The sequence below is a fragment of the Neopelma chrysocephalum genome, unplaced genomic scaffold (assembly GCF_003984885.1).
Source record: "Neopelma chrysocephalum unplaced genomic scaffold, ASM398488v2 Primary Assembly neopelma1_23, whole genome shotgun sequence".
NCBI classification, from domain to species: Eukaryota; Metazoa; Chordata; class Aves; order Passeriformes; family Pipridae; genus Neopelma; species Neopelma chrysocephalum.
This window is the reverse complement of record NW_020897691.1, coordinates 16,220,301-16,292,046: the sequence shown is the minus strand read 5'-3', so window position 1 is coordinate 16,292,046 and position 71,746 is coordinate 16,220,301. Positions and strand designations below refer to the sequence as shown.

The 71,746-nt window shown below is 43.1% G+C and overlaps 2 protein-coding genes and 1 long non-coding RNA gene across 6 annotated transcripts in view; 1 reads left to right on the top strand and 2 right to left on the bottom strand.

Annotated features, from left to right (window-relative positions):
• ZBTB2 (zinc finger and BTB domain containing 2) overlaps positions 1 to 195 on the top strand; it is a 14,317-nt gene extending 14,122 nt beyond the window's left edge. For both annotated transcript variants that reach the window (XM_027688250.1, XM_027688242.1), the window contains exon 3: positions 1 to 195. This exon is cut by the window's left edge and continues 4,086 nt beyond it. The gene's annotated coding sequence lies outside the window, so the exon portion shown is untranslated.
• Positions 196 to 4,185: 3,990 nt separating this feature from the next.
• On the bottom strand, positions 4,186 to 8,526 carry LOC113967446. Its single transcript, XR_003534171.1, has 3 exons — positions 8,327 to 8,526; positions 6,595 to 6,830; positions 4,186 to 4,272 (listed from the first exon to the last, which is right to left on the bottom strand). It is a non-coding gene; the product is annotated as an uncharacterized LOC113967446 (long non-coding RNA).
• A 6,136-nt stretch (positions 8,527 to 14,662) lies between these two features.
• Positions 14,663 to 45,574, bottom strand: AKAP12 (A-kinase anchoring protein 12). Of its 3 annotated transcripts, XM_027688207.1 has the most exons (5): positions 45,422 to 45,574; positions 35,906 to 36,092; positions 20,428 to 24,185; positions 17,769 to 19,672; positions 14,663 to 17,237 (listed from the first exon to the last, which is right to left on the bottom strand). In XM_027688207.1, exons 1-4 carry the CDS (start codon positions 45,557 to 45,559, stop codon positions 17,771 to 17,773), a joined length of 5,985 nt encoding a protein of 1,994 aa, XP_027544008.1. In that variant the 5' UTR covers positions 45,560 to 45,574; the 3' UTR covers positions 14,663 to 17,237; positions 17,769 to 17,770. The 3 variants fall into 3 exon arrangements, with proteins under 3 accessions (XP_027544008.1, XP_027544019.1, XP_027544029.1); XM_027688218.1 differs by lacking the exons at positions 35,906 to 36,092; positions 45,422 to 45,574 and adding an exon at positions 31,771 to 31,963; XM_027688228.1 differs by lacking the exons at positions 35,906 to 36,092; positions 45,422 to 45,574 and adding an exon at positions 30,180 to 30,347.
• Positions 45,575 to 71,746: the final 26,172 nt, after the last annotated feature.

Sequence of the window (71,746 nt, the reverse complement as noted above, 5' to 3'; positions counted from 1 at the left end):
TGCCCAGAAAGAAGGAGCAGGGTAGGGCAGGGAACAAGAAGCCAGCGAAATAGTTGGTTATGACAGTACTGCTGCAAGGAACGTGAATTTGCAGGCCCAGCAGAGATACTTTCACCTGTTAATATTTATTCTTAAGAAATAACACTGTCGGGTAAAAAGAAAAAATAATCACAATAAAGAGACTGTTTTAATATGTGTTCAGCTATGATAATGGTTTATTTTAAATACCCTTTATTGTCTGATGCTCTGTAGTGATGTTTAAGTCATTACCTTTAAACTGCTCGAGCAGTTTTGTTCCTCTACAACAAATCAGGTTATTAACAAATTCTGGTTATTAACATTTGCATCAAGAGTGCATAATTACAGCACAATTACAGTTTTGTTCAAGCTTCTTTGTTAAAATGCTCTGAATTATTGTTACAGTTAGGGATAACTTCTTAGAGGGTTTATCTTTCAGCGTTTGACTCAGAAATTTGTGACTGACTTGGTCATTACTCATTCAGTCTGCTCACCTGCTGAAGTTGTGAATTTTCTACCAATGAAACCAGACAGCTTGGAAGCAACTGCTAGGAAGTCTGGTGAAAATCTGCCGTCATTCAAGGCTGTGGACTTGAACTTCAGCCCCATTTTTTTCCAAAGGAGTACCTTCAAAATTAATTTCCTAGGCATGTCACTTGACAAGACACCTCTGCCTTGACTTCAGAAGTACCAAACACAAATCTATCTGCTCCATAGAAAGAACAGAGGATTATCACTTCTGAAAGTGAAGTTTGCAGTCTGTTGCAATCAATATTTTTGTGTCAAGTATCTTCTTGATCCCTGGTCTGATAATCATTCTGCTTCTGCAGGGGGAGAATTTATTAGAAGATGCTGGTGTTACAAACATCGAATACTTAGAATTGTGCTCCCGTTTACACTGCAGGGCCTTCAGTTGCTGTCTTGATGTTTAGAAAATCTGCCAGCTGGCTCTTGAGCTCCAAATCCCATAAAATAACAGCCTCAGTCACAAAACACGGTCAGTTGCAAGAGGAAAAAAATAGATTTCTTTCTGTTAGCTTTAAATAACTTCTTTGACATTGCAAAATTTTTTACATTAATTAAAGGAAACCTGGTTAGACAAGAGCAGGTGCTATGGTACCCGGTGGCATCACAATCCCTTGCAGTGTTTTTTCCCAATCTGCTTAACAGCAGGATTACCTTGTTTGGGTACTTTACCTTTCTGGAGAGTAATATAGTTCTTTAGATGTCTTCAGCCCAAGCAGTTGAAGATCAAATTGATTCATTCTTAACCAAGTTAAAGTAATTTTCCTTGATTGTATTTCCACACCTTTTAATCTTTAAACACAAATAAGGGAAGAGTTAATTTTGGAATTCTGTCATTGACTCTCTTGTTTAGTGCTTCTTAAAAGTCAACAGATGTTTTCATGTGGCAAGATACTTCATAGCTATGAAGTAGGAGTATTCAGGTCACTGAATACAAACAAAATAAAACAAACAAACAAAATAATCCCAAAACAAAAAGAATAGGAGAACAAAACAGGAAAAGGCAAGAAGTCTTTTGCAGCACCCTTCATTAATGTGTATTTGCCAAATGATGTGTGATCCTCTCTAGAAGTAAGGGAAACTGACTGTCCTTAAATATGGATTTCTATTAAGCCTGCCATTAAAAAGGACAGATATTGATGAAATTTAACCAAAACCACAAAACACACTTCCTCTGCAGTACAGCCTTGCTGCCATGGTGTCTGTGTGTTTGAACAGGTCACATGTGCCAAGATGCAGAGCTTGGAGCAGCTGTCAGTGACTGTTGTCACTCCTTGCAGTGCCTGTGTTGTAGACCTTGTGCCAAAGGAGCTGCCAGCAGGACTTCTTCTAATTCAACTCGTGCTGATTGCCTGGGCCAAAACTGGAGCTTTCCTGGAACCTTAGGCAATCTACTCAGAGAAGAGAGAAGCAGAGCCACAAAATGCACATTAACACAAAAGTTCACTTACTGTACTGCTCTGTGGAGTGTGGAGGAGGTACTCACCACTCCAGCATGCATCAGCATAGATCCAGAGACTGTCTCCAAGCTGTTGACTGTGTCAGGTCCCATTTTGAAGCAGCTCCCACACTTTCTAAGAGAACTTCCTGATAAATCCGTGTTGCCTTCTACAGTGATCCTTAATCTCTCAACCACATGGTTAAAGCATTTTCTAGTTTGTTACTACTGTATTGTGTAATTCTAGTTTCAGCAGTGAACTGTTTTATGGATTGCTATGGTTCATTTGGGTCTCTTAAATTCACAGGGCAATGTACTCTGTCAGTCAAGCTTTATTTCATGAACTTATTAGGTGAAAATCAAACCAGGGCTCAATCCTCTTTTGATAAACTAGTCTGATTTTCAATTCTCTAATGTACTGCTTCAACAATTCACATAGTCATTAACTCAGAAAATTACTAACACACATGCTTATGAGCAAGAGAGGGTGCTTATCCTTCCTTTCCATCACGCTGCAGGTGTCCCCTCTATTACTCCAGGAAGCAGGAGAGCCTCAGCAGCCCGGCTTCTGCTGGACCTGCTGCCAAAGTCTCTCGGGGTAAACATGTAGTCCTGCCTCCCAGCTCGGAAACCTCGTCTAATTACACCTTCCCTGTGTCTTGTTGCAGTTTGCTCTAAAGACTTTCAGACTTATCAGAAGCTACCAAACACTTACTTTTTCAAGGCTGCAGGCTCAGTAAACCTGACCTCTTTCTGGCCTCAGTACCAGCACAGATGCCGCTCTCCCTGTCAGGCCCTTCTCCCAGCACAGGCCAGGCCTTGGCAGGGCTGTGCCTTAGGGCAGCACTGAGCAGGAGCTGAGCGAGCAGCTGCTGTGGGTCTGGGCCCTACTTCTGCTGTTGCCTTATCATTTCCTGAGTTGATTCAGGCTGGCCCTGAATGCAGCAGCGATCTAGAACCGAACCTGCCTTTTCCCCGCAGAGCCCGCTGAAGCAGCTCGTTATTGCCCATTAATGGCTGCGCATTCAGCGGTGGCTGTGCAGGGACAGCACTAGATGGTGCAGTCACACCAGTGCAACCTCCCGGGCCTCCCACCTCGTTGTCCCCCTGCTCTCTGCAGGGACAGCCACTGCACACCCCAGAGAGCATCCCCATACCCAGGGGCTGCCCTGGGAAGCCACAGAAATAGGCAGAAGGGAGTCTGGCAGCCCTGTCTCACAGCAGGCTTGCCCCAGAGAACAGAGCCCTTTGCATGGTGGGCTGCAGAGCACCCAAAGGCACCGAGTCCCAAGGCTGGCAGGGGCAGGTAGACAAGGGGGGACCTTTTCACATATTCACTGACAAGAAAATATGCAATTTAAAATTTTATTAAATTTTATACTCTATTATATGTTTATTTATTTATATTTATTTATATATATTACACTGTCACATCTGCCATTTAGAACTGACCAAGACCGTTTTCTCCCAGAAGCAACTGACTTCAAATTGGGTCGATTTCATGGGAACATTGTTACTCAGCCACTGCTCATGCAGCCCTAGAGGAGGACAAGTGCAGGCTTTTAGGCAGCCCTGAATAGGGACACTGGTTACAACCTTTCTTTTGGTGTTAAACTGTCAGCATGAGCTTCCCATTCCAGCAGGAGCAGGTCTTTCCTGGTTGTCCTACAAAAGAGTAAAGTCTGGAAAACAGGGAGGGCTACACACACACACACAGGGTCAGGTCCTTCCACCCCAACAGCAGTACTTGAAGGATGTAAAGGAAAATAGTCACTCAAAGCATGTGATTTGCAGCTAATGAGGAAAGGAAGGTGATGCCATATCATGCAATCAGCACCACTCCAGTTGCTGGCATACAGCTCTCCACACACAGGCATGGACACAGAATGTGGTCTTAGTTGTTCAATAATAATAATAGTAATAATAAGAAGAATCATAATACTCGTTGATATTGCATTCTTATGCAGAATTTTTATTTTTTTTTTCATTTTGAGACATCTTTGGCAATATTGATAACAGAAAGAGACCCAGGACAAGTCCTGATTTGTCTACAAGAACTGAAAAAGAACATTCAGAGAAACTTCATTCTTGTTCACCAAGTTTATTAAAGTTCAAAATATTCATGGCCTTCTTACTCTTTTTCAACAAAGCTGTAGTATTATATTAATTTTAAAAAAACATAACACAGGCATGACTTGAGGGGTGTGACTGTTGCATCACTCTCCTGTCATATAGGAGGTGTCTCAGAGCAAAGGCCCACAATGTCACCTGTCTTGTCTGAGTTCCATCTGCTGCAAGAGGAACAAAAGCAAAAATCAGCAGAAGAAATCAGCTGAAATCTGGATCAGCTTTTATCTGCATGCAGAGCTGTGCCATGCAGAGTGGAGAGCTAACATGTGGTGAAACAGCAGCTCAAACTAAATGGGGAGAGTCTGAAAGACAACTGAGAAGTTACTCAGGAAGCAGCCACCTAAACTGTGAAGCTGTGACCATGCCTCTAAGGACACCACCTTTCCTGTTTGGGGGTGGGGGTTTGTTTGGGTTTGAGATTTTTTATATTATATTAATCATTTCTTCTTAAAAGAGTGGAAACGTCCAAGGCACAGATGTAACACAGAGATATTTTACATTTATAGAGGATTTTGACATTGCAGAGGTTTCTGCAATAACTATGCAAGGCAGGTATGTCACTTGGGCAGCTTTCAATGACAACAGTTTCAACCTAAATGATTCTATGGTTCTGTGCCCCCATCTTACAGCAAGGGTGGAAGCAAGAACTTCTGCCTTTCAGTATCTGTCACCAATGGAATTGAGAACACATGGTTTCTGCTCTGCCAGCCTAGGGGTAGCAGCACTCTGATGATAGTTCTTCTCTTAAGGCTGGTGCTTTCCCCTTGCTCCTGCCAGCAGGGCAAAAGAAAGTGCTACCAGATGCAATGTACTTGCCCCAGAGAATGGGAGCACCATCTTCAGTTCTCATTAGCTCAAGGGGCAGAAATCTCTCAGCATGGGATTTGTATTTGTCTTAAAAAGAAGAGCATGCTAGGAATTTGGAAATGATGGCTGTATTGATGCTTTTTCCCCCTTTCAGAAAGTATCATAGATCGATCCTCTTTCTCCTAAAGGAGCTGTTTTCTGCTCCAGAAAAGTTGACCTGAAGAAATTAAAAGTTCTCAAGACCTGTATTTGTGTCTCAGCACAAGTCCTTGGTAGACCCGTGAGAAAGTCAGCTAGTGTTGCAACATCGAGAAAACGTTTTCCTGCTTCTGATACTACAGCAAGGGAGTGTGAGGTGATGGTTTACTCTACATCTGGCCATGCTGGTGGTCTCCTCCAGAGTGCTTACAGGAGCTGAGGTTTTGCACGGTGAGAGGAAAAAAGTGCAGCCGCTGCTGCCAAGAGGATTTATTTGCTCTGTCACGTAGCTGCCAGTAGCAGTACTCCCTTGCAGTGCCACACCTCCGTGGTGACTCTTACGTGAGAAATGAGCACATCTATTTCCTATTGCTGTCAGGGAATGTGGTTAAACATGGCTCTGAAAACTGGAACACAGAAATACAATGCCAGTGGTACTTAACACTGCCACTGAACATAAGGGGAGAGGTTGTTTGCAAAGTAATAACACTGAATAGAACTGAAATGCTTCTGACTGAAGTAGGTGGTTTTGCAGAAGTGCCAGCTTGCAGAACGCTATAGATGAGGGCAGTTCCTCAGTTTGTGTTTAAAACCTACCATCTGAGCGGCAAAATTCTTCTTCAATGTCTAAAGGGATTAAGAAGGTGCATTTCTTGGTATCACCCTGCAACAAGAAATGTATTAAGATTACACAGGTGAATTGCTCAGAATTACAGAAACCCAAGAGAGACTCCAGGGAAGTCAAGCACCTGCTGAAGCAATGGTTATGTCCAGGATTCATACTGCCTCTCCAGCTGACAGGGCCTTTGGTGACAAAGCCACACACTGCAGTAGCCATGCTGGACCTGTCAAGAAGGCCACAACCCCAGCACTCTCAGACCGGTTCAGGTCAGGTGTCCTGGCTATGCTCCTTCCTAGCTTCTCATGCACCTCCTCACTGGCAGAGCAAGGGAAACCGAAACTCTGACTTAGGGTAAGTACTACTTAGCAACAATTAAAACATCTGTGTTATCAACATTATTCTCATACTGAATCCAAACAAGCAGCACTGTACCAGCTACTAGGAAGAAAATTAACTCTATCTCAGCAAAAATCAGGACAAGGATTAGGGTTAGGATTGGGAGAGAAACAGAGTGGGAGCCTCTCACCACAGTGGGGCTGCAAAAGAGCTACCGAAGGAAGAGGGAGCCTGCAAAAAGTCTGTGTAACAACTGGTGGAGACAGCAGGCACAAGACACTGCCTGTTCAGCTGGAATGTCACCAAACAAATATTTCAAGCACTGCAGTACTAAACAGAATATGATTTTCTCCCCTTCTCTCTCTGTCTTTTCTTCTGTAATTTCAGGATCAGTTTTCTCTTTCACCTGAGAGCATGCTTAGGAGATGCTCCTCTTTCTGTCCCTGTCTCCTGATACGAAAAGGGAGAAGGAGTCAGGGAAGTCCCTGCTGCCCTCTGTGAGGGGATTGTGTTGAGATACCTGCCATGATCTTGGGTTGGTTGTTCAGACCTTTGCATGGAGCACACGTGTAGCTATACTGAGCATTAAAGGCATTGCTTATTAATAACCATGACAAAAAGGTGAGGTCTTTAAAGAGCAACTGTCAGCATCCTTGAATTAAGCCTCGTGGATAAAGCTTCTGGCTCTGCCCCAGCCTTGCCAGTTCTTCTCTAAAACTGGCATCTCTCCAAATGGCACATGAATGCTCAGTGTATCTGACAGAAAGAAGAGAATTGAGGAAGTTTTATTAATGACAACTTACTCTCTCAAGATCATCTTACTTTCCCAATCAGTTCTTAGAGATGGAGATAACGAAGGTCTCACTTAAGCAAGTGCAGAAAATAGTCTAGGGAGAGATGATACCTATCATCTTTTCTGATGCAGATTTCACTGAGATGCAAAAAGCTTTGTGAGCTGGAGTGAAGGACTCCATGCTTACCATGGAAATAAACACTCATACTCTTTTCAGCTTTCACAAAGCTTCATTAGAGGGGAAGTGTATTTGCCTTCTCCAAGACCCCATTGCCCAGCTTCACGATCTTCCTGTAAAGTCATAATCTCTGGTTTCCTATTCAAAATCGTTTTTCTTTTCATAATTATTTAATAATAGTTTTATCGTTATGTCTGACTGCATTCCTATACAAATGTAATCTTCTGCTGTGATTTGGAACCCAAAGTAATGTAATGTTGCATGGATCCAGGCAGTCACTATTGCTCTAGTCTCCACCAATATCCCTTCTCTCTCACATGGACCTGTAGTGAGAGTGGCCACATAGGGTAGATGAGCACTAGTGACTGATACACATTTATGGTTTTCTTTAACAGCTCTAGGGGGCTTCTTATGTTGTGGGGTCCATTCACAGACTGCATTTTTCTCTAATAAGTTATGGAGTAGTAAGGCTATTACTAAATCCTATACTAAATCCTGGAATATGTGTCCTCCAAGATCCTAAAGTTCCAAGCACAGCACATTTCTTATTCTGGGACACGGGTAACCATTGGATTTCTTGTAGCATATGTTTTTCTCCCACCTGTCCATCTGACTCTCCAAAAGATGAATTCGTGACTGTGCCCTTGTTCCTCTTCTTCTGGTATCTCTACCCCAGTTGATTGTGGGAATAGCAGGTGTTTGTAGTCTTTACAGGTTTTGGGAAGTGGCCACCTCTTAAGGCATCCCCAATGCACTGCCTCACAGTGACCTCTTGTGGAAATTTTAACATTTCCAGCTCTTCAGCCAATGTAGCATGAGCTAAAGGTATGCTAGGGCTATGGTTTAAGATTTGGGATAGACAAGTAAATGTATTGTGAAGTCCCTGCCTGATGAAAGCAAATCTCCTCTGATCTGCCCCTGGTGCTGGGGTCATCAAAAACATTTCTTTCATATCAGTAGATGCCCTCCATCATTAAGAGGACTGACTATATCAGCCCTACTGGGAACAGAGGCAATGAGTGGTTTGGCAGCAGCTGTCAGGCCTCCATAGTCTGCTGTTAGTTGCCACTTGCCATGTGGGTATCCATAAGAACACATCCCTAAAATCCTCTGCTGTAATAATTACTTTTTCTAAGTTGTACTGTCTATATATAGGTCACTGTCCCTAGGTATAGATCCCAGAGTACTAACATGAAACTCAGGGGAAACTCAGCTAATGGCTGTAAAACAGGTGTTGTCTTCACAGCTAACTGATTGAGAGTTTGCTTTTTATCTCAGTACATTTTCCAAAACCACTTATGCTCAGTGATGCTCTTCTAATTCCCCATTTTGTTTTCTCCTTTTCGCATAGAGACAGTCAGGCTATTTTCCATTACCTTTGTTTTACTTGAGGTTCTCCTCTGTTTTTTACCATTTGTGGTATATACTTGTATATCTGCAAACACGCTCTGGAGAACCTCTTGGAAGGCATTACTACTTAACCTTGGCTAAGGCTGATGATTCCAGTGCTCCGCTCAGCTTCCTTTACATCACACTGCAGGTATTCCCTCTATCACCCCAGGAAGCAGAAGAGCCTCAGCGGTACAGCTTCTGCTGGACCTACTGCCAAAGGCTTTTAAGGGTAAAACGGTGTATTACTGACTCCCAGCTCGGAGGCCTGAAGACTTTGACACTTACCAGAGGCTACAAAACAGTTACTTTTGTAAGCCTGCAGGCACAGCAGAACTGATCTCTTTCTGGCCTCCCTGCTAGCACAGTTGCCACTCTTCCTGCCGCCACAGTTGCTTCTCCCAGCGCTGGCCAGGCCTTAGGGCAGCACTGTGCAGGAGCTGAGTGAGCAGCTCCTGTGGGTCTAGGCTCTATTTCTGCTCTTGCTTTATTATTTTCTGACTTTATTCAGGCTGGTCCTGAATACGGCAGTGATCTAGAACTGAACCAGTTTTCCCTTTAGAGCCCACTGAAGTAGCTCGTTATTTCATGTGTGTGTTTTGTGCATCTATATCACTGATGGAAGCTAGTGCTGTGTCCTGCTTTTTCCTCTTTAACAGCTGCCTAAGCTGGATGGAAGCTAAGATAACTGGAAAGACAATGTCTAGAATTTACTGCCTTTGACATATCAATTTATCCAGATTTTGGGGTTATGAAAGATGTATGGTTCTACTCATGTTTGAGGCACAACCTAGGTAGTTTTTTCTTTTGGTTTCTTTTTGTGACGAAATCCCAGCTAAGCCTCCTTTAGGCTGTGTGTCCAGCGGTGGCTGTGCAGGGACAGCACTAGATGGTGCAGTCACACCAGTGCAACCTCCTGGGCCTCCCACCTCGTTGTCCCCCTGCTCTCTGCAGGGACAGCCACTGCACACCCCAGAGAGCATCCCCATACCCAGGGGCTGCCCTGGGAAGCCACAGAAATAGGCAGAAGGGAGTCTGGCAGCCCTGTCTCACAGCAGGCTTGCCCCAGAGAACAGAGCCCTTTGCAGAGCACCCAAAGGCACCGAGTCCCAAGGCTGGCAGGGGCAGGTAGACAAGGGGAAATAAGCTTTGAGAGGGTGTTTTGTGTCCCCCGCACTCCGTTAGCAGCAGCAATGACAGGAGAGACCCGTGAACTGAGAATCAGATGGCAGAGAAACTTCACTGGGACGGAAACACCAGCACTTCTCTGCACGCCATGTTCCAGCTGCACCAAGGAAGTACAAGGCCAAGGGGAAACAATTATTTGGGCTTCAGTGCAGCTGCTGAAGTACCCTGTCCCCAGATCCAGAGAGGAGACAGAGCCTGAGCATGTCCTTCCAGAGGGAGGGTCTGTGTATGCACGGACATGTGTGCGCACACACAAAATACAGAAATGTCCAGCTTCTCCTCCAGCCTAAAGCGCCAACTTAGGAAGGGGTGAGAAGTGTTAATTCTCCAAGCATCAGCAGTACTACTCCCTCTGTTTAGTTTTCTTCACTTAAAAAACTGTTTCTTCTCACTTTAGGGACACTCGGTTCTTGTGGTTTGGTTACATTTTGAGATCACAACAGAATTAGAAAGAGCTGTAGATTTTTTCCCAGAACATTAAAACAGGCTAACCTCGGCACTGCTCACTTCACAATCTATTTTAGGCTCTTCTAAGCTGAGGAATCATTAATATTTCAGTCTAGCCCATTTAAAATTCAAACATAACCTTCTAAACTTTGGTCTGTATGCTGTATCTAGAGTAGGAGCCAGGCAGATGGGTTTGGTGTCTCTATTACTTAAGAAAATAGGTAATGAGGGGGAAAACTGAGCTACACTGAACTTTACACTTTAAAGATCATAATTAGTTACCCATATACTTTCATGTTTCTTGTTTTTAGCAAATTTTTAAAAAACCCTCTTACCCCCCTTTTCCTCCAGCAGAATGGGAAAGCATTAGCTTCAAAGTATTTTTGGTTCATTGCTGCTACTTTAAAGCTATGAGCTATCTTTAAAGTGAAGATACTCTTACTTCAGTAGTTCACATGAATGTATGAACATATTCTTATGAACATATGAGGACTTCATCCTTGAGAAGCCACAGTGGACGCATTATCTCCATTGCTGCAAACAAGTCACAAATTAATGTTCAGTAAAAGCAATCATTGTTTTTCAACTCATTTAAATCTTTTTCTGGATTGTGAAGCCTCTCTGATTTTTTCCTAATGCCAAGTTTGTCACAATAAACATTTTGTTTTCAGTAGCAGGAATCTTACATCACTTGATGCATGTTAGTCTCTGCTCCTACAGTCCTCCAATGGTGCTCTTCTGCTTCCCTGCTTGTTGTCAGTATGACACACTGCCATTTTCCTGCTAATTGTACCTTGTCTCTCAATGGGGACAATTAATCAATACCTTACATAGTTTACAACTCAAAATTCAAGAGGTGTTACATTATTTTTTCAGTGATGTCCCAAGGTTCCTTGTTTCTACAGTATGATATAAAAATATAGCATGTTGCTTTGCCATAGCACATCACCACTGTGCTCCTGTGCATTAGTCAAAACTCAAAATGGAGTTTGGGAAGTTTTAAGCAAAATCATTTCAATAGCTTAGATTGTAAGCTTTGATCCTACCCAAGAGATCCAAGCTCTTAATAGGAAAGTGAAAACAAAATATAATGTCTCTTGTATTGGAAAAATAAATAACTAATAACAGGAATGTCTAGAGCCTTGAGATGTGTCAAGGAACAATGATTACAGAAAGAAGTGTTGTATCTGTTCTTTTCATGAGCAACTATTGGTTAGGAGTGAAAGAAAACAAAATAGTAATTTCAATATAGTTAATATACTGCCACAGTGAATATGAGCCTGCTTCTACCAGTTGATGTCAATAATGGCTTAGGGGGGTTGTCTGTTTGTTTTGGTTGTTCGGGTGGTTTTTTAATTAAATATGCTATTGCATGAAGAAATCTAAGCAATATGCCCAGTCTTTGCCACATCATTCATACTGATGCAGGTTCCTCCCCTGCATCTGTGAGGCATTAAGGAGGAGAGAGGATGTATGAACCAGAATCCAATTGTAGGATCAAAACAGATTATGCAAAAATCCAATAAAAGCATTTCCCCAGCAGGGAGACTAATGCCAAAGAGAATAATGCTATTTTCAAGATTATTCAGTAAATATTCTATTTTGAAAGAGTTTGTGTCGGTTGCAGCATAATAGACAGGTTATATTTGTCTTCGTAATTCTTAATAGTGCTCAGGAAATGATAGTGAAAATACCAGCTGGGAGATGAAAAAACCTGAATGGATTTGGGCTAAGAAAAGCTTCCTCTGAATAAATACCCACGTGGCTGACAGGGACTGTGGGATGACTACCCTGCCAGGCAGTCTCTCAAACAGTTTGGCTGATGTTTCCCCCTCGCCCCATCTTCCTTGAGCACAGCCTCCCCTCTGAGCTCTAAGTAACCCTCCAGGCTCCTCTGTGTTAGTGAGTCAGCCTTGAAAACTCTACTCTTTTTTGGCCACCTTTTCTACTACAAAAGCAGGTGGATTTCAAATCCCGCAGTCAGCCTCCGCCCAGGTTTGTCCTCCTCCCTTAATGTCTTGTCAGAGGGTCTCGGCACACACAATAGGTGATCCTAGTGCTGGTGGCCGGGGCCAGATGCACAAGTGTGCAACACTTGCAGTCACTCCCACTGCTGTAGGGAGTGGGGGAAGCACGGGACCCTGTGTTGCCCTGGGTCTGGGCATTCTGAGGCTCTGGGCATGCACTACCCTCAAACACTGGCTGAGTGTCACCTTTGTCTTTCTTTTTGTTTGTTAGCTTCCTGGCTACCCCTGGAATGGTGGAAGGGAGATGTGTTAGTACAAGCAGTTGTGTGTCAGGTTTTTCACTTCATACAGGTGTTTTTATGGGAAATGACAGGCACCACTGACTGTCACGCTGACCCTAGGACTGTCTGCTGAACACCTCCCAGAAATTAATTTGGAAGTACAAGGAACCTGCTTACAAAGCAGAGACAGAGAGCTCGTGCAGGGGAGAGGAAGCCATAGTACTGCAAGGCTGAGGGGACACAGCAGACCCCCCCGAGGGGACAGTTGCACTGCGGAGGAGGCAGGGATTTCTGCCAGGCTGCTTCCTGAAGGCTTCCTGGGATGTCTGCCTTCCAGAACAGCAGCTGGCTTCTAAATGCCCTGCAACTTTTTACATATCCCTCTTGTCTAGCTGCTTAGAAGAAAAAGCATTGCGTTGGTTATCCTTCCTAGTCTGGTGCCTTTGTAGGAGGGACAGAGACACATCTGTAGAGCAGATTATGAGGACAGGGTCAGGCTGCCACAGAAACTGTCCTCAGGGCAGAGTTCCCATGGCATATCAGACTTCGGCTTCCCTCGTTTCATCATATCATCAGTCCTTGCCCTGGCCATTGCAGTGGGTTTGGAACCATATGATCTTTAAAGTCCCTTTCAATCCATACGATTTATGATTATATGTGACCTTTTCAAGCTCTGGAAATGGATGACATTTTCAAGGAGGAAGAGGATATGCTTCTTGAAATTGTTATTCCTGTTTTAAGGAGTTGATAGTATTTTCTCAAGAGGACATTGGAGCAGAACAGATAGAGGCCTTTACTAGACCCCCATCTTTCATTCTTACTTTTGTAAAGACTAAATTTAGTGTCCAACTAGAGATGACATCAGCTCCAAGTCAGGTATTAGCATTGTGGTTGCTAAGCTTCCATCTTGTTAGCAGCATCTTAAAATGTTCAGAGATAAGAGTCATCCTCCTTTAAGACATCTCATTCACCCACTCAAAATTAGGACTCCAAACCCCATGCCACCAATTCTACTGGCCTTCTGTTTCACATTGCTCCTCATTCCAAGCCATATCCTTCCTTGCAGGGCCTCAGCCTCCTCAGGCCTGCTCCCCTCCCATGTGGCCGCATGAATGACAAACATCCAGTGCTCAGCATCCAGACATGATCATCTCAGGAATCCTCTCAGCTTTTGGCAAGCCGCCTGCCCATCCCCAGGCACTTGCTTGTATCCAAGCTGTGCAGGTTCCTCAGCGAGCACAGCTGCCTCCCATATGCTCTGAATTGCATGGGATCTGCTTCCACAGCTTGAGCTAACAGGCAGGATACTTGAGCTATTGCCAATAAAACAGCCCTGCAAAACAGAAAACAGCACACAAACCTCCCTGAGATGCAAAAGGCTTGGACTCCAATCCCTAGTTAGATGCCTGTTTAGGGATTTCATACTAACCAGTAACAGCACAGTACAAATGCATAAACCTTGTAGAAGGACCAGCAGAGGCCGTGTACACCTTGACCACAATGTCTGGTGGGAAATGCTGGTTTGATTTGTACCTCCAGATGCCAGAGTTGGACAGTGGTATCAGTCACTTGCAGTGTGAGCTCCCTGACACAATGCAAAAGGAAGAAGAGGGACAGGCATCCTGCAGTGTCCCAACATCCCTGCGTTTACTGTGACCAGTGCAGCTAAATATTTGCAGATACTGGATTTAGCATCTTAGCTGAGATAGGAAGGAACAAATTATTACAAAACTAGTTCAAGTGTGAATCTATGTGAGTCTTCTGAGATACAAATGCTGCCAGTCATTCTCAGCCACAGAACATACAGAACTGGAAAAACTTCATGTCTGAAGTCCAAGGTCTGTGAATATGAATAACCAGCATGTCCAGATTTTTGGTGCCATGAGGAGTACACCCTGGCTAAGCAGAAGAGGGGGAGCTTAGAAGACACCAGTTATGGGCCCAAGATCCTTACTCTACTAATCTGTGAAAAACATTCTGTGGACATTTATGTTGTTACTTTGCTGGAGTTTTTTTTATACCTTAGTCACACCAGCAAGGCATATGATTTAATAATCTGGCTCACTGAATACTGTTACCTATCTTGAATTTAATGGAAGGTTTTTTTATTCTTCAGTCTTCTTAAGTACCTTATTACTTCTTCTGAAGGATGCACATTTTATAGAAATTTAGAGCCAAATAGTAATTTAATTCTGTAATTAGTTCCTTTAATTGCAATCAAAAGCTGAATGTCAGTCAACAACAAATTAATTCTCAGGAACAAATCTAACTTTCTGAAGATGAAGCAACCATCAGAAAATAATTTAAACTAAGAAAGCTAAAAAAAAACACACCACATACACAGGTTAGAACAAATTTGTAGTTGCATTTTATTTAATCAATGAAAATCTACCTTAAAAACACAAATTCAAATTTGGAAACCCCATACACTGGATTAGAGAAAGCTTCAAGCTTTTAAGCACAAGCCAGAAGTCACAGTCTCAAAGGAGAATTTCAGAGGCCAAAGCAATACGCTGGAACAAAGTAGTATCTTTTCGTGGAGTCATGCTCCTTGCACCATTAGCGTGGTTTTGGGTGTGGTAGTTCTTTTAGCTGTCGGTTATAAGAAGCTTTTGTGTTTGTTAGGTTTGTTGCATTGCTTACCAAAGGCCCTGGATTAATGGAGAAAACAGGCAAGTTAAAGCCCTTGCCTGCCTAATTACTACCAACAGACAATTTACATTGTGGTAAAGCTAGCTTTATTTAAATGAGGTTCAGACAAGAATTAACTTTACATATTATTAACAGCTTTGGAGCTACAAACGTAAGAATCGGGATTACACAGGTCATGCTACTGTTATTTTGTTTTACCTGCTGCAGTTATTGCAATATGGCTTAAGGTACATAGGTATACAATTTGTACAAATTCAGCCAAGTTTGCACTTGTGAAGTGTTATTAAGAGCATCATTACCTTGCAAGCCAACTTAAACGTGTGGAAATCAACCAAGGTTTTTGGAATTGCCCAAAGCTAAGGGGGAAAGTTGCCGCTAATGATGGACAGAGATAGACTGGATTGTTTGAAACCACACTGTTTGGCTTTAAATATTTATATAATTTGCTCTGAGGTAAGGAAAAATCACACCAGTGCAATCAGTCACATTGCTTGCTGGACGTGCAGTCTTGAGGAGAGGCAAGGACCTGCTGTAACAAGAGCATTTGTACACTAAAAGTTGATTTTAAAATAAATTACTATACAGGTATGATAGTGAGCATTGTTCAACTTGGTGGGCATTGGTTTCACAACGTGTGACCTGTAACCTTCACTTTAGAGATCAGGGCTGAAAGTACGGACTTGTACCCATTGTTTGATTTTAATGTAAACAAAGGAGAGGACCAACTGACAGACATCCCAGGACTCTCAGGCTTGGGGCTTCTACCATCCTTCTATCACCCTGTCCATTCTGGTCTACAGCTGTTGTCAGTTCAATCCACCTTATGTGATTGGACTGACAACCAAAAGATCTCATCAGCTTTTTGCAATTGAAGGCAGAACTCAGCACTAAGCCCTTACCCTCCTTCCTATTCCTGCCTCAGAAAAGACAGAGAATTGACAGGAGTGGGGAGGATCTCTGAAAATGCTGGGTGGGAAAGCAGTTCGGGCGGGGGTTGGGAGAGGAGGAAGTTTGTATGCAGGAAAGATGTTAGACAGTGTAAGCATAGTAAGACTTGGGGTTGGATGGGGCAATGACCAGAAATTAGCAGACGCTGGAATCAGAGGGGTGAGATACAAAGGTTGCAGTACAAGAACAAGGTGATAGCAAAATGGTAAGTCTGGGGAGTTCTCAGAAATCAGGGAGGACAGCAAGTAGAAGTGATCGGTGGATCTGACACAGGTCAGGGCTCTCCTTTTGTCTTTAGAAACATCATAGTTCTACATTAAAATCAGAACTGGGTTTAGAACATATATATAAATATTCAAAGCGAGACAGCCAAATTTTTGAGAGATTTTACAAGGGGAAAAACCTGGAACAATAAATAGGAAACGACATGTTATCAATTTCCGCTCCAATAGTATCAATTTCCTCTCCGGCCTACTCTACAAAATTCATTTAAGGGTACACCTAAATAGTACATAAGTATTATAGCTCTACATTAAAATCAGAACTGGGTTTAAGACATACATATAAATATTCAATACATTACAGTCCAGTCCTGAGACCTGAAGTCTGAAACAACAGAAGAAGGGTTTTTCTCAATCTCCTTTCAAGCTACACTGTAGAAATAATTTCTGACTAAATCAGGTCTACACAAATACAACTGAAGGATGGACAGAGATACCTGAATGGGACTGAAAGGCAGCAAACTTGAGCATCTTGCTCAACAATTTGTGCGTGATCCAGTTCCTGCTGTTTGATAGACACATCTGCTACTCAGCTAGAAGTCTCATGTGTTCTCATCAGTGAGTCCTCCTTCCCCTCACACACAAGCTGAACAGCATCTACAGCCACTTATAGGTCAGATCAAGGCAGCTATGGAAGATGTGGGTGGTAAGGGAGACTGCAGAAAGAAGGGAGGGATTCAGGGATGAGTGAAGGGATTCAAGGAGATGGGACAGACAGGACACACTTTAAAGTGAGGGGACAGTAATAACCGTGGCACAAATTCCAGTGGTCTGCCCATTCACTCAGTGGTGCAACTCCAGTCTAAATGGATTATTTTGGGCAGAGACAAATGACCTTTGGATGGAACACGGGTGTGGACATAGCCAACATTAAAGGCATTGTTTTTCAATAGAAATGACAAGGCAAGGTCTTCAAAAGAACAGATGTTAACATCCAAGAATAAAGGGTAGTGAATAAAGCTCCTGGTTCTGTCACAGGATTGTCAGTTGTTCTCTAGGACTGGCATTTCTCCAAATGCCACATGGATGCTTAGCATATCTGAAAGAAAGACAACGGTAAAAAAGCTTTAGTGATAACAACTTGCTCTCTCAAGAACATCTTATTTTCCCACACAGTTCTCAAAGATAGGGATAAAGGTCTCATTACTTGGTAAAGCAAGTGCAGTATATATCCTTGGAAGAGGTTATACCTATCATTTCTGATTCAGATTTCACTGAAGTGCAAAAAGCTTTGTACATGAGGCACTCCAGGTTTACCACGGAAGGCAACACTCATATCCTTTAGGATTTTAAAAAGAGTTTTGTTAGAGAAGTGTGTGGATTAAATCCTGTATATTAAACATGTCATGACATTTCCTATCTAGGAAAATCAGAAAGTAAATTTTCTACCTCCCAGAAATACCATGCTGAACGACATGCCAAATCAAAGGCCACTGAAGTGAGAGTAGCCCTTCAGCAGAATAATTAAAAGAAACAAAAAAAACCCCCACCACATTGGAGAGAACAGTTATGGAGACACTATGAACTATCTGGAAAAAGAAATAAATTACTGGCTAAAAATGCTACTTACGTTCAAGGTGTCAGAGCCACTGAGTTCTGACTTTGTCTATCACAAGATGTTCCTTCTTGGCAACTATCATCCTCCCACATCTGTGTTTTCCCATCTTCCACTGACAGGTGATATTGTTGTTCTTCACTTTCTCTGCATGTCTGCTGGCCTGTATGTTGGTCTGAGATTTCCGTTATGTGCCCAACTTCTTTTTCTCTTAATTTTGGTGGATGTATGTCTAGGGGGTCTTTGGTTGAATCTTCTGAAGTACTTTCTTCTAGTGTTGATTTCTGAAGTATCACACTTTCCCTTGGAATGTCTTCAGGGCTAGTCAAAACTGTTAAGGAATTCTGACTTTGTCCATCTTTCAGCATCTCAGAAGTTAAAAGCACGTCTTTTGTTTTTTCTACAGTTGCATGAATTTCTGCAGACTCTGTTAAGGTAGCAGATATTACTATTCCTGGTTGCTGGAGCTCTTGTTCTTTACTTCGTATCTCTTCCTCTTTTACTGGAAGTTTTTGATCTACCTGCATACTTCCCAGAAGTTCATGCCTGTTTGTATCTGACGGGCTTTTCCCTATGGACTTAATGCTCTGCTTTGACTCAAAGTCAGCCGACTCTTCTGTTTCTGCAAGTTTGTGAACAGCCGACTCGATGGCACTCAATACAATTTTCGTACTCTGGGACTCTATAATCACGGACTGAACAACATGCTTCTCAAATTCTGGGTGGCTGCGAGGCAGACTGTGACTGAAAGGAATGCCATTTTGTTTGGGTTGTCCTGTGCTCTGGGGCCTCTCTTGCTCCTCTGATATTCCGTTCACAGAAGCACAAGTTACTCTAGGCTCGGGTGCCTCTGCACTATCAAGCCCTACAGTCCCACAGCCTGAATAGTCTATAGTAGTAACTGGGACCTCTTCAGAAGCCATTTGCTCCGGTGTGGTTGCAAATGGCTGTACAGTTCTGGTTGTCATGTCTGCGGGTGTTGCGGTTTCTGTCACGACATGCTGTCCAACTGCTGCAGCTGCTGCAAGCACAGGTGTTTTCAGAGCCTCCAAGCTTTTGGCCTGTGGGAAGGCTGAGTCAGAGCCTTCCTCTTGCACAGTTAAAACCTCTTGCTGGACAGCAGTTGAACATTCATCACCTCTTACAGCTTCCTGTTTTCCATGTTCAGATACTTCTTTGGCTTTTTCTGTCAATTGCTCATTTTTGTTATCTTCTTTCTGGAAGCCTTGACAGTTCAAGGTTTCTACAAGTTCTTGTTTTTTTCCCAGAGTCTCTTCTTCAGCTAAGCTGCTGGGTGTCTCACATTTCTTAGGACTTACATCAGTAATGACAGCGTTTCCATTTTCAACAATATCTGGGCATGTTGATGCTAAATTAGATACACTGTCTGCTTTAATCGGTGTGGGAGCCTCAGCAACAGTGGTAGGGCTCTCCAAGCATTTTTCAGATTTGAGAATAGCATCTTCTATTTTGTCACCTTTGGTTTCATCCCTCTGGGAGGAGGTTTCAGTTGTCTTCTCCCTGCATTGTGGCTCTAGGACAGGCACAGAATCTTTTGCTGCAATGTCACTGTCAGTCCCATTGCTCACACTCTGCTCAGCACCTGCACCTGCTTCTGAGCCAACCGTTTCTGAAGGAAGGTCAGAGGGTTTTACCTTGTACTGCAGTGGAACCTCAGGAACTGTGACTTCTGTGCTTTTTACTCCGATGAGCACAGCATCATCTTCCTCTTCTTCTCTTAGAGTAGGTGCCCTGCTAACTCCCTTAGTACAAACTTGCTCTTCTAAGTCAGGAATTTCATCCTGTCTTTCAGGTTTAACAGGGACCACAATGAGGGTTTTCCCCTCTCCTTCAAGCTGCACAGGCTCTTCAGCTTCAAGTTCCAAGGAAGAGGTTTCATCCCCTGTCTTGTCCAGCACCTGTGGAGAATTGCAACAAATCTGTGAAAACAGTTACAAGCAGGGAATGACCAGCAATGTTCTGGGTGAAAAAGCACAAGAAACACCCAAAAGGACAAGAGTTATGGGAAGAGCATCTTGGGATGACACTGAGATCAGTGGTTCACCAAGATCCCATCTTGTGTTCAGTTTCTGAGGACAGCTCATTAATCAAAGGGCAGCCTAAAGCAAGGGACAGCCAGCAGCACTTGACACAAAGACTAAGCCAGGAAGATGGTGGGGAAGTAGGGAAGAAGGCAGGAACGCATCAGGCAAATAACTGCAGCATTTAAAGCTGGAGATAGTGGTGTCATTTCATGTCCTCCCTTTGCAGGGGTACCTCAGCTACAACTGTATTTCTGCCTACAACTGAAGATACCACTATGTATGGTGTCGCATGGATCATATCTGTATCTCAGCTGTCCATCTTCAGTCACTCTGTGCTGTACAGAAGCCCTAATGGCAATCATTTCAGCACCTTCAGATCCATAGACACAATCTCCCATTCCATTTCTGTAGGCATCGCATCCACCCCACCCTGCACACAAGCTTCAGTGGCTGCTGCTTCTGGAGATCTGTGCGTGTGTCTCACTAGAAACGAACTTCAGTTGTCTCAGGCTGCACAAGGAAGGTCCTTGACAGTAATATGCTCATAACCTGGTTCTAAATTAGGTATAATATCTAACACTTGCTGATTTTTTTGACAAATCAACCTTTGTGTTCTATGTAATACTTACTGCAGTCTGTACTTCTGGAGCATATTCATCTCTTGTCTCATCTACTGTCAACTCTGTTACGGGGAGTTTCTCTTGTTCTGAAGGCTCCTGCTTTGCAAAGAGCTCTTCCTTGGGAGTGACAGCTTTGATGCTGTGAAACTCTCCGTCTTGTGATGAAGGTTCCTCTACTGTCCTCTGCACTTCGTGTACTTCTTCATGGCCTTCTACAACTGCTTCTTCACATTCCTGACACTGGCTTTCATCTCTCAATATATCCACATTTTCATATTTTTCTGTGCTTTCTTCCACTTCAACACATATTTCACTTTTCTCTGAACCTTCATGTAAAACACTCTCTTCAACTCTGTTTTGGCCCTGAATGCTCCCAGCACTCTGCTGGGGCTGGAAATTCTCGTGTTCTCCTTTTTCCAAGCACTGTTCAAGCAAAACAGTTTCCTGGCCTACAACATTCCCATCTTCGGCATCATCTTTTACTTCTGACTCAAGTCCCTGTACTGTTGTAATTATAGTTTCTGTCATGGTTCTTGCACTAACCAGCTGTGTTACATCTGCTGACTTTACTCTTTCAGCAACTTCGTGAAGAACTTTTTGCGTCTGTTTGTCTAATTCTTTCAAATTTTGTTCAGTGGCCTCTACTTCTTGTACAGGTGTAGCTTCCTCTGTAGTATCTGGGGTCTCCAACAACTGTGAAACAGCAGAAACCATCTCAGTTGTCTCCTCGCCAAGGGACACTTCCATTGTTTCTTCAGCACAGGAAGCTTCTGCTGTCTCCAAAGCTGTCACTGCTTCTGAGGTTAGCTCCAGCTCACTCGCTGTGGTGTCATCACCTACATCCTTTCTCGTCTCTGGCACTGTCTTAGCAGTTACCACTGCATCTTCCACAATAACATCCAATTCAGCTGTTTTCAGAGTTTCTTTCTCTTCCTCTTCTCTTGCCTGCTCAATGCACTCTGTCAGAGCAGCAGATATCCAAGATGGTGACCTTTCCTCAATGCTGGTTACTGCCCTTTCTCCTTCCACAACGGTAACAGCAACTGCATGTACCAGCCCTTCATATCCTTGCTCCATCCTTAGGGTCTCCTCTAATTTTTCTGCTCCTTCTTCCTCTGAGGTTCGTTCTTTCATCGCTTCAGCATCTTTCGCTTGTTGAGCCTCAATTTTCTCCTGCTCTGCTGCTTCATATTCGGATAAAGGAACAACAGCTGGAATATCAGAATCTTCTTCAGCTGTTTCTGTCATGTCTTCTCTTGCTTGTTTAAGATGAGTTGGTTCTGGCTTTCCATCTGACTTCTTCTTTCTACGTCCGGGCATCAGTTTTCTAAATGGAACCCACGATTCATCTTTTCCAGGCTCACCATCCGATGTTGAATGATCCAGGCTAGATCCCACAACAGAGTCTTCAGTTCTGTCTTCCATTCTGGTTTTGGATCTCCTTCTTGGAGTGACTAACCTCTTAAATGATTCCCACGTTGAAATACCTTCACTTTCAGATGGGCTTCCAGCTTGTTCTGGGGAAGAATTGCCTTGTCCTTGATCACTCTCCTGAGAGCTAGTGAGAATTGCATCTGTTGCTGTTTCTTTGCTCTGTCCAGACTCTTCTACTTTTTGGCTTTCTTCATCAGATGATGATGATTTCCTGGCTCTTTTCTTTGAAGAACCTACACATATAAAAGCTTCCCAGGACACAGAAGTGTCAACCTTTCTTTTGGGTTCTTCTGTAGTTTTCTCTGGTTTCTGGTCAATCCCATTTTCTTTTATTTCTCCCTGATTTTCATCAATAAGGTTTTCAGTTGCAGACACTGAAACACTCTTTGTCTTATCAATTTCTTCTTCTTTATCACTTTCAGAAGGTCTTCTGACACGTTTCTTTGGAGTCACCATCTTTTTGAATGATGCCCAGGGTGTAACACTTTCTCTTTTTCGCTCCACATCTGGAATTGTAGCATCTTCATTTTCAGTGACCTGCATTCCATCTGTAGATTTTTCTAAAGAAGGAATTTCATTCATCTCCTCGGGAGAAGAAGCAGAACTCTCCCCCTTTTGCTCCTCTGGGCTATCTGGGGAATCTGATAAGTGCTGGGCTGGTTCGCCCTGTTCCCCTAACTTAGATTCTTCTCTTTTGCCTTTTTGCTTCTTTCCAGAGAGTTTTTTTAATCCAGTACCTGTGAAGAGTTTCTTTAAAGGGCTGCCTTGTAGTTTAGTCTTTTCTTGAGAAGACAGGACTTCAGCTTCATTTGTGATACCTTCCAGAGGCCTTTTTCCAGCTGCGTCTTCAGAATTTATGGTTATTTCATCTGGTTTGTCAGTATCAGTCATAACTATGCCAGTTTTTCCCTGTACCCCTTCCTCAATGGGTTTGACTGACTGTTGACCACCCTCTGTGTCAACTGAATGTTCAGAAGTAAAAGAGGATTTTGATCCAGGAGCACTCGAAGTATGTTCTTTGCTTTCCTTCTTCTCTGTGGTTCTATCCAGAGCTTCTCCTTGTGTGATGTCATCTGCTTTAGGCGACATCTTCAATTCTGCTTCCTCTGTTTTTTCATCTAATGTCTCTTTCCCAAGTGGAGCAGGTCTATCTCCTTCTCTTTCTTCAGACTTTTTAAGCTGTTCACTAGAAATTTCAATTGTTTCAAATTTCTCTTCAGAGGATATTTCAGTTCTGTCATCTATTTCACACTTTTCCATGGACTCCAGTTTTTCTCCCACAGGTAGGACTTCTGAGGATGTTTTCAATTCTCCATTCACACTGTTGACAAGAGACACCACTGACTTTGTTTTTAGTGTTTTCTCTGTCACCTCACCTTCTTTCCCTCCTTCTTCAGTTTTCTCTTCTTTTTTATCAAGATCTTCTGAGACTTCCACCAGTTTCCTTTCTTGATCGTCTTCATCTTTTTTCTCCTCTGCACTTTCTTTTACAGCTGCTGCTGCTAGATTCTTTTTTTGTCCCTGCTCATCATATTTGACTAGCTCTTCCTCCCCACTTTCTTCTACTCCTATGGCTGCCACAGTCTTTTCTGACTCCTGCTTTTCACGTTCAGTTTGCTCCTTCTCATGTGCTTCAATGGTTACTGCTGTCACATTCCTCTCTTCATCTTGCTTCTCAAACTCAGATTTCTCCTCCTTTTCAATGGTTTCAGTTGCTAATGTTGTCCCCTCTTTTTCTTGCTCCTCTTCTTTCACAGGAGACTGTTGTTCATCATCTTTAGGCTTTCTAAAGCTCTTCTTTTTTCTAAATCCAGTCCATCCTTGAGTAAACAGTTTTCTTAATGGCGATGCAGTATCAGCAGTTAAGGCAGCTGACTGAGAACAAATCTCATTTGCTTCTGGTATTTTAGGAGATTCATCTTCTGTTTTTTCATTTTTCAGTGCATCTTTGGTGGTGTCTTCTGCAGAGAGTGCATTCTCAGCTACTACTGTTTCTTCTGAGTTGACTCCCTTTTGATCATCATCTCCTTCAGGGACCTGTGTTTCTTTTTTTACAGTAAGTAGTTGAACTGGTTCTGATTTTCCCGTCTTTTCCTTCTTCACTGTGAATCTGAAGCCAACAAATTTAAAAACCTTTTTAAAACCCAGATCATAAGACTGTGGCTCAGACACATGTTCTTCTGTGTCTTCTTCCAAAGCTGGCAACTGCTTAATTGAATGAGCATCCTCCTTCTCAGCATCTACACTGTCCTTGGTGCTTGAGTGAGATGGATTTGTCTCCATAGGTTCAGTGTCTTCCTTCAAAGTTACATTGGAATGTTCTGTTTGTCCAACTGTTTAAACAACAACAACAAAAAACCCCCCAGTTAATTTTCTTCTCAATGTAATGTTATATTACACCTTTATATAATTTTTCATTTTTATTAATTTCATAAACATAATTGGTCTACTATCAGTGTGCCTCTTCTATGTGCTACTAGTACATTTTTAAGGACTAGTTTTTGTTCTATGATTACTATAATTACTTTCATTCTTCATATCATTGTATGATTCTTTCCAAAGGTGCAAATGCACCTTTCAAGCTTATATTCTCTTCTTCTGTTACGTGATTTTGCAGCTCTTTTCGTGTGGTTGGTTTGGGAGGTTGTTTTTTTTTTTTACTGTAAGGCGAACTTACGCAGAAAAAAAAATTATTTCTATCATATCATTACTCATAGACTATACAGAACAATATATGTAATTATTCCTGAAGCAAAGCTCAGTAACGACTTCCATGCAGACAGACACCTCTGAGGAAAAAGGAAAAACAACAACAAAAAACCCAACCAAGAAAAAAACCCAAACAAATAACCTCCCCAACAACAACAACAAAGTAAAACCCCACAAAAAACCAAATCAAAACAAAAAACAAACCACAAAAAACCCCACCGAAAAAAAGCCTGTTGACCTAAAATGATGACAAGAAAGCACATTTTATAGCTCTGTTCTAAAAGAAACGCAAGATGTGAAAACACCCATGGAAAATTACCTGTTTTTCTGAAAACTTGTAACCTCCACAAAACACATTACAATATATTGTTTTAAAGATCATGAATCTTGGAATACTCCCATACATTAGATCACCGCTATGGCCAGAAAAACCTCATCTACAGCAATTCCACATTGTTTAAAATTCATGAGGTTGTTACTGTGCAAGAAGGTAAAATCCTCCACTGCTCACAGGTCTGTGCTTGCATTATCTCTTTCTTGAGCACAGTTTGAGTTTTTCCTTCAGGTCACTGGCAACCACTCTCAGTCTTGCTGGGACAATTTAAGTATTATTGCTCTCTCTGGCCATGAGCTACCCAACTTCACAGACTGGCATGTAAATTAAATCTGTGGCACATTCAAGACATCAAAAGATTCTTGGGCTTGGATGCTGCCAGGATTTCAGTTTAATACTGTTCTTGACCCTTGATTTTGTGCAACAGTTGAAAGTACAAGGCCATGAGGGAACGTATGCTTCTCACTGACCAAAGTCAGATGGTCAGTCTCTCTGACCATCGAGTGCCAGGATGAAAAAATAAAATTATGAAAAAAATTTTCAATGTTAAACAGCAACATCCCAGGAGAAGTCATGGTGCCTTTCTTTTAAGCTGTACATGTTCTACTTCAACATCCAAATGCAGAAAGGGACAGCTTTCAAACGTATGTGCATCATCAAACTCCCCAAAGTGTTTTAGTTTTTATGTGAACCACCTTTAAGTTGCCTCTAACTCTGCAGTTCATCCTGCTTTGCTGGATCACCTGATCTCCAGAGATCCCTCACAGCCTAGATGACGATTCTGCCTGGCTGTGTCACCTCTAGGAAGGGCTGCTTCTTCAGAAACGCACAGACAATGCAGTCTCGGTAACACTGAAATGTTAACTACATAATAAGCAAAACAAAATCTACAAGGATACTGACTTCTAATAGATATGTAGAGGGCAAACTATGTTTCACTATCAGCAACCTACTAGTTGGTGTTTCTCAGTCAACATAAGCAAATCCTTTTGGTTTTCCCTTTATCTAACAGTTTAAAATTACTTACCTCAATTATTAACTCCTAATTAATTTTAAAGCCTGACCTCTGCTAACAGCCTAACTCCCTGAACATTTGAACATTTTAAAATGGAGATGTTTGAACTGAGTCATTTGTGAGGGAGAAGGGTAGGAAGAAATAGACATTTTTCTGAAGAAGCCAGGATTTTTACTCCATCAGTAATATAACTCTTGCAAACACCAGAACACCCCACAAGCAAAACTAACTCTTATCAATCAAACATTATATAGTCCTGTGCTGAGACTATACATGGAAAAGCTGAGGAACTGCTTTTGCACTTGTGTTCATTTATTCCTATGTCCAGAAATAACGTCCTTGTCATTTCCATAAAATTCTGTAATTTAACATAAAATTTTAAAGGCTTAATGGGAATTCACAAAGTTAGAGGCGCTTCTTCAAAGACTCTCTTCAAAATATCACATATTTTATAATTATTTAGTAACAGGTACTTTAATATATTCTTCAGTTTGTTTACACTAAAAATGATTTTTCTGGCTGAACCAGCTATGAAATTAAACACTGATCATTTAACATTACGATAGCAAATGCAATAATTAAAATAGAGAATACAGAGTTTAGAGACTAAATGATAAGCTTGCAAAACTATTGAATCAGGTTTTCCTTGCGAGTCCAGCAGACATGCTGCCTTGCAAAACTTCACTAAGCACATTGCAAAAGGAAATACTAACAAAAGTATCAACTGACTGAACACTTTTTAATACCAGTTTGACAAGCTGCAACTATGCTACACACATCACACTTCCCCACAAAAAGCTTTTAACCTGTCCAGAACATATTTCATCCCAAAGGTAACATTCTGGTGCCAGCTGTTGAGTGACTTGCTGCTGTTGCAGCCAGTCTCTACTTTGACTCCTTCTTTCACATTTTAAATCCCTGGAAGAGTCTTTTAAACTGAATTTCTGATGCCCTTCCTCAGAATTTGAGGAGAGATATACCATTCAAGAAATTTGCCTGCATGTTGTGAGGAGTCTGCAGTGTCATGCGACGAGGCTCCAGTGCCACGTATATCCAAGTTGTACTTTCACAACCTATACCCCGAAGAGCATTTTTATATTCATTGGGGCACAATAGAAACACAAGACCAGAGAAGTCAACTGTACACCCTGAACTTTATATTTAACAGTTGGATTCTTTAATGATGTTTTTATAAATGACACTGCAGTGACCAAACATTGTCAGTGCACTTCTGAGTGCAAAGCAAACCACAAGTAGTTTGGAAAGGTTTGGAAGTTATTTACATGAAGTATTGTTGGCCAGAGTACTGTAGCATGTCACTACCACAGGTATTCTGGCAGGACAACTAGCACTTTCTGAAATAATTTGGTGAATTTGAAAGCACTTTTAAGAAATACCAGAGAGGCTCATCACAGTAGCTACTGGACAAAAAAAAATAGTGAAGTACTGATATGAATACAACTTCTTTAGGTCTTTCCTGAGCAGGCTGTACTTCACCAACTACGTGATAGTCAAGGAATAGAATACAATAAAAATATATCCAGAGGCAATGATAAAGATTGGGATGGTATCATAAAATCGATACACTTTGCTATTTAAATCCACTGTGGCTAAGAACCAACACTGAAATTCTATTTTAACTACTTACATGCCAGTTAACATTTCAAACATTTTTAATTGAATCAAGGTGCTCCTTCTGTTTTAATAACTGCAAGTGTTCTGTTTTATTCTGAAAGAAAAATATGAAACTGACAGTCTTAGGGCCTCAAAGGTGCTTGATTTCACAATTTCATAGGTACTTAGCCCATGGTAAGAATTTATTTTGGTTTTATTAGAGGCATGCCAATCAGATGTTGGAAAATCAGTATTTTCAGAATGACTGAATTCCTGTCTAATTCGATTAAAAATGAAATTAATAAATAACACTTTTGTTTTAGGAGGCTGATAGACACTGTTGGCAATGCAACCTAACTGCTCCCACCATCTCATCTCTCTTCAGAAGTGAAAATGTGTTTCTCCCCTGGTAGCTGCCAAACAGTTAAAAAAAAGGACTCTGACCGCAAGAGTTAAATCCACAGCACTTCATGTGCTCGCAGTCAACCATGTCAACATCTGGAGCTGGTTGACTTTTCCCCCTAAGGATTTGCAGCACAGCACTCGATTTTTTCCATGAATTCTCTACATTCTCAATCTCTCAGATGCATGGGACACACACCCAGCGCCCACCTCGCAAACTCCACTGGCCATTGAAAGGCTCTAGAGGACTTGGAGCTGTTTTCATTTATTCAGCATTTAAGTATTTAGGGCCAAACTGTGCTTTCAGTCACATACACAATACTCTCAGTAGGTCTGCATGAGCAAAAACAAATGCTGAAGCCATAAGGCTGAAGGGATATTTTACAATCATTTGCTTCTATTCTATCTAGATTTGCTATGAATACAACTTGTAAAAAAATCAATCAAGCACACAAACCCCCCCCAGCTACTGCTCTAAAACTCACATGACACAAACAGAAGACATTTTAAAAAAAGTATGAACCAAGTGTCCATGATATACCAAACTTGTATTTGTCAAACGCAGTTTTCTCTTCACTGCACAATTCTAATTATTATTAGAAATATTTAAGGACAAAGTCAAGATAAAGACAAGTAATTAAAATCAAAACACAGTTTGAAATTACAATATCTGTGAAAAACCTGTCCTGAACAGATTTATTTAGAATAAAGTAGATATTTGGAATTATTAGTGAAATTGAATACTTTAGCATTAAAAAAAAACCCAAAAAAACAAACACAAACCAAAACAACAACAAAAAGCCAATCTGTGCTTTTAGGTTTTCATTGCAGAGTGTAAGAGTTGGGCATTATACCACAAATTCTGATTCTTTTAACCACAAGTTTCAGAAGGTTGGGTTTAATAAATCAAACAAACACACTATTCATTTTGCAGTAACAAAGTAATGCAGAAATATGCCCAGGTGTTACCCTTCTAGCCATTTTAAATTTTTTTTTAACTACACGGTTTAAGGTTTGTGACATTGCTGCTTCTTAACAACATATTTCACAAATTCTTCCTTCCTTTTCCTACTATACACCATATTTGGTTCCGCTTTAATGTACTAATAGCCCTTCAATGGGAAGCACATACTACACTTCCTTCCCCATTCTATTCACTCAATTATTTCTAAGGACTGACTTTCCATGTTAATTGCAGGGAGGGAGTTCTTTCAGAATAATTAAATAATGAGGGTGGATTAACAGAGATTTTTCTGCACTAAATCTCACAGTGCATACATGCAATTCATGAGCCTTCCGAGCAAGTTGCTATTTGAAAGCTTTTGAATCAAATACCATTAAGTTCAGTCCTCAGTCTCTGGTACTTGGGTGACAACTGAAGAATTAAGTTTTAAAATTTCACACACTTTTGTGTCCATTTTTGAAAAAAGGAATAAGCCGCAGAATAGCTATAATTTTAATGGCTTAGAACTCCTTTAGAAAGCAAAAGCAATGTCCCTAGAAAAAAACCTCACAGAACAGTAACTTAAAAGAAAGTACAATCATTTCTGCTGTGATGATATAACATTCCTCACAAATCTTTACTTTTAGAAAATTTTACTTTAGCTGTACTTGTCTGCTCCAGCTCAGAGCTTCAAATTCCAAATTTGAGACCAGCTTCTCAAATTCCAGCAAGGAAAGTTATGTATTTCACTTATTCAAGACTTTAAGATATTTCTTTTTTCATTTCAGTGTTTTAAGAAACATCACTAAAAATCAGAAAACATAAGGTTCTTCTAAAACTGTTCTGTTTGATTATTTTTAAACCACAAGCGTCATTAGCTATGGCTTAGATACATAGTTACTGTTGTTAAAAATTCTTCATTAAATGAACTCACAACAGTAAACTGCTCTCAGACCAGCCCAGCTGTTCTGTTTGGGAACCAAACCAGCAAGCTACAAATATTTATGAAATTTCATGGTTAGACAAGCTGTCCACATCTCACATTCAGTGGCTTGGTTCTGCTTCTTAAAATAAAACGCGTTCACTAAGCATAAGATAGATGCAACACTAGCACTTGGGGTTTTGAGAGGAAAAAAAATAAATATCTGCTCTGCTAACAACAGGGGTAGAATAAACAATATAGGTTAGTTAATGCTAGGACATTTTTGAGAACCCCTAATGAATAATGAAAATGCACAATGAAAAACAGACTAAATTTTTTCTTTATGAAAATGACCGCAAAAAGACTAATGTAAACATCACAAACTCACCACAAAGGAGCTGAAGCCGCATCTGCACGCATTAGACACAGGACGGCTTAAAACACTCCCGCATACCAACAAGCAGAGGTACTAATCCCTTCCAAGAAATGGTAACTCGCATTACAAGCTAGGTGCAGTTCTTGCAAAACATACTATAGAAGCAGCTGCTGTGCTGCAGTGAAAATCCAAAGTTTCTTCCACGGGAATTATTAAATAAGGAAAACCTCAAATGATCAAACTGTGCAACCCCATAAAGAGATTGCTTTTGAAAAACAGTTTAACCTTTAATTACTAACAATAAAAGGAAATAAAAAAAATAGAGAACCCTTGAGGAAAGAGACTCAGCATGTGATAAGCTCATTAAACATCAAGTTTAATGAAAACCCTATTGTAAACAGCGGTAGGATATCTCCTCCACTACTAACTGATTCAAATCACGTACAGTCCTCCCCAGGGCCCGCTCCAAATGGAGCCGCACTTCTGCAGGCTTTGTTGTCAATATGTATTGTAAAGTTAAAGTATTTTGCATGAATAAACTCCTCCTATGCATTGAATTCATTCACTGGCTCTAGCAAACAAAATACAGGAGAGTAAATAATTATTTAATTAATACAACGAAATAAAGACTTCCTAGATGGTTAAAGACATTCATCATCAATCTGAGAGAAATTCTGATGCAAATTAGTTATCTTAACGAAAAAAATCGGTGTTTGTGTATTTAAATTTTCATAACACCACTTTATCTCCCAGAGAAAGACACAGGTTTGTGCAAACTCAGCAGTGCATGATAATGTTTTTTCCTTTTAATTCCTTGCTCCTCCAAAACTTATTATCTTTTCAGAAAACACATTTAGTTTATGGTATTAGCTCTCAGACTTCAGTGGCTCCTGTGCTATTTCCTTAAGTAAAATGTGTGGAGTTCAATGCACACAGCATGAAGTTTTTGGTATCACAGGCTGGGATTCTGCTGCCCCTCATGCACACACACATTCTGCCATGGTGCTAATCTCTGAATTTTGTTAAGGTAAAACAGCTATATGGTAACAGCTTTATTTCTCTCATGCAAATATTTTTACAGCTTACAAACAATGCTAACTTCTATATTTCCTCCAATTTCAGCCAGTTTAGCTCTTAAGGTATTTTACTACCTTATTACTTGATTAACGTAACAGCATCTTCAACGTGGTCACTACCTTTTCTTTCTGTTCCTCACTTTCAGATACCAGGTCATAGCCTGGTCCTGCAGAAAAGCACCCAGTTAGCACCTCCACATTCATATAGCCATCGTATCACATCGAAGGTCCCACTGAGGCGACATGAAACTTTTAAGAAGTTTCAGCAACCTTTGCTTGGAAACCACTCTCACGAAGATAAAAATACGTAAGGCAGACCATTTAACTCCTGACGCCCTAACAGGAAATCCACAGTCAGTAAAGCTGGGGGAGTCGAGGCCCCGGAGGCGCCCCACACCGGCGCATCGCCGCCAGCCCCGGGGATGCTGCTGCGGCCGCCCCCCAAACACGCACAGCCCGGGCGCTACTCAGCCCACAGAGGCTAAAACCGCGTGTGCCGACACCTCGGCAGTGCCACACCGCCTTACCCGCCATCGTCACTGTCCCCAGCATGGCTGAAGCGACACTGGCCACCGCAAACACACCCTCTCCCGCTCCGAGGTTCCTCCCACGGGCGCGGGACAGCGCCGACCGACGGGAGCGAGAGGGAGGGAGGGAGCCGGGCGGCAGCCGCACTTCCACCGCCCCGGCAACTAGCTGGCTGGACGGAGAGTCTGGTTGAATGACGGCTGGTTGATGGAGGCCTGGCTCCCTCCCGCGCCCCACGGCCGCTCCCCCAATCCCGGACAGCCCCGGGCCCCGCCCGGGCCCACCCCCGCCCGCCCGGCCGGGGCGGGCCCTGCCGGCCCTGGAGCACACCTCGGCTCGGCTCGGCTCGGCTCGGCTCTTCTCACCGCTGGACGGCACAGTAGTGGTGCCTCAAAGTGTCCGCCTTGGAACTGCCACTTCAAGCCTTTATCTTTTCTCTGCCTCGAAGGGAAGAGGCGCCGGCTGCCGCTTTGCACACAGCCGCGCGCTTCAGTTCCCGCTGCTATAATGCCTTCCTCATGCAGCTTCCCGCAAGGCATCCTCACCAAACCTCAACAGATGCTGCTTAAAAGTCGCAAGTATTTTACCCCTCATAAATAAAACCATATTAAACACTTCTGTTGTTCCTTTGCCTATTAACTGTCACTTAGGGGCTGATTTGGTCTTTTTTGTTTGGTTTGGTTTTTTTGTTTGTTTGCTTGTTTTTTTAATTGGAATTCTCTACAACATAATTACTTATAAATTATCTCAAAGGCTGCTGTCAAGAGTTTCAGAAACAGGTTACTTTGGATATTTGTACTATAGTAATGTGATGCTCCTACTGATAGTAAAAAGGGATGCAATATGATAAAACAAAATGTAAAAGATCAGTACCTAATACAGGTGACCTCCTATTATAGCAACAATACTTCTATGAGTTATGTTGAATATCTCCAAAATTCTGATGATACATGGGCCTTCATCTATAGCTCTGATTGCCAGCACCAACTTTCCAGTTAATTTACCAGACTTCTTGGTTAATTTAGTCAGATAGTGGCAACTTTAATGAGTCTGGGTCATCTCTCAAATGGTCTTCTGAATGTGACATTCAAATGACAACAACAGAACCAAGCAATCCACCCAAAAAGCCTTCAAACACTACTTTACTGTAGGCAAATACCAGTGTTGTCTCAGTGCTCCATGTCATGATGCTTTACTTCTGATTTTATAGACTTTGCAATCAGGGTGAAATAAAGAATGAGCGGAGAACAAGAAGCGTAGCACTAAAATGGTGTATTTCTCAATGTGGAGACATTTCTCTGCATGGAGCATCTAAGGGATACCTCTTCCCCACCGCTATTCCTCTGCTAAAGACAAGTGAATCAGACTCTGTAAGGCCCAGAGGGGAGGATATAAACAGTTATGAACACCTGACTGTAGCCTTTACTTGAGCTATCTTTTCAATGCTTGACAGGGCAAGTTTTGTCTCTATAGATGATGTCATTTTCAGATATTGCTACCAGGAAATACATGCTGTGTCACCTTCATAAAGCGATTTTTTACTTTGAGAGCAAACACACAGAACTGTTTTCCCTTTCACATAAATTACGCTACCATGTAGACTTGGTTCCATTAACAGTGACATAAAGCCTGATAAAAGTAGGAACAACACACAGTAAAATTTTAAAGAGAAAAGTTTCATGAATGAAGGATAAAACACATCACATCCTATTTTCAGTGTCTAAAGCCCCTACCGATGTGATTTTGTATTGAGTTTTCATGGTCAGCTTTTGGTAGCGGGGCGGCTACGGGGGTGGCTTCTGTGAGAAGCTGCCAGAAGCTTCCCCCGTGTCTGGTAGAGCCAATGCCAGCCAGCTCCAGGGTCGAGCCGCTGCTGGCCAAAGCCGAGCCAATCAGGAGTGATAGTAATGCCTCTGTGATAACATACTTAAGAAGGGGAAAAAAAGTTGTTGAGCAGATGAAAATTGCAGCCAGAGAAGAGTGGAGTGAGAACATGTGAACAACTCTGCTGACACCAAGGTCAGTGCAGAAGGAGGGGGAGGAGGTGCTCCAGGTGCCAGAGCTGAAGTTCCCCTGGAGCCCTTGGTGGGAGACTATGCTGAAGCAGCTGTGCCCCTGCAGCCCATGGAGGACCATGGGGATGCAGAGATCCACCTGCAGCCTGTGGCGGAGCTCATGCCAGAGCAGGTGGACGCCCAAAGGAGGCTTGTGACTCCATGGGAGGCCCATGCTGGAGCAGGGTCCTGGCAGGGACCTGCTGACCCATGGACAGAGGAGCCCACACTGGAGTAAGTTTTCCTGGTAGGACTTCTGCCCTTGTGGGGGACCCACTTGGAGCAGGCTGTTGCTGAAGGACTGACCCTGTGGAAAAGTGACCCACATTGCAGTAGTTTGTGAAGAACTGTTGCCTGTGGGATGAACTCACATTGGAGAAGTTTGTGAAGGACTGTCTCACGTGGGAGGGACCTAACTCTGGAGCAGGGGAAGGACTCCTCTCTTTGAGAGGTGGCAGGAACAACCTGAGATGAACTCACAGCGATCTCCCATTCTAGTCTCCCTTCACCACTGGGGGAAAAGGAGGTAGAACTTGGAAAGGAGGGAGGGGTGGGGGGAAGGTGTTTTTAATATTTGTTTTCTCCCGTTCTGATTTTGTTGGTAATAAATTTAATTAATATCCCCATTTTGAGTCTCTTTTGCCTGTGACACTGATCAGTGAGTGACCTCTCCCAGACCTTGTCTCAACTCACAAACCCTTTGTTACATTTTCTCTCCTCTGTCCAGTTGCAGAGTAGAGTGAGAGTGGCTTAGTGGGTACCTAGAGTACAGCCAGGGTCAACCTACTACAGTCTTTTTGGTGCCAAAACCCAGGGACATGAGGATTTTTAGATAAGGATAGTAACTGGGAGAGGTAACAGGCAAAATAAGTACTGAACAATGTTAGAGAATGAAATTTTTGTGGTAATTGTGGTGAACAGTCAAGAGGTGGATTTTGTGTAAATTGCCCACTTTCCTTTGGTGTTGTGATGATGTTATTTTGATTTTTGTGAGGGGAATTTCTGTTATGTTTTGGTTGGTTGTCTTTGTTGATGTAAGTGGAAGTTGTGTGATGAATGTGGATTTTAATGACATTTCCTAAATATGTGATTCCCAGAAGCAATGGGTGGAAAAATAATCTTCTATTAGGATAATAGTGTTACAGCAATTAATCTGAAGACATGACAAAGAATTGCATTTATTAGGATTTAGACCCTAAAGTACACTAAGGGTTACACACATGCCTTAAGCTGCTCTGCAGGCTGACACTGAAGATTGTCCTACCCTGTTCCCATCCCTTCCCTGCTCTCCAACACCAGCATTAGTTGCCTGCTCTGACTGAAAACTATCCCTCTGTCTTGCCATCCTGTCAAAAAAGTCAGCTAGCAGCAGAATTGCTGAAGCAGATCTCACTGCATGCCTGTGAACAGGAACAGAGGGAAGAAAGAAGAGGCTGATGAGAGCAGGAAAGGCGGGCTGTCAGATCACCCAGGAGAAAGAGCAGCACATTTCTGACTGTGCAGCAAGGCAAGGAGAGATTCTGAAGACCGAACAGACAGGGACGTCTATGATGAGAAAGGTTCTGTGGTCAAAATGCAAATCCAGTTAAAAGCAGAAGGAAAGGGAACGGATTAGCAGCCTGCCCCTTCCTGTGTGTTCAAAATCATTTATCATTAATATCGCTAAGGAAATAACATAAAAGGCTTTCTGCCTTATGAAGGAAGGGACAGGCCTATGCAGCAGGAACTTCCAATATAGGAAGTGGAAACTGAGCTATTCCTACAGGTGAATGGCTGGGATGACAAGCAGGCAAGCAGAGGCACCAAGAGCCAAAAAACACCCCTAAGGGGAGAACAGGTGGACACCCCCACCACTGATACTGACAGCTTCAGTCCACAAGCCATTTGTCATCTGAATTCTCCTACAGAGAAAACATCTCCCATGAAACAATGTCCTAGAAGAAGCACTTGAGCAACAGCAGATCACTTGAGTAACTACCTGTTCACTAGGAGATGACTAGTTGAGCCCCATTTCTACCTCTCAATCCATTTAGCATCCCAGCCTCTATGATCTGTCCAATGAACACAGGTTTTTACTTACCATTTGTTCCAGTGGGCTCTGCTTGCTCTCTGGGTGGTTCTTGGAGGGGTGAAGCCACCTCTGGCTGCTGCCCATCCAGTTCCTTAGATGCTGTAACAGCTCCTAGCTGCTGTGGCTCCTGTGGTGAGCCATCATGCTTCAAATTGTCTTCACTAACATCAGGTACTGGTAAACTTGCATTTAAAACCTGCATGGTCGAGTATTCATTGAAGAATGATAGGGAAGGAGAAAGCAAGAAGCGAAACAAAAAAAAAAAAAAAGAAAACATCAAGATTAGGCTCGCTCATTCCCCCCGACCAACCCCACAGAATATTGTTGTTTCATCCTCATTTTGAATATACACATGCAAGCATTTTAACTTTATTAAATCAAAGTACTTCTGTGAGAAAAAAACCCCAACATAATCTGGGCCTATTTATCTTACCATTCTCCCACATGAAACGTGGAAGAAGAAAGTCTTACAGACAGTGGCCTATAACCTTGTGTAGAAATTGGTTTTTTGCATGAAAGAAAACTCCAAGATAAGGTGAATCTAGCTGATGGAAAGAAATTCTTCATTCAAAATGCCTGGCACAATTGCTCTGATATATGAATGAATCCTGTCTACAATACAGTCTTTGGTATTGCTTCTCTAATGATCTGCTTATCTTATCATCACCAACAATACAACTACAAAGAAACTGAATTATTCAGGACAAAAAGCAGAATACATGTATATTTCCCAGGAGGAAATGCAGTGAAACTGAGATTAAAACTAGAATTTTGGACCTCAGCTATTAGGCAGAAGTTATTCTTATAGGAGGAAAGAGCTTTGCAAATCTTTGGGACTCTGCACTATAGCATTTTAAATATTTTTTCTAGATTTCCTAATATATGCAAAAAACCCCCTCTTTTTCAGCTTCCACATTTGATACATTTGAATTATTTTCAGAATTTGTACTGGCTTGCCATATAACAAGAAATGTACTTTCAAAAGCATGGTTTTATTTTAAATATATGAAATATGTTGTGGCCATTGAAAGATACTTAATTACCCTTTAATTATTTGTTTATTTAGCTCTCCAACCAATTCTATTACCTTCCAACAGAAGCCATTTTAACTAATTAACCGCTATTCCTGAAGCGAAGGTTTAAACTTCCTCTGGTAGAACAGCAAACCTTAATTACATATCACTGTCTTATGACTTCGTTGTACTCCCAAAATACTGCTATTGAAGACCTGTTAATGAAACGAAGGTACTAGAGATAGATCCCATCTTTCAGTGTAATGTAAATCCAAATGCCTGAAGCACCAAACTGGGATCAGAAAGATGCCACACTGCTGATGATTCTCTTCCAAACCCCACTAAATAAAGCTTCTGAATGGGGAAATCCAGTTATTTATTTTTAATAGCAATTAGTCTGCTGCAACAGAATTTCAAATCAACAGACAAAGTGTCAGGCAAAGGGCTTTCCTCTTAATCATCCAACTCTTTTCACATGCTGGGTGAGATCTGGGAGAAGCACCGCACAGGCAATGAAGTGTGTGCATTTAGGTTACTGATTTTCAGTTCAGAAGCCCTTAATTAAGCCAAATTGTTTCCACCCGGCGTTGTTGCACTCCTCAAAGCTGCCTTTCACAGCCACATAATCCACCTCACAAAAAAGGATCCCATTCTGCTCCACTGCCAATACCACAGATGGAATAATTTGGCTTCAGAGTTTTCACATGCTGAGACCAGATATTAAATAGAAGTAATACAGAATGGCTGAATACTCAGATTACATTCCCGCTTCTCACATCATCCTTCTCATAAATCTAAAACACAGGAACTCAGGAGGGATAAAGATGCCACACCACCGAACAAAGGCACGTAAACCCTGGGAAGCTCCTCTGCAGTTGCACACAGCATTAACTGAATGGCAGTAACTCATTAAAGAGAAGCAAGAAAATCAGGTGCAGAAAATAACACCTTAATTCTTAAAGGCCTTTGAGATTCTTCAGTACAAATTTATTAGCAGACCACTATTATTTTTTTTAATAATAAGTTTTACTGATTCATTCTTGAAAGACAACTGCTAGGCCTGCAAACACAAGAATAACCTTAACTTGACTGGCTCTCAGGGCATTTGGCTACCTGAAGGAAAAGCTGTGGAGGCTATTTGAAGATAACACCCTCAGAATTAGCATCAACAATTCTTTGAAGTCACAAGAAAGGCAACAGCACTGAATATCTTAGCACTTCTCACCTTATCCGAGGATTTCTTTGCCTCTCTTTCCAAACCTCCCCCAGGCAGCACACTATTTTAAAGCTAGAGTCCTATGTACAGACACATGTACAGACACATAAAGTCTACCATTTGCCTAAGTGCCTAATAAGCACCTGTGGACTCTGCAAGGAACCAGCATACAAAGGTATTTGGTACCCCAATGCAGCACAACTTGTCTCCTTTTTAAATTGAGGCCAGACTGTTATGATAAAGTACTAACTATGGTAACACTTAACATTCCCCCCAGTTCTGAATTTATTCTACAGACACGATGCATTCAGGAGAACAGTGACTCTATATAATCCCAAAGATTTGTGATTTCGGATCAAAATTCAGAAGTCACTGGATCTAGCAGACAACTCTTTGGATCTGTTAAATTCTGTGATACCTTCCAGTATGAGAAAGAGAATTAAATATAAAACATTATTAAATGTAAGACTGTAAATGGCTTTTACAACCAGCTAGTATAATTATAATCCCTGTTCACCTTGTACATAAATTCAATTTTGAAAGTAGGACCCATCAGTCACAACTGAGTAAAAATGTAAATACATGGAAAATTTCTACTTTCAAATCTGACCAGACCTGCAGTATAACCCCACCCTGCCATGACCTTTTTACCCCAGTCTCTTGGGAAAGAGCTTGATGTGATTCTTGGCCACAGGAAGACAAATTTAGATTTTCAAATCAAGCGTTCTGCTCTGAATAACTGAATAACTAAAATTAATAAAACCATAGTATTTTTCGAAACTAAAATGCACACAAAGGAGATGAAACCTTTGGGGAGGTTGCAATGTGAAAGGAGACACAACAGCATCATTAATTAAAAAAAAAAAAAGTTTTCTGTTCTAAAAAAAGTTGCTCAGGCTCTTTATGAGGGTCATTGCAGTCTGTCCCACTGCATTAGTCCTCAAAAGAAACTAATTTAAATTTTCATTCACATTAACTGCCTCATTTCTCTGAAGGGATCTAAACTGCAGTTTAGTCCAATTATGTCTAATTTGGTGAGCAGTGTTCTTAATTCCATTGAGAATAGTTGTAAAGCTTAGACAAATACAACGTCAGAGTTTAGAGATGAGTGAAAACTTTAAAGACAAAATTACCGGTATTAGGAATCTCGTTATTCATCTCTGTGTATTTATCTACAAGTAACAAGACATTTCAGTTGGCAGGTTCATCAACATTTATCAGGTTTTTGTGGCGCGCATTCACCACAGTCCTTTGATTATTAATTTATGAATGTGTTGTCTCATAAACACAGGAGAAACCAAAGAGAACTGGTTATCCAGTTCACTGCTCCTTCAGCTTCTTCATTCCCAAAACAAAGGACCATTAGCAAAGCAACACTCCAGTTTCTGTCACGCCACTACTATACATCATACACGTATTTTTTAAATATTTGCCTCACATCCACCACAAAGGTGGAAGCAAAGGGCAGACACACAGCTAATGAGAATAAAATGCCCATGTCGCTCAAAACAACAGCAGCTTCTGCTCTATCTTGCACACAGCAGTAAGTCCAACTGTTGGACCACATTAAACACCTACAGAATTTAAAATGGATGAAGAAAACTAACACAAAGAATTACATGAGGTGTGGATGAACAGCAGGTCCCTGATCTCCCACTGTACATTAGTGCATGGTTCCTTCAGACACTGCTCTGGAGGGGTTCACAGCACCCAGCCTCTTTCCCCACCAGCAATCACCACCATTCCCAACATTCCTTGTACCAGACCCAAATCATTCCACAGATTCCTCACACCAGGCCCAAACTGCACCAGAGTTAATTTTGCCTCATTCTGTTAATCCTGCTACACTGATTCTACACTAGATTACTAAAATAGCCAGATCCAGCTGTCTGAACAACTGAGCAAACTAACATAATGGTCTTTAATATTTTTCCTGAAGTTTTATTTTGATACTCTGGGAAAGACTGTTGGCCTGCTCAGGGGGTCTGCTCTTAACACATGCTGCTTCATTAAAAAGATCTTCAAACACCAGCATTTGGGAAAAAAATGAAATTAGATCATTTCAACTCTCTGTTCACAGCAGTTTGTGCTGTTTTGCATTAACTAAGACATTAGAGGTTTGTGGGACATTGCAAACTCCAGGTGGAGAAAACACAAGGCCCTACTCAGTAAGGCACGTAACACAATTTCAATACCTTATTTATGGATAACATCTCATGAAGACAAAGCCAAGAACCTTCTCCTCGTGTTCCATATCCTCAGATCTACTCCGCTTCTCTCCTAACTCTCAGCCTGACTTCGCTGTGACACCTCCTTATGGATGACTACCCTCGAAATCCACATGGCTAAAACAAAACAGACAGTTTTTGCACCCACGTCATCTCTGTGATCTCTTTTTGCAACCTGTGAAAGAAGCACTACCGCAGTCTGCCATTCTGGTCCCACCTGAAGCCTGATCCAACCAGCTCCTCCCAGGTCTCATACTTTTCAGCTCTTTTGGACACCACCTTACTGCTGCATTCACACAGGTACAACTCACCCAGGCTCTAAGGATCAGTCAGAACAAGGGCCGAGCACAAAGCATGTTCCTCTCCTCTCAGTAACTACCAGGCTTGCATTTCCAACCTGGAGGACTTTCAAAGATCCGAGCTCCTCTTTGCAACTCTTTAGCCTCTACAACATCAAACACAAGCTAATTGCCTCGGCTTTCAAAGTGCCTGGACACTCCCTCTACCACCTCTTCTTATCTCCTATAGGATTGGGGGAGTATTTCACGCTTTTGGTGCCTCTGTGACACCAATTTCCCTTGTGCATTTTTTTCAATTACACATTTTTATGCTTTCTCCCCAGCCACCCCACAGGCATGGTCAGACCTCCAAACCTTACCACCGAAATATACCACTCTTCCTCCCCAGTTGGAACAGAAGTATCTAAAGGGAATCAGACCCTGGTTGAACCAGGGTAACCCTGCAGCCTCAGACCAAATGCCTCAAACTGGGGCTCTTAAGAGACACAGTCTAGGGACTTTTCCTTGAATAAGCTTAGTTTTACCATTGCTAATGCAGTATTTTCAGGCTGACTCCCCAGAACGCAGTTGTTTAAACAGCAGATGTAAGTTTGTCCCAGCTGTTATTTGTCAGGCACTTGGACAATAAGACACTCTGACATCTCAGCTGGTAAACCCTTTAGAAGAGACAGTTCCAAATATTTACTGTCTAGCACACACTTGCTCTCATTACAACACAGGTAGCATAATCAAGTTACTACTCAGAAATGGGAATCATCCCAAAAACACTGTTTGAACAGCTCCCTGTTCAAGTGGGAGCCCTTACACACAAGCGAGGAATCCATCACATAACATTTAAAAGCCACCAACCCCCCTAAAATATTTTCTCTAACAAACCTCAATCATGGTGCAAGAACAGCTTATCAACACACCAGTGTTCCTCCAAATTCTCTCTTTAGAAGTTTCCTTACATTGTTTCAGGTAGCTGTTCCATCACAGCTTGGCTCTCTCAGCAGGGCCACAAAAAGAAACCCGTATTAAAGCTGGTACTTGAACTTCTAAATAAAATAAATGTGGCACGAGTGTGACTGTAGCATGTAACACTGCATTAGCTGCAACATTGGTACGATGATGCAGCTCTCCTTGCATCACCCACATGGCTCAAAGTCACCTCCTGCTCCATAGGAGGGCACCACGCTGGCATTTTTTTCCAGCTCTCTGATGCTCAGAATCAAAATGGGAAGTCGGGTGAGAGGCACATCACTGCTATGACCAGAGATGGAGCTCACAAGATGAAGATGGCCAAACCAATCCAGCCACGTGCTGCCACCAACAGAAGCGTCTCACCCAGCTTCCAGTCCAATCCCATCACAAGGTCCTGCCTGCTCCCCTGCACCTGCAGCTTCTGCTGAATCCCAGAAGCCAAGACATCTTGCTGAATCAGCACAGAATGACCTTACCAAAGAGTCAAAACAGCTTTCCAGGGGGTTAGCTCCTTGAAAGAGTTTGCACAGTGCCAGAAGCAACAAGGGGAAGCTGCCCTGGAGAGGAAGCAGGAGCACAGGAACCACCCCATAGCTTTTGTCAGTTCAGGACACCCAAGGCTTGTCTGGTCCAAGACCAAAAAGATCTCATTCCTACTTCTAGTGCTCTTGAGATCTGCTAAATCCTTCTCAGGCCAAGCTTCAGGCCTCTGTGCTGCTCAGGGCAGTCTGCCTGGGAGGTTTCACAAAGCAGACAGGGTCTACCAGCTGACAGCCACCAACAGGGAAAGTTGTTTCATTTCCCTTCCTGCCCTGCTGCAGATGCTTGCCTTGTGCCGGCTCTTGGTCTCACCTCCGCATCACAGAAGTCAAATGAACTTACAAGATCGGCAAAATCATCTGGAAAGAATAAATTTCACTGTTTCCGGAAGGGTTATTGAGTTTAACTTTATCACAGAAAGGTAAGGTTAGGACATGACACAGGACTCAATGAAGCTTTGTCACCTGGGGCAACAGGGAAGAGGAATAGTGGAGGAAGAAAAGGAAGGGGGAAAAGAGCATTGCTACTGAAACAGCAAGGAGGTAACACCATCAGAAAGATAGCCTTCTCCAGAACCACACCCTGTCCCTTATTTTCAACAGGACCTTGGGTATCAATGCACAAATCTGATGAATTCATTTCAGGCAGTTGAATGGATTAGTGCCCACAGGATCCCTCACACTCCCTGGCAGAGGGAGCTTCCCCCAGAGGGGTGGCTATGCAAGATAAGGAGAAGCTCCTCCACTGACAGAGTTTCAATCTCCTCTGCTACAGTAAAGAAACCCACCCACTTCAAGTACCATTATCATAGCAGGCCGGAAACTCTGAAGCTGCTTTATGTGCAATACACCATGAACTTTTGAAAGGATAGGGTGAACAGCTGAGGTCCTAACCCCATGAGTCCACATTTAACCTATAGTGCTTGTGAGCCAGCACCCAAAGGCCCCTAGGGATCTCTCTAGACCAAATGCTTTCCAGGATCTCTCACATATCCTGGACTGTAGAAGTGAGAAACACCAAAATATATAACCTCCCTTTCAGTAACCAGGACATCTCAAAAGCTGGTATCTGGCCAAAGTGTCACATGTGAACAACAAAACAGCTTAAAGACTATAAATTTGGTCCTTTCTAGAAGAAAAGGCAAGGAGTTTTTCATCTTGTAAAGAAGACAACTACGTAATGAAAGAAACTTGATTAAATATTTCAAGGAATTTCATGTGACAAAAAAGCACAACTGCTCTGAGATTTTATAACCTGCATTAGACTAGTTGCCAAGACAGTTCGTTATTGACTTGTCAAGCCTCACTCAAGCTGGATTCCACTAAAGTCAGTTTCCAAAGTTTTTCTTCTAAAAGAGGGAGTTGTGATAAGTGTTTTAATTTGGAAAATGCAAGAAATAAGACCACCCTTCAAAACATCCCCATTGTATCTTCTGCAAACAAATTAGCTCTCTAACAGATTTCTCCAGGGGCACCGCAGGACCTGGTAACCTTCAAATTCAAAGGGCTGGAAGGAATAACGATGAAAAACTGTGTCACAAATCTACATGAAGTTACATTACTGTAGTAAGGCAGACTAAATGAGATATTAAAAAAAAAAAAAAAGTATGACCAAACTTGCTTAGAAATTGTTTTTCTTTTTATGTAATGTAATGGAAGGCAGAAATAGCTGTTTGAGAAGAACAGCATTAATACACTGCTTCTTACAGCAGTGAAATGATAACAGAACGTCCCCACTTCTAAACAGTTCTACTTAAATAACAAGGTAAAAACCTATTAGAAAACATTTTTCCTAAAGCTTAGAAGACATAAAATACGGTATTAGTAAAAAAAATAATTTCTACTTGAGAACAGTATGAATGGTATTCCCTTTATTTAGAGGGTCTTAGTTCCCATAACTGGATAAACATGGCTACGAATATTATGCCCCTTATTTGAAGTCCCATTATCTCAATTTTTAAACAACCACAATAGCCAAATGCTTGCCCTATACAATGTCAGTATCTGAATTCTAAAACACAACTGCTAAATATTTTGTTAACCAACACCAATCCCCAACGCTTATTTGGTTAAAAAGAAAATAAAATAAATCTTGGTTAATTTAAAGTTCATTCGCAATGTGGTTTTCAAATCTGTCAAAACGCACAAGGAGGTCTAGTAGCAGCCAGGAACTATGGGAAATTCAACTTGAAAGTTAAATCTGAACCACAAGGTCAAAGAAACAAAGTCATAACCAGTTCTCAAGCTCTAACACACCCACGCACCAGTCACAGAAACTTCGGAGTATCCCTGCTCTGAGCACCCAAACTCTGAAGAGCCGAAAGAAGGGGATCTCGGTAGAACGTGGTATTATTTCTCCCCTCACAAACTCATACCTACCCAAAGCAACGCTATGTAAACACGCAGATGCACATAACCTCCCTTTCAGTCCCCAAATCCCCTAAACGCGCCTATTCCAGAGGGATAAATGGGTTCATTCATAATCTATTTTTAAACACCAGACATGTTTTAAAAGAATTTCTTTTAATTCTTCAACGTCTTTATTTAAAATAACACATACCTAGAGCTCCTTCGCTCCCCGCCGGCTGGGAGTCCGGGAGCCGTTCCCCTTTCCCCCCTATGCGGTATGACACCGGAGCGCACTAAAGCCATGGATGCAGCCCAGCCGCCGGCACCTCCGCCCCTTCCCCACGGCGGCGGGGCGGGGGGCGGCGGCTCAGGTGAGCCCCAGCACGGGGGGTGCGAGTAGGGATGGGGCGGGAGGAGGGGGCACACGGGAGCTGGCGCCCAGCCGAAGGCACTGCCGAACCGCCGGGCCGGCCGCGCCCCGACGCGCCTCCCACCTGCTCCCTCGGGAGAGGAGAGGATGGAGCCGGGGGTGGGGGGGCTGCGGAGAGCCGCGGGGGCCGCGGAGATTTGGCCGCAGGACCGCAGTCAGGAGGTTCCTTGGCGCAGACCTCGCCGCGGGTGGGTGCGGCTCTTCCCCCCCACGCCGCCCCGGCCGCACACAAAAGCGACGTCGCCCCTGAGGCCGCCCTCGCCCCCCGCCCCGCTGCTGCCGCCGGCGGGAGTTTTATGACTGCGGCGCCGGCCGTGGCGCAGTCCTGGCCCCCCCTCGCCCCAGCCCCGCGCCCGGCCCGGGGGGGTGCCCGCGGCCGCGGCAGGTGCCCACAGCCGCGGCGGGAAACTTTCCCCGGGCCGAGGGTGCGGCGGGAGCCGCCGCCTCGCGTGTTCCCCCCCCCCGGCTCCCCGCCGCTCCTGCCTTACCTTGGCGGGCTCCGCCGGTGGCTGGGGCACCACCGCGTCTTCTGCCGGCAGCGGCTCCGGAGGGGTGCAGGGGGGCTCGGCGGCGGCCCCGGCCCCGTCCTGCGGGGCGGGGGGCTCGGCGGAGCTGCCGGCGCCCATGGCGCTGCCCCGCGGCCGTGCGGAGCCGCGGGCGGGGGCTGGCGGTGGGCGGCGGCGCTGCCGGGATTGAGGGAGCCCGGCTCTCCGCAAACTCCTTTACGGAGCGAGAAGAGAAAAGGGGGGTGGGGGGGAAAGATTAAAAAAAAAAAAGGAAAGGGGAGGGGGGGGGGGAAAAACGATCGAGAGGCAGCGAGGAAAATCACCTCCTCCCCTGGTCCCCCCGCCTGCCTGCCTCTTGCTCCATCACATGAGCAGAGCCCCGGACACGCCTTGCAGCATCAAACCGGGCTGATAAGGAGCGGCCAAGGGGGGCAGCGCTCTGCCCGCTGCCGCCTTTCCCCGCCCCTCCCGGGCACCGCCAGGGCGGGGGCGCCGCCTGGCCCCCGGCCCTCAGCCCTCCGCGACGGCACCGCGGCGCTGACTCAGCGTTTCAGCCCCTTCCTCGCCCGCCCGGGGCCGGGGCCAGGACGAGCCTCGGGGAGCTCCGGCGCATGGGCTGCGCCCCCCGCCTGGGCGCGCTGCCCCGCGGGGCTCCTGCCTCCAGACTCGGCTCCGAGGCCGCCAGCCCTCCGCGCCCGGAGCTCCCGGACCTCAGCCATGCTGGGCCCATCTGAGGGAAGGACGTCCAGGTTTCAGCTGATCCAGAAATGTAAGATCCCATGTCTTAGGCAACTTTGGGGTGGGGGGGAATCAACCTGCTTTTTTTATTGTCATGCAGGACAGGTTCCCTTCTATTAATACATAGCATAACTATGCAAAGGCAAGAAAAGGCTAGTTTCTCTCCTAGCCCAGAACACACAAAGTGTCTTTACCATGCCACAAAAGCAGGACCAACATGTACGTAGGCACGCTTCTAGCCGGTACTTTCAAAAAGTGTCAGCGGTGAAATAGCACATACATTAAAATAAACCAACCACAATGTGCCAAAGGGTAGCAAATGGATCCATTAACTGTTCTTCTCCATAAGTATAAAATCTTTTTTTCTAAACATATACATGTATCCATCCTCTATGGAGTTCATGGTTAAAATCAGGGTTGATCTGAAGAGTTCATAGTAGATACTAGAGAACCATACACAATTTCCTTTAGAACATTTAAACCACTCCTCACCCACCAAAACAGTTTCATTCAAAAAAACCCATTCTCTTAAAAATCCATTCTACAAGTGGCCTGATCTCCACATGATGGTCAGTTTTTTCCCTAAACAAATCAAGACATATTAAGTCAATGACTGGAAAAGCCTCTGCAGCCTCTCCCCTTAGCTAATATGAGAACCTACTGGAGTCATTGGTGTTCAGCAGAACAAAACTGGTGTCGTGGATCACACAGATAGAATCAACATCTCCCCCTTTCTGCTTAGTCTCCCTTGTTTTCAGATGAGAGAGAAGACACAGGTCTGAGCTTTCAATAATGTCTAACCAAGTCCCTGTAGTAGGTCTTCCCCATAGCCACCCAATGCTTCTGGATCATCCATTGGCCAGCACCCACAACAGGGGAGTGAGGAGCCCCTTAGCAGCCTTTCCTGGTTGTCATCTTTTGATGGCCATGTTTCTGGTGGAGAAAGAGCTGGCACCACCTCCATGCCCCTCCAAATCTGCCTTTCTCCCTGCCTTCTGCTGCTCCTTTGCAGGCGCTGCTGAGAACTGAGGCCAGCCCTACTACTGCAAGGCTATCTTGGGTTCCCTTTCAGCTGTGGACCCTGGGCACCGGCACAGAGGTCTCCTGGGCTTTGGAGAGGGGAGGGCCAGTCATGGGGCTTAGTGGCATATGGAGAAGCTGGGAACAGCATGTGCAATGGGAGGGGAGATCAGGGATTTGTCAGGGAGTTTCTCAAGAAGGGAAACGTGACATAATTCAAGGTCTTTGCCACATCATTTCTCTTTTCACTGCTCATTGACCACAAAATGCTTTCTTTGCGAGCAGCTAGAACACAGCCTCCTTCCTCCCATCTAAACTTGCTTTTTAGTCCATTTGTTTGTACCCAGCAGCACCAGCTCTATGCCCAGCAGTCTTAGAGCACAGATACTGCAAGCACTGAGATGCCCCTCAACACCCATCCACCAGCCATTTTCTGAACACTAATTACTTCCTTTTGTCTGGAAGTCTTTGGCTACATCTATATAGTGAGATAAAATATGATGGGGTTGGCTTTCTAGTGATAAGGTCAAGCAGCACAGGATGGCTTGTGTGTACACCTGTAACTTGTCCTCATTCTGAATCGTCACGTCTCTGCACACTTGTGGTGTAGACAGCAATTGGCTGGTGTCCCATCCCTTGAATGGGCACAGCTTCTGTCTCCTTTCCTCTTGCACTTACTTATTTGCTGTTGTTTTCTTTCTTGGAATACATCTAGCATAGGAACTTTAAGAGAGATATCCTACATCTATAGTCTTGTCCACAGGACGGTCAGTTCCCATTTTGCCTTTCTTGATGCTCTGTACCCTGCCTGTACAGAGGGAATCACGATGAATGACAGGTCTGTGTCAGTCTGTGTTTCTCTGTCTTCTGTCTGTGAGCTGGAGTGGTTATTGCCCAGACCTTTGCCCTGAACGCTGCAACTGCCTCTTGCTGTATGGAAGTGTTTTTCAGGCACTAAGTCTGTTTCTCTTGACAGCCTTTCCAGAGAAGTGGAGTCACCTATGCTTTGGATGGTCCTCTTCCAAAGTCACCAAGTGTTGACACTGAGGCAAGAATATTCAAGCTATTGACAGAAGCATGCATGTACACTTTTTAAGATGAAACCAAGGAAGCAAAAAAGATAGTAATTAAAGTTCTGCTGGCATGTTATCTAGAACTATTTCCAGAGAAACATCTTTGAGGAAACCCCTATTAAGAGATCCAAGCACAGACCTTCCAAGTGGCAGCACAATCTTTTAGCATTGCAGCTAGCACATGACTGTTTTAAACTCCCCTGAAACCTGGGGAACTTTTATAACCATATTTATAATGTAGAGTCTGTGGACAGGGCTTAATTTACTTACTTTTAAAAATTGCTCCTTTTCCAAAAGCATTTATAATTTATGTAACTGGTGCTGATGCATTTGTACAGAAGATATGAACCGCGTATCTCAGACTGTGAGCTTGTGTTGGTGAAATATTTTCCTGCTGTCTTCTGCCCTATTCATGATTCTCCCCATCCACTCCTTGCAGCTTTGATTCTGTTGGTCCACGCAAGTGACCACAAGCTTTGCTGCTGTCGGCTGCTCTGGCTGATTCCTGAGGAGCAGCGGGGTGGATGGGGAGTCAGCAGCAAGGTCGGCGTGGGAGGGCTAGTCCCCAGCATCTGTGATGGGGAACAGGGCTGCCTGCCCAGCCTGCATGCCAGGGGCTCCTCCGTATCTGATCCACGCCGGCTGTTCACAGGTTTGTGTGAGATGGTGACTGGGAGCACTGGCAGCTGCCTGGAGCCCTGTTTACACGAACGCTCTTGCTGCCTTTATCAGTGGTGGAGCCACATTGGGATATTTTTGGCATAAAAGCTAAGTGGAGACATATCATGTAAGTGTTCTCAAAATGAGAAGCTCTTAAGAACATACCTTAGATCTGGATAGAGTATATAGTGCTCTGACTTCAGCTGTAGTTACTGCAATCTTCAGCTTTTTTCCCCTCTCTTTGTCCAGTTGTGATAGGAAATTCTAGGATGCTGTTAGAAATACATGCATATGCCTAAGGAGCCAGTATGTATCAGCCTAACAAAATACTGATGAGCATAAAAGGAAGAAAATTACAAAAATAGTCATGTAAAAGTAGTTTGCTTGCAAGCAGCATTGATAATGTCATAGGAAGAAACAACGAAAAAGGAATACATTTTGCAAATTTAGCTGGGAGAAGACCTTTACTTCTTAGGAGCTCACATACCCCAGAAAAATCGCACTGAAACAAAATAAACAGAACCTCTGCATCTAGTATGTTTATATCACAGAAGTGATCTGTATCAGAAAAGACCTATTCATGAATAAAGACACACATCTGTGCAATTTAAAAATAATGTTAGTAGCAGAAACTGACTTCCAGTCTTGAATTTGACGATTATTGACGTAAAGGCCATACATTAGTATAGCAAGTGTGTCATCCAGCGTGTAGCTGCATGTTACTGCAGCACCCAGAGACCACTGCCAGACATCCCAAAGCCATTTCAGGAGAGACAGACCCAGCATGCAGTTTCTCTACTACCAGCCTCTCTCTACTACCTCTCTACTACTCCCTCTACTACCCAGCCCTGTAGTTTCGCAGAGAAATCAGTTTCTCTATGGTTTTCTCCTCACCAGTTCTTCATTTATCCTGTTCTTCCTAGGAGATGTTGGACAAATATGTTAAGCTTCAGTAGTCCAACTGTTATCACCTTCCCCCAGGCAGTCCTTCACGGGGCCACCGGACAAGGCAAGAGACTGCAAAGGTCCATCCCATTGGCAGTTTGGCTGAAGAGATGCACAGCATGGTCTGGTCACTGCCCAAATGATGCTGTCTCAAACCTGTAAGGGCTCTGGTTACTAGACAGCCTCTGATCTGTCCATATCAAAATATAGGTGTTTCCAGGAGGTAATGTTTTGGTGTTCAAGCTTAAAGGTAAAAATGGCTGACAGTTTTTTCTTAAGTGGGGGAAAAAATTCATTTGGCTTTATAAAGAAGAAAAAAAAAGTATGCTATATGAGTTTTCAGAGAAGGAATAAGCTCAAAGGACTGTGTTTCATCATTCCCCTCTAATACCAAGTAGTTGGCTTTCTTGCTAAGTAGGCAAAAGCTATACCCAGGCTGTAGTTTGATTTCATGTTATTAGTTTGGTAGTCATGCAGTGTAATAGGAGAATAAATAGTGTGGTGTGCAGTTGCAAGGGAACACTAGCTTACAGGCAAACTTAGCTACAGTGGCAAAGATGGAAGAATGTGGCCTTGATGCAGTGCTTTATCTGCTGCAGATAAATGCATCTCACCCAAAAAGCCTTTCAGTCAGTGCTCTGAGGAAATTCCTCATCAAGAAAGGAATGCCCAGAGGAGAGAGATAAAGAGGCACAGAAGGTCCCCCTAATGCTATTACCCCATTGTCCCAGCAACAGGTGAGTGAGGCTCTTTTGTCTTCAGGGGGAAACCCCTGTGGCTTGGGACTGAGAGCACTGACTGTTTAGAAATGCCTTGGCACTGCTGATGTTATCAAGAATGGCAGAGTTCAGAGGCAGCAGGTGCTAAAACACCACTTGGAAAATTAAATTGAAATCTAGAGTGAACTCAGAGAATAATTTAGATTGGGGGGACCCTCCAGAGGTCATCTAGTCCAATCTCTCACTCAAAGCAGGGTGAGCTTCAGCCTTAGATGAGGCTGCTTAGGACTTTGTTCAAGGGAGTTCTTGTCCTTCCTCCACTATTGCCAGTGCCTGCCCCCTATGTGCATATAGGCAGGTGAAGAAAACACCTTCCCTCTGTTGCCATCAGCAATATGCTTCCAGTCTCCGCTGCTGAATGATCCCCATCCTTCACAAGCTTGGCTGTCACCCTGAGATGCCTGCCCTTTGTCATTTGCCCCAGCAGTCTCTGCCCACCCTGTGTATTCCCATCTCCTCTCCCAAAGTCTTGGTGCCGCAGGCAGGCTGTACCTCCCTGAAGGTACCCCAACAGGCACCCAGCTCTGCCTACCTGGACAGATACATCCCCTCTCAGGAGCCCTGTCCCAGAAATGAGAATCAGGATGTGAAGCTGCTCTGTGCACCCTTCCTACCCTCCAGACTACCTGCCCCCTGGCAGTTTCTGTCATGTTTTGTGTCTCCTGGCTGAGCAGTGTGGAAACTGCATAAGTCATGAAATCCTTCTTCCTCTGATGTGTAGAGGCCCAACCTGAGCAGAGTCAATCAACCAGGAAAGCTTTATAGCTGCAGGTACGAAATGGCAAAATGTTTTTTGGATCACAACATTGGCAAACAGAGCAGGAAAACAAATTTAAAAGGAAGCACAGACACCACCAAGATTGTGTCTTAATACTGTCATATTCTTCCTCTGGCCTGAGCAAGTACCGTCCTGGTCTGCTAGTGCTTACCCAGAATAGTATCCCTACCCTGTTACTGCCTGACCTGTTTCTTTGCAGCATTCCTCTGGCTCTCCATCAAGCATTATTTACTTGTCTTTGGCTTCCTCATCTAACCCCACCATATTTTTATAATTTGTCTTTGAGTATTGGTAACAGTCAAAGCTATCCCCCTCCTTCATTTGCTTTTGAGATGTTCAAACAGAAGCCTCTGTGCTTTGCCCTATGCTGCTTCTGATGCCTGGAGGCAACGTCCTTCAGAACCTTCATTAAATCATGCCTTTGACATGTGGTCTACAGAAGATGGGACAGCAGATAGGTAGCAATGTGGCTGACCAATGATTACTGATTACTCAGCAACATTATTTCCTTACTTCCCTGTATCCCTCCATCGGCCCACCCCTATCTGTTGCACACACATCAGGCTTCACCTCTGAGAGCCAGCCCTTTGCCCTGACCCCCGCGCCTGCACGGTGTCTTGTCAGCCCTAGGCTGGCGAGGGGTGTCCAGGCACAGAGCAGTCGGGTGTCCGTGTCAGCGGACGGGTTTCACTGGAGAGTGCCTTGTGCCCAGGGGGGCAGAGCCATCCGGTGGTCCCCGGGTGGGCAATGCCTCCTCCCTTTCCTGGACTGGTGCACACGGCCACTGAATTGGGGGAAGCCGCCAGATCTGATGTTTCCGCTGCTTTGTAGTGGGATTGTAAATTTTCCGATGCAAGGAAAACACTTTTGTTCTGGCTGATATAATGCTGAATATGGAGGGGGAGGGTCTGCTGTGACTCCACATGCCCGTTTCTGCAGTAATACAAATAGTAAATGGGCCTTAGTCATTCATAATTTATAATTTTTGTTGTGAGCAATCCATAGAAATTTTAGTCTTAACTGACAAAATACAAAGCAACACCCAAACTTTTAAGCAGAAGTTTTTAACCTTCTGTCAGTGTGATCAAAAATAAGCTCGCTTCCAGAAAAATAACCAGAAGAAAGATAGCCAGAAAGATAACCATCGTCTTTCAGACTTCTAAATAATTCCTGAGCTGGGACTTGAGCTCAAAGCGTTTTTAGCCCCTTTGTTGCAAAGGCACATAAAAAAAGATTACTGATGCGGGAAGGATGCAAGAAGTGGAGCAAGCATAGATAATTTCTATAGTCCTGGTTTTGTCTTAGTCATTGTAGAAGAGGGCACTAACACACCTGACAGGTGGAAATCTTCAGCAGCAGTGAGAACAAGTGAGAACCATCTACAACCTCTGTGTGAGTCTGTGTATTCATCTTGGAAAACAGAAAGTAGAGAGCCTCTGGGGTAGAGACAGGAGTCTCTCAGTAAGGCATCACATACAGACGTAAAATTTAGATCAACTTGTCCAATTTTTACATACAAAAAGGTAAGATGCTTTTCTTGATGGGTCTCCACCTTTATGAATTTATAACAATAATAGCATGCAGTTAGCCCAGCCAGTAAATGCTCTCTGCACTTCCATTGTAACAGAAGGAACAATGACCCAGCTGGTGTAATTTCTAGGGCTGGTCAGGCTGCCACTGCACTTGAAGTGATCCTTGATAAGATTTCAAGTGAAAGAAGGATAGAAAGACAGAAAGAAAGAAGGCAAGGAAGCCTCCCCCACTTCAAATTCTTCAGGCTGACCTGTCAGCTTCTATGTTACTACATTTGGACTTGAATTTCTTGCCAAGGTCAGAGCAGATTAGAAGCCGTTTTCATATCTGACAGAAATACTACTCCCTGGTGAGCAGGGGGGTGTAGCTCCAGCATCTTTAAGTGGAAAGAAAAGTTTGGTCTTCTCCAGTCATCAGTGGGGAGTGCACAGGGGCCTCCCAGTATTAACTCTGGTCAGCAGCAGCGGGTCATCTTCTCTCTGTAATTCCACATCCTCCCCCTCTCTGCTTGAATCTGAGCAGCAGACTCAAAAAGCACAACTGAAAATACCAGAAAAACAGCACAATTTGAAAGATCATATGATCATCTCATGATCACCAGTATTCATTTGTTTTTATGCTCTTTGTGGGAAATATATACTACTTTCTTTTCTAAATCACCCTTAAAACACAACAGCAGAATTATGTGCAGCCAAGCAAGAGCTTGATTTCAGGAATGACCCCAGGACTCACATTTCGTCTTGCCTGAAGCTCAATTCACATTTGTAGGGAACTTGCTCAGTGGGAGACATGTTTTTCTTAAATGTTCAACAGCTGCATGGAAGCTAGGCAGCAGGAAAAACAGAGGGGCAGGCGAAGGATAAAAAAAATAATAATACTGTATTACCCCCTAGTCTTTTAAAACTTCAGTTCCCTCAAATAAAAAGTAGCAAAGTCTGAAAGTCCTGATGTGATGAGACCAAGGCACACTGGATGAGCGGCTTGCCAGAGGTCACAAAGGAGCCTGAACAAAGCACAACATCCATTGTCCAGCCACGTTTACAAAAATGTCTAGCTCCACCAGAATTTGTAATTGGATGCCAGAATACTAGAGGTTTTTTCAGTACTGAACTTAAGAACATAGTGTTGAGGAAACATGATTTGAAAGCAAAAGGGAGACAATTTTATGAAGTCTTTACTTTAAAACAGACCGGAAAAGTAAGAGGATTGGCTGAGGAAAATGTCTGGGGAGGATGTACAGTACCAGAAAGGAAGGAGACTGTACTAGTCAGCAGGTGACCACAAATCACTGAAGATCAGCATTAACCAGAGTTTTCCATTTGGCCACTTGACTTCACATATGTCACTTTACATGTCACAGACTGGAGTTGCACCCCTTTTTTCTCTGCCTCAGTGATAGTCTACAGCAGCAAGAGCAGCTACTCAGAATAATTTGGAAGAATTGTTTCCCTAGTTTACCTTCCCTTTGTGGAATGCCTCACTCATCTGGAGATCAATCTTTGTGCATCTCACAAACAGGGAAGGAAGGGGAAATTAAGAAGGAGAAGCTAAAGAGAAAGCAAGGAGGAAAGAGGAAAAAAGTCAGGAGTGGAAGAAATCAGAAGAGATACAAGGATGATGGTTATGGACTCCAGACAGATGAAGCAAAGGGCAGATAGGAGGAGGCAGTGAAAATCAGTGGGAGCCCAGAAGGAGCAAGGAGGATAAAGGAATGAAGGAAAAGGAAGCAGCCTTTTTCAAAAATATGGTGCTTGGTTTGAAAAATGAATGCAAAATAGTTCCCAGAATTTTAACCTAAGCTAATGTCGTATCAGTGGGCACTTTCTGGACAAAATCAGGAGTTGTTGCTTCATCAGTGTGCCCATAGCCCTTTGCCAGGTTGATGGGCTGACACCTCATTCAGCGCCTGCCCTTGTGTGGTGGTGGGGAGAGATGAAGATAATGCTGACAGAAATTAGTCCCTCTTTATCTGGCCTGACTCTGGCTGCAAGACTAAACAAGCTGAAAATACTCCTTAAAGGTGATAGGTCTTCAAAAAACGCAATCAACAACTTCAAGATGTCCTTCCAGGAACCAGCAAGACAATTTGGAGGATTTATCCTAGAAGGAGTCAAAGTCTCTCAAAACACATAGAGTCAGACTCAAAAGCAGGCTCGTGTCTGTCAGGCCATGGAGAGGAGCATCAGCTGTGTTCCTCTGTCCCTGCAGGGGAGTGGGTGCTGGCAAAAGCCCAGATGGGAAGGCAGAAGGGGGCTTTGGCCTTTGAGTTGTTCATAACTAACTTCCATCTGATACTGCAGAAGCGATTAGTTGGGGACCAGAGATGTCTCAGAGAAATACTTCTTCAGAGGAGCGGTGCATGCTCCAGGCGTGGCAGCATCCCTCTGAGGAAAGCCAGATTTTGTACCAGCATGGATACTACCCTGTAGCTCATTTCTTATTGAATTAGAAGTTGTAAATCACTGCTGCAATTGTCAGTACATGTTTGAGTCTCATCCTGTGATGGTGGCATAAAAAAAATAAATCTTTCCAGCACAACATGAACCCTCTGGAAAAGCCTAAAAGCAGCCCTTTTTTATAATTCTTTTCCTGATTTTTAGACCTGTCCTCAGATAAAAGTGGCATCATGCAGAAGCTCAGTAAATTGCTTTGGCCACTCCATCTGACAACCTGCAAACAGATGCATTAAGAGCAAGAGCAGTTAGCATGGCCACAACATGATAACAAAACTTCATTGGACTTTACCAAAGTTTACTCTCAAAAGCAGTCAGTACTGATCTGAATCTTCTCCCAGAAAAGCTGACTGTGGGACAGGAGCATTCCCAGAGGACTCTCAGCTACATCAGAGACATGGTCTGTGCCTGGCAGGCATTTCTTAGCACCAGCTCTTCACAAATGGGTGCACACGTGGCATGCAACCCCCCCAGTGGGGCAGTGGGTCTCCCCATGCCTATTTCCTCTGTGGGCAGAGCTGTCTGTGCCTCCCGGGAAGGTCCCCTCTCCACCACCACCAGCACAATTCCTGGCTGGAGGCTAGAATGCCTGCTTTATTTGTCAGTGGTCTCTTCTCAGTGCTAAAGTTACCCAACCTATATTGAAATAAGTTAATTAAATACCTAGGTAGCCTCATCTCCTCGGATGGTAAGATTGACAGAGAGATAGACAACAGGTTAGCAAAGGCATACAGTGCCTTCGGAAAGCTTCATAAAAGAGTTTGGCGAAATAAACACTTGAAGAAAAGTACCAAGATCAGTGTTTACAAAGCCATAGTGCTGTCTACTCTCTTGTATGGATCTGAATCATGGGTCATTTACCGCCACCACCTGCGTCTCCTAGAACACTTCCATCAACGCTGCCTCCATACAATCCTAAATGTCCACTGGTCAGATTATGTGACTAATACATCTGTTCTAGAACAAGCAGCAGTCACAAGTATTGAGGCCATGTTGCTGAGAACACAGCTGCGCTGGGCAGGACACGTCTCCAGGATGAAGAACCACCGCCTCCCCAAGATCTTGCTTTATGGTGAACTTGCCACCGGCTGCCGCAAGAGAGGAGCCCTGAAGAGAAGATACAAGGACTCCCTGAAACAACATCTCAGCCTTGGCCATATTGATCATCATAACTGGTCTACTCTGGCCTCCAATCGGGAGGTCTGGAGACACACCATCTATAACGCTGCTGATGCCTTTGAGAAAGCACGCAGGATCACTCTCGAGGAGAAAAGACAACGCAGAAAGAATCGAGCCTTGCAGAATATACCATCTAAGGAGTCTTTCTGCTGTGTCTTTTGCAACTGGACTTGCCTTTCTCGTATTGGCCTTTTTAGCCACCAGCGCGCTTGTAACAAACGTGGGTAGAGCCCTCCCCAAATCTTCGTTCACGAATCCTAGCCATGATGATGATGATTTAGTTTTGAGAGAGAGATGAACTGCTTTTTAAAAGCATGTTACGATTTTCAAATCTGAAGTGCTGGGGACACTTGGAAGTCTGAGATGGTAAGTTATGCTTTGTGTGGGTTTTTTCCTTCTATACATCTTTCAAATGTGAAGCTGGGCCCCCACACCGTGTCACAGGGGGTGAGCCCTGCAAATGATGCCTGTGAGCCTCTGTGTGACTGCGTGGCACCTGTGGAGCTATAGACAGGCATCAACCGGTGTGACGAAAATTATAGGTTAAAGCCAACCCCTGTGTCAGCTTGTGGCTCTGAGGTCAGAAGTGATTAGAGCAGAGGCACTGTCTTATTGGATCAGACTAAAGTCCATTCAGGTCTGAGGTGTGACATTGATACTGTTCAGTACCAGATTGTTACAGGGGAAAAGATCTCTTGATGAATGATTATGAAATCGCTTTCTATTTCATAGGTTATGGTTTTGCTAAGCTCTCTTATGTAGTGCCTGATAGATTTCTTGACGAATAAAGCATTGCTTGTGTTTTTTATCTCCCTTACTGTGTATTTTAAATCTGATTTCCAGAAACAATAAATATGTTTGGAAACTACCTTAGATTGTGTTTTTGTGTGTCAGGAAATAAACCTGGCAGTGGAAAAAGTGATAACATTTTCTAGGGTTTTAGCCACCCTCCATCTAATGCTATGGTTTTGTCATTTTAATCTCTATTTTAGTGACCACTAAATCTGATTAAACTAGTTTGCATGTTATTTCAATTTCAAGTCCATTGATCATTGCCCCAAAGCACTACCTGCCATACCCCAAAAGTAATGTCAAACAGGGGTGTAAGCTAGATGATTAGTAATATTTCTTCTGTCTGAACATCCATACTGCAGTATCAAACAAATAGTCAGATTACTCGTCTGTCCTGAGGCGTTTTCCCCATGATTATCTGATCCCTTTGAATCAAATGGGATGTGTGTATCAGTCCCAAAGGCCATGTAAAGCTGCCCAGAGACATGTTTCTGCAGATTCTCCAAAAGGCACAGGCAAGAGGTCTGTTCCCCTCTGAAGGTCAGAAATGCTGCAGGATGTAATTGCCTTTATATAGCTGCTGTGGGCTTCCCATCCATCAGCAATAAGAATATTTTTTCCAGGAATGGATGGTGGTGCAGAGGCAGAAATTCCCTACAAGTAAGGCAAAAGGATTCCCTTCTCTCATGCTCCCATTCTCCAGCACAGAAGTACATAGAGCATCAGTGGTACTTTCAATATTAGACCATTCTCATATGAATGTGTTAATTCTCTTGCATTCTCCTTGGAAGCATAATTTTTTAGTTCTTGGAATTTTTGTGGGCGTGGAGAAGCAGTGCCCCTAGCTTTTGTAAGAATTGATTTTTTTTATTATATGAAAGAAGTTTAATTATTTAATAACTTTGTAGATGTGGGATAATATTGCATGAAAGAGTAAATGGAAACCACCAGCTGAGAGATGCATACAATGGTTAACTATGCGTATAGTGTTGGTTAATGAGGAAGTTAGTTAACTATGGTGCCCTGTTGAACCATGACCCTGCTTAAGCCATGGAATCATAGGAGTGGAAAAAAAATCATATAAAATCATCGACTTTGCCTCTCTGACCCAAGAGAGGATCAGCTGTAACTGAGCTATTCTTGACTGCTGCTTATCCGTCTGGTTCTCAAAGACCACCAGAGATGGAAACATTTCAGCTTCCTAAAATAATTTCTTCACACACCGCAGTGGGACCTGATGTCTGCACAGCACCCCATCCACTTCTGCAGGAGGGCAGGGATCTTAGCCAGAGCCTGTGGAAAGCTTCAGAAAAAGGGAGGAAAAACGTTTTCCGCTCCCAGGTTGTGCTTCAAAGCAGTACCACCACTCTTGTTTATAACTTCCACTCTCCCTCTTCCCCGATATCTTCTTCCTGTCCCCCATAGTATGATTTGTTGCTCCCTCTCAGCTTCGTGTCATGACTGTGATGTGAACTGGATCCCTGAGGCCGTCTGCATAAGGTTAAAACATGCAATTCCCCTAGCCAGTGACAAATAGGGATTGTGGACTGGAGCAGGGGAGGGGAATGGTGTCTAGAGAAGAAGGGTCAGAGTGGTTTCACTGGGTTTGCTGCCAGAGAAAATGGTCATCAAAGGGGACTGTAACTCACATTTCTCACCAGGTAACAGGTAACAGCAACTGGTCTTAATTGGGATACTAGAGGTATTGTTACTCTTCATTCAGTCTTCCAAAAAGCACTCTACACTTACGCTTCGTGGACTCCTTTCTCTTACACATGTACAAAGACCAGTCTGAGCCTCAGCCTGAATTTCAGATCCTTTGTATAAAAGATGCTAGTCTGTGTCCTGAAGCAACCTATTATTAAATACACCTTAAATTAACATTGATTTTAGCAACTCAAAATGATTGAAGTATTTTTGAGTACCTGAATTTGCTATTTTTTCCCTTTCTCTTGAACTTTGCATAACCTTACAAAAAGCAGAACTGACACAGTTTTAGGAAAGAGAGAAAGAGTACTGCCCTCAAGCCCTGTGATGCTTGCTGGTGATGTTTAGTTCTGCAGCAGCGTTTAGCAGAGATCTGATTCTCAGCATTGGTGTTTACAGTGGAAGAGTTTCCAGATCCATAAATACAGAGATTAACAAGCTCATAATGTTTCTTTGTGAATCACACATGATTTTCTTATCCAAACTGAGGGAACATTATGTTGCTAATGCGGTATCTCAAATTGTGAAGTAAAACTTATTTTCTCTTTGCTGGTTTTACTTTCAATGCCATCATATTCCAGGTCCCAACATTGTTCTACAATGTCTCTGTTGCTAGTTTTCCAGGCACCCTGGATTGGAGACATTTGTCTATCTCTGACCAGAAACAAATGGGTTTAGTTGGAGATTTTCAAAACAATAAAGCTTCTTTTATTTTTATTTTTAATACCACAGAACTTCCTGTTTTGAAAGGAAATATTCCAAGAACCTTAACTGTTAGGCATGTGCCTGCTCTTCTGAATAAGAACTGCAGTATAGCTAGAGGAGTTGCTCAGGTGAGGGAAGCTAATGGATGGGTTAACATAAGTGTTTATTTTTATATTCCTTCATTCTTCAGCCACTAGGTTGTATGAGATGGAAGGCAGGGTGGATTCAGCAAATGTTTACTCAGTTTGTGCCAGTTTTCCAGCATGTCTAGACTCAATAGGAGTCTCCACGGCTCTGCACTTGAGCGTGTGAAACAGATTAATAATTTAGTTGTTGGTTATTGAAACCCGATGCAAGATGAAAGTAAAATGGTGAAAAAACAAACAGTTAAATACCCTGTTTTTCACGCGTCATCCTTAGTTACAGTGTGATGTCCCAGTGTAATGTCCCGTGGTATCTGTCCAGGGAGGAAATACTTTTGAGCATTCCATTAGATAAAAATATGCAGCCGAGAAGAATTCTAGCAAAAGATAATGCTTTGCTACAAATATGTAATATGAGTAAAAAGCATTGTTCAAGAGGGTCTCTGCAAAAGCAATCTTAATTCTCTTAAACTGTTGAGTTCTTGATATTTATTCTTCCTGGTCATTACAAACATCATTAAAAATTTTTTTAAAGTATTTCCAATGATGTGGGATAGGATCTCTGGAGACAGTAGAGACATGAGATAATGTGGGGTTACTACAAATGCAGTTAGTCTTCAGTGCAAGGCTTTGATTAGTGCCTGTAAGAGCTCTGATTTTATAATGCCACCAGTTTTTCAGAGGAAAAACTTTTCATAAGCTCTGATCCAATTGTTACAGAAGCCACAGTGAAAAATTAAATTCTGAATGAACAGAATAAATATTGTTCTACATAATTTTTTTTGAGTGACCATTATTTTCTGAAGGCTTTCTTTATAATTTTACTGTTTTGTGTAATCAAACATGGTAAGAGAGTGCCACATAAAATTTAGTGTCAATATGACTTTTTTAAAAATTGAAGGTGTATTTTTTCTTTTTTTTTTAAATTTAATTCTATTTGTTTATGTTTTAACAAGCTTTGTTGTGCTTGCAAATGCTCACACTGAAATACTGTATTGGGGCAAGAGAGACAGATTTGGCAGGGACTGCAAAAAGCTCATCTACAAATAAAAATTAACCTGATGTCTGTTTACAGAATCTAGGCACAATATAAAAAGTAAAAGCAGAGTATTATGAAATAGCAATTAAACTGTCAGATTAGTTAACTTTTAATAGTCCAATAATACAAAGTTTTTTAAAAATTTTTTTTTAATTTGGCACTTCCTCTACTCAGGAAAGTACTACTGCAATCCAGAAATGCAGAAAAGCATTACATGTGTCAATAGCTTAACCAAAGCAGGGGAGATGTTTGAAGATATCTGAAATATGAATTACATGAGATAAATCTGGCATTCCAGACAAAGCATGACCATCTTGTGAAGCTGGAAATGTCAGGTATTACATCTTGGTCTGAGAGAGTTAGCTTTTGCACAAACTTCAATATAATTACCTCATTATCTTCAGAAGAGGTGACCAGACTGTGTCTGGAACAGTATGAGAGACCTGGGAGACAAAAATACTTTTTTTAATGCCTGCATCTTGCAGAGTACTAGAAATCTGGTACATAAAGAGAAAGGATAAATTGTCTGGTCTGTATTAGAATATGTATAATTCAGAACACCAGACCTTAATGACTCTTTTTAAAAGCAGGATTTCACCACTTTTAAAATATGTTCTGAAAGCAAAAAGTTCAGGATGATCGTTCCAAATTAAATTCTAGGAGAATTTTTTCCTCTGAGAAAATCCTCTGGGCTTCCCACCTTCTTCAGGATTTTTTGGTCTTCTTGAAAGGCTTGCCTGGTTCTGGAGGCAAGTGGGAAAGAGTCCATCAGGTGGCAAAGCTGATGAGAAAACATCCTACAGAGGGCCAACTACAGGGGCAGAAGGGGACACGAGTGTTTCTACATCTAGTTTCAGGCAACATTTTGAGATGTATGAGGAAGATTATCATGTGTTTTTGCAGATATCTTTCAGCCTTGTCTTTCCATATCATAAATATCTGTCTATGGGCCAGTTTAATTTTATTAGCTTGTCCAGATAAATAGTAACTCTTTTACTATTATTCCACATACATTGTTATACTCTTGTATGATATGTAGTAGTTGCTAGTTGCTACGTTATGATAGTTTTAAGAGTTTAAGCAAACTGTGGGTTGTGGGGAGAAAGCACAATTTCATTAGACTAACAAATGTTACCGGAGAAAAGATAAGCAGGTTTTTCATCATACAAACTCTACTAATTGTTATACAGCCCATGTTGACAAGAGAAAATACTTATTCCTGTTTCTTTCATGTTTATTGTTATAATAGTCTCATGCCTACCTTACCTCACTCAACTGTCAGTTTGACCTGAAACCACTTAATTAAGCTAGTGTAAAATCATTGTGATCTGTCCTTTGAACTAGACTTGCTTGATTTGGCTGGCGTCAGGTAGATGTTGGTTTAAGCTGAACTGAAGTCACTCTCATATGATTTCGGGTGGGCTTCATAGCAATGTAACTGCTTTGGTTAGTGAGGTTTAGAGTTTAATTTCCCTTTTGCTAAAATACCTGTTTTAATACAAGCTTTCTTGCAGACATAAGCATTCCCATCGTGATGTGCTTGTGTTGGTGGCTGTGTTAACCCAACACTCCTCTACACCTGCAAACTCTGTCCCTGGCATTGACCTGCTCTAACAGTGCGGGTGCAGTGGCCAGATGGGGATTTACTGAAGCAAGGGAAGGTGAAGGGAGGTGCCACTACTCCCAACCCTCTTACGCATGTTGTGTCCCTATAAACACATAAAGGAGCAGTCTCATCCCCAGCATTCACGTTCAGTTGTATCTGATCCTGTAAAAGCTACATCTGCCCTCCAGACATGGAGGACGATTGCTGCAGCTGCCAGGGGTGTGAGGAGCTGTGAACCCACATCAACATCCCTGTGTCAGCAGAAGCATCTCAGACAAGCCGCGCTGCCACATCGTCATGTTTACTGAGGTAGTTTCTTCATCTTGGGGAGAGGCTGATTGTTTTACCCACAACGTACTGTACAATTTAAAAAAATGTTCAAAGCCAAAGCAACTTTGGTAGTGAAGCTCTCAGGGATTTAAAACATTCCTGTGCTGGCAAAGCAGTCCTATTGGAAATGTGCCAGTATATAAAGGAGTCCTGTCCATGTGCTCACACAAGTTAATATTGATCTACCTGAATTGATTTAGCATGTGATTTTAGCTCGCTCATAGCTGTGTCACGGCTGAGACGACGGACCCATAATCGCTCCCCTCTTAAGGGCATCGCTGGCAGGAGGAACACTTAGTAAGGGAGAGTCTGATCTCTGAAGGCTGGATGCAGTTCATACCCAAAGGAGTGTGTTAGCCTATGCTGTGATGCATTTCTGCTCCTGCTATTTGCATGCAGCTTTTGCATCCATTACAGTGCAGTGATGCCCACGACAAAGGTGGCCAAGCTCAGAGGAGCAGTGTCCCTCCCAGCAGCTGCAAGTGCTTTCCTAGGAGCTGCCTACTATTTAAAGAAATGAAGTTGCACTCTTTATCGTGCAAATAAGCAAGGTTAAAAGCAAGGTTAACAAGCAAGGAAAAATGTGAGATTCCAGTGTGATATTCCTTTCCCTCCTCCTTTCTCACTGCAACCAAGTGATGGAAAGGGACAGCCCATTTGGTACAGCATCTGAGAGGAGGGAGGAAGGCAAGCACACCCTTATTCTCCCATGGGAGCTTTCCCAGAAACCTGCCCCCCTCCTGGCAGCATCCCAAAGACCCAGGCACTGCACACCAGAGCATCTGCCTTTGATCTCTCCATCTTGACCTCAAAGCAACCCTGCTGTTACACCAGCCAATACTCCCCACTGGAAATCAGAAAAAGAAGGAAAGCTTTATAAAATATTTCTTCAGCTGAATTTTTGTTCATCGAGAGAAGGGGCCATGTGGCATCTCTGCCTCTTGGTCTCTTAGGTCTCCTTTTGCCAGCAGAACAGATTCCTGGGCCACAGGATAGTGAGAGGAGACAGTAACAGGAGAGTGCTGCCGAGTCAGCAGTCTGCCTAGCAGAGGACATGGGGGTCCCCCGATTCGGGAATGAAAGTCCAAACTAATGACATGATGCTATTTTCACAATTGAAAAAGCATTAACATTTGATTTAAACATAAATCTGCAGTTCAGTTACAAAAAAGAGTTTAAAAATGCCTGAATTCATAAGGTGATACTTTCGTAATGGAGTTACTGTGATCACAGCTGTATGATAATATGGCCCTGGGAAATGCCATAATTTTCATTATTCATGTAGTCTGGCCTATTTTCTGCCTTCTTCTGGAAAGAACATGCGAGTGTATATGCACATGTGTGCATGTGCATGCATGTGAGAGAGAGGATATAGATAAGTTAACTATTTTCAAATAAAGTAATTGAAAAACATTGATGATTAACCCCATATGTATTTTGCTAGTGCCACCATAAAGGTCAATATCCCCAAGCAGAGTTATGGCTACATGGCCACCCCCCATATGACACCCAGGTGTGAATTTCTGGCAGCTCCATGACATCTGTGCACAGGTGCCCCAACTGCCACAGAGCTGTTGCTGATGGGAGGATTAGGAATTCTTCTGCTTATGGGACAGGAGGGCCACATCCACAGGCATCATGGCCACTGGGGACTTCCAGTGATGAAGCCCTGAATCCAGACATGGGCAGGAGCACTCTCTGGGGCTTACTGGGCTTGTCTGGGTGGCTTGTCTGGCAGAGGGTCCATGCTGTCCAGATAAGCATGAAGAAGGGCCTCCCTTTTGCCTGGGAGCGTGTCCAGGCCCTTGGTAGGACAACAGTGTTGTCACAGAAGGGATCAGCCACTCAGAAGTGCCATATGTGACTGATAAAACCTGTAAGCAGATAAGTTATTGCATCCCGAGGGAGTGGTGCTATTAAATCTATTTAGCATCTTGTTCACATCTTAAAAAGGTTTCACAAATATTAGCTACATTGAAACATTTCTACCTGCTATGCTCTGGGAGCCAAGGTATTGTCCAAATTCAAAGATCTCCTTTTTTTTCTCATTTTACATTCATCATGGGGACTAAATTAGTAGAGATAAATGGGAGGCAAACACTCCCCTCTTCCCCGTCCATGTCATGGCTGTGGATGTGGCTCTGCTGGGTGCCAGCAGCTCAGATGGCTCATCCCTACTGACAGCTCCAATTTCTTGCCCTTGACTAAACCATCCACATGTACATGAAATGGTGGCACTTAATGGTTCTCTGCACAGCCTGCTCGGCTTTGACACAAAATTGCCTTTTAATGCATGGAGTGAAGATGTCTAACATTTGTACATAAAAGCATTACACTTTTATAGCATTTCAAAGTGACACATACTTTTATATAAGAAAATAAAATCCGCAAAGCTCTAGTTCTGAAGGAAAACAATTTAATTTCAAACCATTACCATATTTGTCATTGGCAGCTTTATATCTACAGGGGCAGTGGGCACACACCCGTGCTGGTGGGGTGTCAGTGGCTGCAGTGGCTGTGGAGTGTACCCATCCCTAGGCAGGTCCAGTGGTCACCCTCTGGTAGCAGTGCTGGCAGCCAACGAGAGTGAGTGCATGTGCGTGTGCGTGTGTGTGCGCGTGTGTGTGTGAGAGACACAGATGGGTAACTCAATCTGATGTGAGGAGTCACCTTTCTGTTTCTGAATCACACCTAAACCCTTTGGAGAAAGCAATCATTTGGCTAGTTGCAAGGATAGGGGCCACTTAGCATGCTGGTGAAACGCAAAGCTGAAGAGATAAGAAGTAAAGATAGCGCTTACTCATCATTCAGCCCATCTGGATTTGGTTTATGGTACACATTCCTCAGCATCTGTACTAGAGACCAGAGGATTTCCTTATTTTCCTCGGCTTCCATTCCCTTCAGCCACCCACTGCAGATACAGTATACTGTGTAAAAACTTTCTTTAAACTCTCTGTCCAGGTGAGTTGCTTCCAAATGCTGGTGGATGAGGAGTCCTCTAAGGACTGAACATCATTCTGCCTTCCTCCTTGCTTTTGCAGTGCCTTTTCTGCCTTTATCCCCACGCACATATGTACACATATATGGGGGACTAAAAGCTAAAATACTGAGGATGCATCATGCTGGGGAGGCTTGCCAAGGCTGGCCACCTCCAGGAACCCCTCTGCCTGCTTCTCTCTAAAGGCTCTGCTGTAGCAGAGACCTACTGCTGCAGCTTCATCAGGTGGCTCATTTGGTTTTTGGACAGCTGGTGCTGGGCTAAACAATGTCAGTGTCGTGGTGCAGGGCCACGAACTGGTGCCTGTCCGTGCTGCCAGCTCAGCCTTCTCCAAAAGCTTTCTCTGAGGGATGGCAGGCAGGCTTTTGCTGGATAGTACATTGCCTCCAGGAGCTGATGGAGAGCCAAACCCAGCATAAACACAGTCTATTCTGACTAATGTGACAGAAATATGATATGAATAACTCTGCACGTCCAGGTGATCCAATGATGCAGGGAGATAATGACTGACGTTCTGACCCACTTTGTGAACACAGGGCATGGATGTCTCTAGTCAGGGACCCCACTGAAATCCTGGAGCAGGGGAGCGATAGTTAATTTTTCCTTCACTCAGCTATTGGCAAAGCAGTAATGAGTCCACAGCCTCCTTGGCAACATTTACCCTGGGTCTGCAATATGCAGATTAAAGAGATGATAGGACAACAGGTTAGCGAAGGCATATAGTGCTTTTGGAAAACTCCATAAAAGAGTATGGCGTAATAAACACTTGAAGAAAAGCACCAAGATCAGTGTTTACAGAGCCATAGTGCTGTCTACTCTCTTATATGGTTCCGAATCATGGGTCATCTACCGCCACCACCTGCGTCTCCTAGAACGCTTCCATCAACGCTGCCTCCATACAATCCTAAACATCCACTGGTCAGATTATGTGACCAATACATCAGTTCTTGAACAGGCAGCAATCACAAGTATTGAGGCCATGTTGCTGAGAACACAGCTGTGATGGGCAGGGCACGTCTCTAGGATGAAGGACCACCGCCTCCCTAAGATCCTGCTTTATGGTGAACTTGCCACCGGCTGCCACAAGAGAGGAGCCCTGAAGAGAAGATACAAGGACTCCCTGAAGCAACAACTCAGCCTCGGGCATATTGATCATCATAACTGATCTACTCTGGCCTCCAATCGGGAGGCCTGGAGACACACCATCTATAACGCTGCTGATGCTTTTGAGAAAGCACGCAGGATCACCCTTGAGGAGAAAAGACAATGCAGAAAGAATCGAGCCTTGCAGAATATACCATCTAAGGAGTCTTTCTGCTGTGTCTTTTGCAACCAGACTTGCCTTTCTCGTATTGGCCTTTTTAGCCACCAACGCGCTTGCAAGAAACGTGGGTAGAGCCCTTCCCAAATCTTCGTTCGGGAAGCCTAGCCATGACTATCATCTGCAGCACTCTTATCAGCCAGATCCACTGCTTGCATCGTTTACAACTATTTGAAGTTTGAAAATACCCTGTTAAATGAAGTACAGAGCCAAGCTGAGAAAATGCTAAGTAGATTTCCATTCTCTAGTTGGCTACATTTCTATGAAAATATGGATCATTACCCAAACCAAAACTTTTTCAATTATGAGATTAAAAAATTTGTTCATTTTGGGTTTTTATATTTAAAGGCAAGCACAAATTAACATTAAAGGCTATATGAAAGAATATATCTGGCCAGAGATGAATGGAGAGAAGACATCACAAAAGTGACTTTACCACTTCTGCAGACCAAAGGCCACTGGTACTGTGACCTGCACAGACCTGCAACACCCCTACTCACCTTCATGCCTTTAGCTGCAGCCCTACTGACATAAGGCAGGCAAACTCAAGGAGTCTGAATCAAGAGAGGCTCTGTAGAAACTGTAGGCACCAAGTATGGGGGTGGTTTGTCCCAGTGGCATTGCACAAGGTGGTCAAAATATGGCTCAGGATCATCAGGTTAAGTGATAATCACATCTACATTTATTTAAAAATAGCAAAGTCTGAGCTCACTCTGCAGAAAACAGTGTTAGAAATGCCACAAAGAATAATAAAGACCTGTGAGACTGGTTATAAAAAGAGCAGTGGGAGGAAAGAAGGCAACAGAAAGGTGGAGATTTATGAGAATTTCTTATAAGGCATTATGGAGAGAGCAGGGAAAAGAAACAGAGTATAGGTAGAGACACTGGGGGATATTTTTTAATCTCATATCTAAAGATGCATATGCCTATGTAGACAAGTGGTTACTCCAGCAAATTGGCAAAGCCATATGCAAGCATCCCTTCACATTCCCTGGTATGAAATATGCATGCATGTTTCCCTGTAAATGCGGTGTCCTGTGGCTATTATTGGTACAAATCAAAATCGCTGCATTTTGCAAACATGGTCTTTTGTGTCTACTTACAGCTATGCCTGTGTTTTATTAGGCTACTGTGTGTATTTTATAGAGGCTGTGTTGCAGAGATCTGTACCGCTAACAGTGGGAGATGGGGATGTTGTCAGTCTGTATGCCTACCTTAGGTAACTGAGCATTAAACTAATCATCTTTTTCATGTCCTCAGATGATGTACAGCAGGCTTATCACATGATCCAGCAAGCAAGCAAGCACTGCTGGCTTGAAAAGGAAGAAAAAGCTGACATGCTGGCAACTTTGCTTTCCCTGAAGTGAGATGGTCACCTTCTTTTGCTACATTGAGGCAGAAGATTTGGTTATAAAGCTAAGAGGTGGTGATTGATTCTCAGCTGGTGGTGGACTCACTACACAGCCATAAGCAAAGCTCTTACCCTTTTGTTCTTGCTTGTTGCAGCAGCAAAAAGGGAATATGGGATTTTTATTGGTCTTAGATGCACTGTTAAACAAAACACTGTCTCTCAGGCACTCTGAGAGGATAAGGTTTAAACTGCTTCAGAAATTGCAGTGTTGTTAAAGGATTGCCTAAGGTCAGTGTTCTCCTGGCTGGGAGGATTTGAAACTTCGTTGTGAAGACTTCAATGGAAATTAAATACCATCCCAGCATTTGGGCTCCACCCCCTCTACTTGAATGGTGAGCTTGGTCCTGTGGACATGTAGAGCATTAAAACACATTAGGGCAGGTGCTTAAAGCCCAAAAATAGCAGGGGACAGAGCTGCTGCCTACTGATAGAGCCTCTCCTGCCATTCCTCCTGATGGGGTGAAGTGGAACGATTTGATAGCAAACTCAGGTTGGCCCGAAGAGAAATGGAGGGGGAAACTTTACCCATTTTAGTCTGTTATAAGGCGGGATGTGAGAGTGCTGCCTACACTTTGTTCTCCTCCTTCCCTGCCCGTGCATCTTTGCATAAAGTCTCTGTGATCAATACTGATTAACTGTCTTCACAATAAAGGTCCTTCCTTCCTTTGTTTCTTGTGAGATAAGAGGGGATCCTGATCCTGCCAGCCTGCCCTGTGGGAATTGTTAGATACTTTGCAGCCTGTAAAACCAAGTGATAGCTTTTGCACTGGACAGTGCATAGCTGAGGTGCCTTAGACAGGAGCACGGTTTGTTTTTCCAGCTGAGGAAGAGCAGTGGTTTATAGAAGACAAGAGCACCAGACGGACTGCAGCAAGAGGTGAAGCAGAGAGAAAAGGGGAGATGCTGTGAGGAGAAGGGAGGGAGAAGGAGAGGGCAGGACCACCCTTTCCAGCAGGAGTGATCCTGCAGTTAGGGAAGAACATTGTTTACATTAAATTTAACACGACAAAAAAGTCCTTTAGTTTGGAGGGCTATGGGAAAGTAGACCTGGAATGGGTGATATCATTCTCCTACATCTCTTCTGCATGCCACTACTCTTGCATGCACACAGCTATCAGCACCAGCAAGGTTTAAATCTTGAGCAATTTGAATTTCGAACCCAAATTTTTCTTTATGGACAACAATAATTTTTCATATGGGCATGTGCTTTGTTTTATCCTTAAATGCTGGGTTTTTTGATTGACCATAATGGCTCCTCAAGTTACACTGTGTTATTTTATGTATTGGTTGGGGTTTTTTAACACTGCACACACACTGCATAGCTATAATGGGGCTCTCGTGAATCTCATTCATGATAACACAGAGGCATTCTTTCCCATCTTTTCCCTGTAGCATCTTGGCACATTTGGAGGTCAGGCAGTGTGGCAACATGATGAAAACTCCTTAAATTAATCATTTCATAGTTGGGCTTCTTGGCACATCTTGCTGAGGAAGTGAGTTGCTTCAGCCCTGCAAAACTCAAGTTCACAATGTTCACTCAAGTATCAAATCAGTATCTGTGCAAAGGGGAAACAAGTATTTGTGATATTAATTCTTTTCTGTCTAGAAAGTCAACTGAGACATCTTCCCTTTTATTTACCTTTTTTTTTCCTGCAGCAATGTACTCTGTTACCTGAGTAGGGCAGAATGAGTGGGCAAGAAATCCTAAATCTTTACCCAAACTTGCATAAAGGCTCAAAACTATAACGTTTAGCTGTCTTCATTTATTTGTAAGTCTTTGCACTTGGAAATTTGGCCCAGATTTAAGGGAACTCAATGTGAGAGGTCACTCCTATGATACTTTTGACATAAGGAAACACTAGAATGTGCTTAGAGCCCTCTGCTTTCAGAAGAAGTTTGAATAAGTATCTAAAATTTCATGTCCTTAGTCAACTTTCTCAACCTTTACAAGCTTGACAGTATTAGAATATGGGCTATCACTCTGTCAGAGGAAATTAAGCTAAAGTGTAAGCTATTTCAAAATAGAAATAATAACTCACCCCCATTACAGCCTGCCAAGCTCTTCAGGTCTTGCGGAGGCTACATACCACTACAGGTCCTAGGTCAGCTCTGAAGGATGCTGCAGACACAGGTCCTGTGAATCTGTCTTCTTCCTTTTATTGTGGTAGTAAAGAAACTGGTAGGGGAAAATACCAGAGCGAATAATGGTGAGTGACTCTTTACTTAGGATATTTACTGTGAGGAAGAATAATAATCCTTTTTTTTTTTCCCCACTCAGTGATTGGAAAACCAAGTGGTATTTCAGTAGTAATACCAGATGTTTGGAGCCCCTTGTTCAGAAAGATTTCAGGGATTTTATTCAGTATTTTTGAGAATCTCCCAAGGAAATATCTTTATAATACTAGGCTGGAATTAAGAGGTACCACGCAACATGAGCTAAAATTTGGCTTACTTATCTGTAGTCCCATTGGCTTACATTTTTCATACTCCCATTGGTTACTTTTTTTTAGCTGCATATTAAAATGGTGAACTTTAAATTTGTTTTTCCACCACACTGTAGTACCTTTTACTTACTAACATTTTAGGAAGCCTCAGACTGATCTAAGCCTTGGATCTGGTACTGCAGATACAGCTCATACACTGTTGATGCAGCTCATTGGATAAATTATGTGGCCTTAGTTTCATATTACGTTAAACTAAAGCCATAATTGCTAGTAATTCAATATGACAAAGGAAAGGAAACATTATATTCAGTAAATTAAGCTTCATATGACGGCATTACTTACGAAATGAACAGTTGGTCAAGGACCAATAGCAGGAACTTATAAATTCAAAGAGCATATTTTTCAGTGATGGAAAGCAGAAGTGTTGCAGCTATTGGCATAACAGGGGAAAGAGCCTTTCTGTGGCCTTCAGGGCTAGGAGTGAAATAGGTGTATCACATTCATTAAATATCCCAAGGGATGGGTTTTCTTTTAAAAAATTCCATACTTCTGATCAGTGAAGAGCAGCACTTCAGAAGTCACTGGGCTTTGCTCTCAAATTAAAGTTCAATAATATTTCTGAGTGAAATCCTGCCTCCACTGAGAGGAGCAGG

Excerpts from the sequence above, each read along its gene's own strand:
- AKAP12 (XM_027688207.1), bottom strand. The coding sequence starts at position 45,559 with ATGGGCGCCGGCAGCTCCGCCGAGCCCCCCGCCCCGCAGGACGGGGCC. Across the intron at positions 24,186-35,905 it reads AGAGCCCACTGGAACAAATG|TTGGACAAACAGAACATTCC; the intron begins GTAAGTAAAAAC and ends TTGTTTAAACAG. Across the intron at positions 19,673-20,427 it reads CTCCAGAAGTACAGACTGCA|GTGCTGGACAAGACAGGGGA; the intron begins GTAAGTATTACA and ends AATTCTCCACAG.